This window comes from Condylura cristata, unplaced genomic scaffold (genome assembly GCF_000260355.1).
Source record: "Condylura cristata isolate star-nosed mole 26May11 unplaced genomic scaffold, ConCri1.0 scaffold00019, whole genome shotgun sequence".
NCBI classification, from domain to species: Eukaryota; Metazoa; Chordata; class Mammalia; order Eulipotyphla; family Talpidae; genus Condylura; species Condylura cristata.
The window spans coordinates 13,281,028-13,332,920 of NW_004567120.1; the positions used below are offsets into that span (position 1 = coordinate 13,281,028).

The following is a 51,893-nucleotide window of genomic DNA, read 5'->3' on the forward strand; positions in this document are numbered from 1 at the left end:
ATTTAGGTCATTTCCCTATATTGGCATTGTAAATAGTGCTGAAATAAACACAAGAGTGTAAGCTTTCTTTCAAATTGGTGTTTTTGTGTTTTGGGGGGGAGGTACCTAGAAGTGGGATTGCTAGGTCATATAACAAATTCATTTTCAATTTTTTGAGAAAAATTCATATTGCTTTCCATAAGGGCTGGACCAGTCTACATTCCCACCAACTTAATTAAAAGTTTCACTTTCTCACACTCTTGAAAGCACTTGTTTTTGATATAGGTCATTCTCACTGGTTTGAGGTTGTATCTCATTGTGTATTTGATTTGCGTTTCCCTGATGATAAGTGATGATGAACATTTTTCATTTGCCTGTTGGTCATCTGTATGTCTTCTTTGGAGAAATGTCTATTTAGCTCATCTGCCCATTTTTATTTTATTTTTTATTTTTGTGTGTGTGTTGTTGGCATTATTGAATTGTATGAACTCTTGATCGACCTTTGACTTTAGTCTCTTGTCAGATGTCTGATGTGCAAATGTTTTCTTTCATTCAGTAGTCTCTCCATTTTAGTTATGGTTTCTTTTTCTGCACAGAATCTATTCTATTTGATGTACCTGTTGTATCTATTCTCTTTTGTTTTCCTTTGCTGCTGGGGATGAATCTGTAAAGACATCACCAAAGCTTATGTCACAGAATGTTTTCACTTATGTATTTTATGGTTTCAGGTCTTACATCCAAATATTTGATCCATTTAGAGTTGATTTTTTGTGTGGTGTGAGATAATAGTTTAGTTTCATTATTTTGTATGCAGCTGTCCAATTATCCCAATAACTTTTATTGAACAGGATTTACTTGTCCTTAGCTTTTTAAATAAATTTATGGTCTGTAGATATGTGTGTTTACTTCTGAGCTCTCAATACTAGTCTATTGGTCTCTCTGTCTGTTTTTGATCCAGTAATGCTATTTTAATTATTATGGTTTTATAGTAGAGTTAAAAGACCAGATATGTGATGCCTCCATTTCCACCCATTTAAGTTAGAAGAGCTTTGTCTGTTTGGGTTCTTTTGTGGTTTCACCTGAATTTCAGTAGTGCTCCATTTATTTGAAGAATGCCATTGAAGTTTTTGGAAGGATTGCATTGAATCTGTATATTGCTTTGGGTAGGATGGCCATTTTGACAATGTTGATTCTTCCACTCCATAAGCAGGGAATTTCTTTCCATTATTTTGTGTCTTCTATTAATATTTCTTTTCACAATATCTTATAGTTTTCCTTGTATAGGTCATATAATAGTTATTTAATTTTTTAGTGCATGATTGATTATAAATGGGATAATTTTCTTAATTTCTTTCTCCTCTAACTAATGATTTTCATGTAGAAACAACTGATTTTTGTGTAACCTACCACTTTTTTGTTTTGTTTTCCATGGAATCTTAGGTTTGTTTCTGTTGTCAGCAAATAATGATTACTTTATTTCTTTCCTAATTTGGATTCCTTTTATAGCTTACTATTGACTAATTGCTCAAGTTAGAACTGCTAATACTATGTTGAATGGTAATGGTGTGAATGAATATCCTTGTCTTGTACCAGGTATTCATGGAAAAGCTTTCAGGGTTTCACCATTGAGAATGATACCAGCTGTAGATTTGTTTATATATGGATTTCATCATGTTAAGTTATGTTCCACTTATCCTGTTTTTTTTTTTTTAGTTTTTATCATAAATGGGTATTGAATCTTATCAAAGGCTTTCTCAGCATCTATTAATATGATCATAAGGTTTTTATCTCTCCTTTTGTTGATTTGGTGAATTATATTAATTGATTTTTGAATATTGAACCATCCTTGTGTCCCTGCTATAAATCCCCCTTGGTCATGATGTATAATCCTTTTAGTCTATTGTTGGATTTGGTTTGCTAAGATTTTATTGAGAAGGCCCTCCCTGGTAGCGCAACGGGTTGAAGCACAGCACTGAGAAGCTTAAGCCACTTCCGCATGAGTTTGATTCCCGCCTGCCCTGGAGGAGACCACATGGCGTGGCAGACCTCTCCTGACCCTGCCGCTGCTCCCCTCAGGAGTGTACTTTGTGGATCTGCTCCCGGCTCTGTCTCCGGTGAATCCTCTCACCCTCTGCATCTCTGGCCTGTACCCCAGTTCTATATGAATAAATAAACCTTTAAAAAATATTAAAAAAAGATTTTATTGAGACTATTTGAATCTGTATTCATTACCGAGATTGGCCTGTATTTTTCTTCTTTTTTTAATTTTTAAAGTTTATTACTTTTTTTCTTCTTACTGTAGTTTGCTTTTTCTCTCTTTGTGTGTGGTCTTTATTTGGTTTGGTATTAGAGTGATGTTGGTCTCAAAATTTTTATATGGAAGTATTCCTTCTCTCCCAGTTTTTTGAAAGGGCTTGGATAGAGAAATAGGTATTAATTAGTTCATTTTTGAAGTTTGATGGAACTTGTATGTAAGGCCATCTGGTTCTGGACTTTGTTTTTGGGGGGATTTAGATTAATGTTTCAATTTCCTTGCTTGGTAATTGTTTTGTTCAAGTTTTCTGTTTCTCCCCCACTCACTCTTGGATTATTTTAACAATTTTTTCACCTTATCAAGGTCATTGAACTTTTTAGCATGTATTCATATTATTCTCTCACTATCCTATGAATATCTGCAGCGTCTTAAAATTTTTCTCTTCTTTCATTTTTGCCTGTTTGAATTTTCGCCCCCTTTTCTGGGTGAACCATGTTACAGGTTTGTCTGTTAATTTTTCAAAGAATCAGCTTTTAATTTCACTGATCTTTTGGACTGTCATTTTTATTTCTATTTTATTTCTGTTCCAATTCTTATTTTCTTTCTTCTATTGGTGTTTGATTTTATCTTTTTCTAGTTCCTCAAGATGAGATACACAGTTACTTATTTGGGCTCTTTCTTGTTTCTCCATGTGAGCATTTATTGCTGAACATTTCTCTCTTTTTATTGTTTTTTGCTGTGTCTCATATGTTCTAGAAGGTTGCATTCTCATTGTCATTTGCCTCAAGGTATTTTTTTTTTATTCCTTTTTGATTTCCTAGTCAACACAGTGGTTTTTTAGTACTGTGTTATTCAGTCTTGATGAGTTAGAACTTCCCTGCTTTTCTTTTGTGGTTGATTTGTAGTTTGATACCTTTATGATCAGAGAAGTTACTTGGAATGATTTCAATATTCATGAATTTGTTGATACTTGCCTTAAGGTCCAATATTTGGCCATTCCTGGAGTGTATCCCATGTGAACTTGAGAAAATTGTGTATCTTGCTTTTTGAAGGGGTGCAGGATCCTAAAGATATCTATTTGGTCCATGTGGACTAATTCCTTTTTTAAAGCAGTATGTCCCTATCTATTTTTTTTATTGTTTTGTTCATTGGCGAGAGTAGGTGTTGAAGGTTCCTACCACACATGTGTTTTTTCCCAGTATTTGTTCTTTTGTGTGTATGTGTTGTTAGTAATATTTGCCTAATACATTTGGGTGCTCCTTGATTTTATTTTTGCCCTCAAATCAAGCCTAAAAAAATTACTCCACTGTAATGAATCCTAAATCCCCACAGCAAGGATAGAAAAAATGTATAAGTGACGATCTGGATCAAAAAATTGTTGCAGTTAGATCAGCTTCAGATAATCCAGGTGATCATTAGGATGCCCTCTCCAACTCCCATCCTGAAATTACAGTCTCAAATTTACAGTGTTTTAAAAATACAATTATAGAACTGAAAATATATATTCCATATCCTCCACTTCCTGGAAGGACCACTCTCAAACTATTTCCAAAAATTGAGAATCTATACGGGTACACCTCAGGGATATTGCAGGTTCATTTCTATACAATAAAGTGAGTCCAAGATATTTTTTGACTTAGTGCATAAAAGTATGTTTATACTATACTGCATAGTCTAAATGCACAATATTATTATGTCTCAAAATAATGTAGATACCTTACTTAAAATACTTCATTGCCAAAATTTGATAACCATCATGTGAGCCTTCACCAAGTGAGCTTTTTGCAGGGGATGATCTTGTAAAAAAATGATGCACCTATGAAGTGCAACAAAGTGAAGCCCAATAAGATAAGGCATGTCTGTGCTATGTCTTCAGACATGAGGAGACGATTTCCTTGGGTCAAGCAGACAAGTAGCAAAATAGAAGGCTAGTTTTGCTTTTAAAATATCAGGTTTAGGGCCCTTCGTTGGGGTACAATGGGTTAAAGCACAGCTCTATGAAGCTATCCACAGCCACTGAAGCACGAGTTTGATCCCTGACAGAGGGGTGACCCACATGGTGTGGCAGACTTCCCTTGACCCTCCTGCTGCTCCCCTCAGCAGTGTGTTTCACTCAACCTGACTTTTCTGCTCCCTTCTCTGTCTCTGATGAATCCTTTCACCCCCTGCACCTCTGGCCTATACCTCAGTTCTTATATGCATAAAATAATAAAAATTTTTTTTAAAAATAAGGTTTGGATGAGCAAATACTACATAAGAGGCTTATAAATCTATGCTTTTCTATAGCACAAAAGCTACATCATTATAGCCCAATCAAAAGGATTTCTGGCGCTCTATTTGAAGTATTCTCTGATAATTTGTTAAATGATTTTCATCATAGATGGAGACAGCCTATGTGGCCAAAACACCTGAGCTTTCCCCCCTTGTTATTTCAACTGCCCAGTAGGCAAAAGTAGAGGGGAGGGAGAAGAGGGTGAAAGTTGTGACCGTTGGTATCTATGTATGAAATTGTATTTTGTAGAGAGATGGTCTGTAATTAAGTCATCATTATGAACATTTAAGGTATTTGTTGCTAATCCAACTATGTTTCAAGTCCAATATGTGAAGAGCAAGAGAACAGAATATTTAGCAAAACTAGCCTTTATTTTACCAACATTTTCATGTTTTTCCTAAGACCTGGAGAGTATACCAGTCAAGGAACCAAAGGTAATGTGTCTATCCTGTTCATATTTTGCAATATCTTTAATTCTATTTGTATTAAGTTATAATGAAAAAATAAAGCGAAGAGTTAAGACCCAATTTCTGGCCCCAATATTCTGTATGCATTATAAAGTTGCATAAAATAAAAGGAAACTTCCCACTTACATCTTGAGTTTTTTTCCGTATTAGTAGAACAGAATCTGAGTAACAGGTTGCGGCCACTTAGAGTACCATGTGGAAAAAAAAAAAAACCCACACACACATATAAACGATCTAGAGGCCACATGCAGGGTGGCTTGAAAGAGTGACTTGATTGATAACTACAGCCTGTCACACCCACAGATTGCTCAAGAAGAGAAAGGGGAAAAAGCCACACACATTTGGTATACTGGTTATTCCAAATGCACTTTTATTCACTTTAACATAGATGATTTTTACTGTTCAAACAAAGTATCTGATACACAATTTTGAGTTTTTAGCAGCACCTGCAACAAGAGGATTGTGGAATACCTCAGGGTGAAGTAGAGATGGCTGAGACAGGCACAAATGAACCTGAAATTCATCAATCCACTGAAAATATGGAATCTGAGGCCCCCTGAAAATTAGCCTAATGCCTGAAAATAAATTAAATAAATATTCGGTGTGGTATTTAAATGGATCATCAGAAAACAGTGTAGTAACAATGAGAAATATCTTCTTCAAAATAGCAAGTGTTCATAAAAAAACACCTACTGAAAATATTGCACTGCACATTTCAGGGCACACAGTCAAGTTCTAAGCCTACATGCACAGTTCCTGGTACTCACAGATTTCAGCCTTTGGTGTTTTAAATATTATCCAAACCATATGTCAGCACCACACTGAGTGTTACTCATCAAAAAGTCGCTGTTTTTGTCACTTAATGTTAAGTGCTTCCATTAGGATATTGTGTTAAGTGCTTTCATTAGGATATTGTTGTGATTTGGCAGGAAAATGTCGTATGGCTAAGAGAAAAGGGGCTTCAGTTGGCCTGCTAATAAAATTAACACTTGTCTTGGATGGACAGGAGGCCTATGAATGAGATACCCACATAATTTTTTTTATTTAAATGACCACATGCCATTCTAATAGAGACAAGTGAGTAGATGGAGATCTTATGAAGGCCTGAGTTCTACAGGGAGAAACTATTATAAGCAGAGTGCAAATAGAAAGAGAAGGCCCCAGGTCTCATGCACTTAAAAACAATTAGCATTTAACAGTTCTTACATACATAGTTTCACCTTAACGTAATTGCAGCAAAATGATCGTAGGACTTGGAAACCAGTGTGGCTAGCTATAGGCATCGGCAGGATAGGGACCAATACTTAAGAGCTGTGGGGTCCCAGTCTGGCTTTGACTTCTGGCATCAAAGTTAATTGGACCATCAAGTCAGGACTATATTTAAATAAGAAATATTCGGCATGGCTGGGTTAAAATACTGTCCTCTACTCATCTATGTGGCCAAAAAGTCCCAGAGCTCTTAAAAGCATATAAGGTCCCATGTGTAAGGCTGATTCCATATGTGGCTACATTGCAGAGTTCTAGGCTGCATTCCCGTGAAAGCTCCCATCCCTCCCCTCCCTAGGGTCTCTTTTTGGGATCATTTCTAACAGTCCCTCACTAACTTGAGTCACTATTTTTATCATAGCTCTTTTAAAATTACAGATTAAAAGCTATGCAAGACAAACAGATCAACCAACAATAACTAGACTGCATACGCATGATATATAGCTGGCAGTCATGGCAATTAAAATTTGACAAACCATGTTTATATTTTAATACAGTATTTTTATATCAGGGCATATGATTACTGAGCGCTCAAGAATTTTCCTGAACATAATACAAAAGCAAAAATAAAGAGCTCCTATAGTTGCTTTTAAATGCTGATTCCACAATAGTTTGAGGATTTCTAAATTTCCTCTTCTCCATAGTCTTAGTTGTTGTCTTAAGAAACATACATCTAACTGTAACATGGCACTGAACCCAGTTTGTAGTTTATAGCGTTGTAGAATTTAGAGCCGGTAGAGATCTTAAACTGAATATCTACCGAGTATAGAAATTCTCTTTATGGTATTTTAACAGGTGGTCATCCAATATCTCTTTGAATATTTCCATGGGAAGGGAGGTCATTATTAAGGCAGTCCATTCCACTGCTGGACAAAATAATCAGGAGAAATTGATTCTCACGCTGGGTTAAAGTACATTCTCTTGCCACTTTTCATGTTGTAGTATGGCCAGCTGAACATACAGTGCAACATACAAGGAATGAGTTCCTTTTTCACAATAAATATTTGAGTAAGGAACACCTTGTGAGAAAAGCCCATTATCCCCCAATCTTTTCTGAAGGCTTCTCTGGACACAAAGCATGGTGGACCAAAGGACCATCAGTTACAAGCAGAGAGCACTGCATCTGAAGCCATATACTATAGCAGCATTGATCAATTGGTAAGAGGTCGTGAGAGAAGCAACAACACCTTATGCAGCAAAAGGAAACTTATGCAGCAAAAGTGGACCGACCATACATTTGCAAGGGTGGCTGGCATATTTAAGCACAATCCATTCACTAGTGCCTTGTTTCTTCATACGAATGGAGTAAAATGAATGCCCAATGCCATCAGTGTATCATATCTCATATTGAGATGATATGTTTTGAAAAGCTCAGGTGGGAACAAACATAGGGATTCAAACAAGGCAGTGTACAACATTACACTTTTGTATTCATAATCACTACCAACCACCTCTTTCTAATTCAAGCTTAGGGCATCCTTGTTGCGTTATTAATATCTATTATAATACAGCTCAAAGTCTTCATTTATTTTTTCCTTTGGCAGAAATGTCAGAAACTGCTTGGCAAGAGTCAATGATGACATTTGTTAGTAGATTAATGAAACACTTTGAGGGATAGCTGTAGCTCTTTAACTCCTTCATGCGACTGGGTTCTAAGTTTAAACTGTGATTTGAAAAAATAGTGAAGTCCCTCAGGACTAAAGCTTTCTAAACATCCTGATACACACAAGGAGGAAATAGTAGATATCACGCAAAATACACTTGATAAAGCTTTTTTTAAATCACTCTACAACTTCAATCAGAAAGGATTTGCTTCACAATCACAGCCTTATCTTGTACCCCTTTGTGTGTGTGTGTGTGTGTGTGTGTATGTGTGCGCGCGCGCACGCACTCTTAGGTGGGCACTTATGCTTACACTACTGACTGATCAATTTGGGGCACACTTTTCAAAGGCTTTCTACTTTTAACAGCATGAAGATCCCGCTTTGGAGCCACTGTTCAAGTCAATAGTGTGACCTAACATGCAGTGCTCCAGCTGTTCCTCCACAGCCAACACCTGCCTGACAGCTTCTTCAAAGGCCACTGTCACATTAGTATCATCTTTGGCACTTGTTTCTAAATAAGGGTAATCCCCATTCTCCATGCACCACGCTTGTGCCTCCTCAGTAGTCACCTGCCTATCCTCTTTGTCTACCTTGTTACCCAGAACTACAAAAGGAAAGTGCTCAGGGTCTTTCACATCTGCATAGTAGATGAATTCTTTCTGCCAGTTACCAAGGTTCTCGAAGCTCTGCCGGTCATCCACACTGAAGGTCAAGAGGCAGCAGTCTGCTCCCCTGTAGAAGGGTGTCCTGAGGCTCTTGAAACGTTCTTGCCCTGCAGTATCCCAAATCTGGAGAGTTACAAAGCGTCCATCTACCTCCAAATCTCGATTTAAGAACTCTACCCCTATGGTGTGAAAAGCCTGGGAGTCAAATTTATTGGTTACATAACGGTTCATAAGGGAGCTCTTCCCAACGCCACCATCACCTAAGAGAATGACCTTTAAGAGCAAAGATTTCCCACTCATTGTTGCAGCACCAGATGAGGAAGAGCTTATAAAAGAGAATCTGAAAAAACAAAGAAGGAAAAACAGAATCGGAGGGAAAACAGTTAAACCCGTCTATGAAATCAACCATGTAGTAAATGTCAATGAATTATGAGGACTTCTAATTTGACTTCTCTTGATTCATGTTCATTGATATAGTACAGCAGAACAAATAAAACTTGGCTTAAGGGGGAAAATAGATCTTGTTTTGCTGAAGAAAATGCCTGAATGCCATGGGTAAAAGGACTAGCAGATGGCACTGTTATTTGGTTCAGTTCTGACCCTATTCTAGGGGAGAAAGCCTAGATCAGAAATGCCTCTCAAATGTCTAACATTCATTTCTGATTTGGACACTTCAAATAAAAGGTAAATAGTATCACACTGATTCAAGGTTTGGGGTTTGTTCCCAATGGTCTTGAGAACTATTCAGAGGAAGTTATGAGTAAGGTGAAATCTTGATTCTGTTAGTACAAGTTTGGGCTTGAAACAGACTGGACCCCTAAGGTTGAAGGAGAGAAAAAGCTCAGCTTGCTCTATTATACTTGCATTGATATGTATGCCACGACAAATAAAGAATCATCCTAATCTTTTACACTGAACACTAGCACTTAAGTAGCTGATACACCATTATAATAGCTATCATTACAGAAGGAAATCTTGAATAGCTATTATTTTTTGGAATTAGGTACTAAATCCATAGAAGGACCAATGAAAACACACAGTGAACTCAAAAGTACTAAAAACTACACTGTGCCCTTGTATCTTAAGCATGGACTATCTAGACTGCATCTTAAAATCAAAGCATCAATATTTACTGAACAAGTACTTGGTACTAGATTTTTAAAAATGATGCTAATTGGGAATTATTTATGCCAGAGATTCAAAGAGATGAAAACTAAACACTGATCAAAATAGCACATGTAGAAAAAAATTGGAAGCACACAGATTTGAAATGCAGTTTGAAAAACCCTTCAATAGTCATGAAAATTATGTTGGTATGCTTGTGTACTTACTAATTATATACATTTCTAAATATTTATTTTAAGAGGTCAAATTTTAAAAAATAGTAAAATAAACCAAAAAAAAAAAAAAAAAAAAAACATGTCTTTTCCACCAACATGGATGGAACTGGAAAAGATCATGCTTAGTGAAATAAGCCAGAAAGAAAAGGAAAAATACTGGATGGTTTCTCTCATAGCAGGAATATAACAGAACAAGTGAGAAAATAATGATAATGATGAACAGCTATATATCAGAGACATTTTACGGGGGTGGAGTGGGGAATGGGATCAAAAACAGTGAGGGGAGGGAAATGCACTGGACTATGGTGATGGCACATGGGTGATTTGGTGATGGGAAGCCCAAGGGGATTACAACTGAGATGGAAAAATGCACAAAATGATGTAAAAATAAACTAGTATATATAAATAAAAAATAGTAAAATATATGACTTCCCAGTTGAGTATAAAGTATAAACCTACCCAGTTGGGTCTTTGTCACAATTTAATCTTTTTCTTTTTCTTCTTCTTGTTTTATTCTTCCTTTTAGGGTTCTGAAAAAGATCAGGAAACATGATTTTTAAAACTGTAATAAAATAAAACTGAGGTTATATATATGTGTGTATGTGTATATATATATATATGCATACATATATACATACACATATGTATGTATATATAAATAAATATACTCAAGACAGGTAAAAGCCCTACATGTCAACTACAAGTTACATGCAGAGGATGCTTTTCACATCATACGTAAGAGTTCAAAATGCTACAATGTTGAAAATGAATAAAATTATTTTATTGTCTGGATTTCAACTTATCTTAATTTGACTTCAAATGATTTTTAAAGTTTTATATTTTCTCTCCATTAAACACTTTTTCAGTGTATAAGTAAATCAAAGAAAGTAGAAAATATTTGCAACAGATAATATTCAGGAAAGGGAAAGCACAGAGGTGTCTAAGATATGCTGAAATTCTAATTTGGGGATGATACTCCTTCCCTTTATACCTTCCAATATTCTCTGCTCCACAAAGGTCATTAATTCACCCACTCACCAGTGTGCCTTGAGATTGTCTCTTCAATTAATCACACATGGTCAGAGAAGAAAAAATTATATTTTCAGATTCCCTGTTTATAACATATTCTCCTGGTTAATTATTTTACTTACTAATAGGAATGTCTGTCTTCAACACAGATTTCAGCATTTAGCTGAATTTATTAAATTCAAGTACAACTCCATTTAATATTACAGCTAATTATGGCAAGAGTTTTATTTAAGCAGCATTAAGAGTACTGGCCTTAAAAAGAAAACTTAGTCACTAGATTTGTTTAGTAATTTTAAAAAGATTTATTTTTATTTATTTATGTATACAAGAAGTGGGGTGTAGGCCAGAGGTGTAGGGGGAGGGATGGTGAGGTGATTCACCAGAGACAGAGTGGGGAGCAGAACAGGCAGATCCACTGAAATACTGCTGAGGGGAGCAGTGGGCAAGATGGGAGAGATCTGCTGTACCATGTGGGTTAGCTCCCTGGCCTGGATCGAACTCATGCTGTAATAGTGATAGCTTGACAGCGCTGAGACTTTGACTCCAGTGCCACCAGGGAGGCCCTTGTTGAGTATTCTTACTGAGCAAAACTTTTAAGAAGTCTCTGATGCTGAATAATGACATGGTTGTTTTTTTTTTTTCCAATATAGATAAACTCTACAATAATGGAGTCATTAGAAATCTAAATCAATAATTATGAATTCAGACAGTATCTTCTAAACTGATAGACTTTATTCTCCTTCTTGATCTAGACACTAAAAAAATTCTCAAGTTCCCTAAAACACTTGACTTTTGTTCTCCTTTTTCTTTCCTGCTCCTGAATTGCTGCCTTTGGAACTAACTCAAGTACCAACTCTTTCTTTCAATGGAGATGAAACAAGGGTTAGCACACTACTCTATTTTTTGTCCTGGTCTGTAGGATAACTTTACAAAGCCTGTCTTTTGAACTGTCGCTAAAAAGGTAACAGCAGGAAGTACAAACTGGGGCACAATCCTGATAGTATTAAAGGCCAAGCTAAAGGAGTTTTCTTAAGTTCCTAGCAAACAGGTGTTCACATCATTGAACCACTCAGTAACTCTACTTTCCTGCAGTGGATCAACTCAATTGCGGGTCAAGGGCTGAGTGAATATGGAAACCAAATACTCAGCTCCAGGAATAATGATAGAGTATTAATAACTATCTGAGATAATGCTCCAGTTGCCTGTGCCTTCCTTATTTGGTCATGGGCACACAGAACTTCTGGGTACATAGGCTCCATACAGGGAAAAGAGGGAAAGAAATGTAGTTCACTGCCAAGTGTACTGGGCTGGCAGCATTCAAGAGACAAGTCTTCATTGCTGCTATGCCATTCCTAGAATTTTATGAAATTGGGCCGGTCATTTAATTTTGCTGTGTTTCATTGTCTTCCTATAGAAAGATAGAGTGGATAATGCCTCCCTACTTAATTTATGGGACTTGGGGGCAAATGAGTAATTCAAGAAGTTGGCAAAGACTTATAAATATTTATTGAAATGTTGGCTTGAGAGTTTTGCTCCTGTTGCTCCACCACCAACCTTTCCATCACTGGTGGGGGGGAGGGGCTTGTGACTCAGTATTAACCCTTCTCCAAAGGGCCTGCTAGTGAGGGGATAACAATTCCTCTTTTTCTCTTCCACATCTGAGCATGCCTTGCTCCCCAACAATTTTGGGTATCTGTGGCTATCAGCAATGTCAGGACCATAAGGGCCTTCTGGTCCAATCTTGCTACTGATGTTTGAGGAAACATTTGGGGGCCTATTGTGTGCTGTGTCCTTAGCAAAGTGACCTGCCATTCTCCTTTGATGCCTCCCATTTCCATTTGTTTGTCAGAGGTGGAAACAACTGCAGTTTAGCCTTATCTCCTTGCCTTCAGTCAAAAAATCCTACAGATTTTTCGTTGGGATGTCCTTTTAGAGCCCTCTGCTATCACTCTCATTTTGGTCCAAATCTCCTTGCATCTAATCTACTACAAAAGCTGCTTTTTTCCACCTGACCCACTGCCAAACTTCATCACTTCAGTGCTCTCTGAGTGTATACTCTGTTGGAAATGCTTACATGTTTAAGAAAAAGTCTTGCCCTCAAGGAGTTTATAAATTTGACATATAAGCTTGAGAACCCAAGGCTTAGAGTTATATAATTATACAGCCTGCCTTGTTAACAAAACCTTTTTCCAACTATGTGTATACCACTAAACTTTATTTTTGAAAAAAAATTAATTAAAAAAATTTGTACCATTGTTTTACATCTTTCCAAATTTTTGGATAGTATAGGATTTCTCCCCTCAGGTGTGGTATCTATAGTTCTCCCACCACCAATACCCATAGTCCTCCACCATAGTGCATTGTGCATTCTTTCTGCGGTGGGGGGTTGGGGGGCAGGGGCCCTCCCTGCCATTTTATCCCTCCCACCTCTCTCACCCTTCTTCTGCCCTCCTGGATGCCTCAGATCTAGGATCCGCTTTCAAGCATTGGTTTTAGTTTGTCGTTGTCTGCCCCTTTGCTTCATTTCTCTATATTTCACATTTAATGAAACCATCTAATATTTCTCTCTCTCCTTCTGGCTTATACACTTTAGTATAATCCCTTCCAGCTCTGTCCATGTTGGCACAAATGGCATGAATTTATCTTTTTGATTCCTAAGTAGTATTCCATTATGTTTATATACCACATGTTCTTCATCACTCATCAGTTTGGGGCATTTGGGTTGTTTCCATATCTTAGCTATTATAAATAGTGCTGCAATAAACATAGGAGTGCATGTTTCCTTTCAAATTAGACACCACTAAATTTTAAGTTCCTGGACAGAAAGGTCCCTGTTTATATAAGGTTTTGAAGCCCCTTTAACATGCAGCATCAGAGTCTTCATATAGACGAAAAATATGTATTTATTAATGAAATGATTAGGTAGTTGCCCAGGATTAATGCTCCTGCATTGATGCCAAGGTACAACAGAACCATAGTACTATATATCCACAAATGCTACTACTTGTAAGGGGATTAAAGAGCAGAAGTCATGAACTTATTTGGATCACTTTCTATATTCTACCTGTTGAAAATCAATGGAAATACTCCAGTTCCATGCTCTCTACCATTACAATTTTTAGAGATTTATTTATTTATGCATACAGAACTGGGGTACAGGTCAGAGGTGCAGGGGTGTTGCGAGGATTCACCAGAGACAGAGTGGGGAGCAGAACAGGCAGACTGACCAAGTACATTGTGGAAGGGAGCAGCGGGCAGGTCAGGAAAGGTCTGACATGCCATGTGGGTCACTTCTGGGGCAGGGTTGAATTCAGCTTCTTAGTGCTGTGCTTTAACCTGCTGCGCCACCAGGGAGCGCCCACATTTTTAAAATATATAATTTTTTTCCACTCCCCCCAAAACAAGAGCAGAATAATTGTCTATACTTTATATTTTGAGTGGTTGCCAGCACCACCACTACCACCATCATCATTTTTGCTGTCATCATTTGAAAATGAATATCCATCACTACATAAATTAAAAGCTCATACAATATAAAAAACAATAAAAAACTTTTCTTTTACCATAATATTCCAAATTAAGTCAAACCTTAAGAGAAGGTAGCAGTGAGGAGGCAAATGAATTCTGGATAACCCAGAAGACATTTAGTAGGAAAGCCAAATGTTTTATGAGTCCAGTCCTATCAAGGTGGGATTTGGACTAAAATATTTATTCTGATTTTGATCTTATGCAGGGAAAGATTTGGCTTTAATTAACTCATTTATCCCAGAGATACAATTCCTTTTTCCTACCTCTCTAAGGATACTTTAGACATCCCCTTCACACCAGTTAGGATCTAAGCCTTGGACAGCAAGGTGAAGAACAAATGAACATACCCAATACTCCCTGGCTTTTTTGTTCAACATACTTGAAACCTTTTGAATCTGATGTGCCCAGACCCACTCAGGCTTATGAAAATTACTGTATTTAGTTGAAGATGATTAAGGTGGGGGTGGAAGGAAGGGAGGAGGCCATACAATGAAGAGAAAGAGGTTGAACCATTGAAAATAGTGCATTTTAGAGTGATGAGGGAGAGGGAAGCAAATTGGCAACGTCTGTTCCGTTGCCATGGGAGGAATGATGCTCAAATCCATGGTGCAGATTGGGAGCAAGTCTTAGAGGGATGTGTACTGCAGGACTGGGGGAGGAGCAGCAGGGAGGGCTAGGCTGTCGATAAGAGTGGCCCTGGTGGCAGTCTGCACAGAGGAGGAGCTTTGGTTGAGCTGTGGGGAAAGTCCATCTTGCGGTGACACAGTGGTGAGGGCGATTCAACTCACCATGAGTCTTGGCACAGTATTTGAAAATACTGTACTGGAGACCTGGGCGAGGTTTTCTCTAAATTATATAAAAATCACTAGAAATAAAGAACAATTAGATCTTTGCGAACCTCTAACTTGAATGGTGTAGCTATTTTTGCCCTATAACCTGATGCTGGGTCTAGGGGTGTCCGTAGTGGGGAGAAGCCCTGGGACACTCTGAATTTATTTTGTAGCGCTAACAAGTTATCAGCTACACCGGAGCTCAGAGTCCAAAAGCCACAGCTGTCAAGCCTTCGAGACGCTATTCCTTCATTCATGATCATTTTAAACTCCTATCTCGTCTCAAGGGTTTCGAGGTGGCTTTTCACGGCTCCTCTTTCTCTCCCAACGAGGGCTCCCATTAGGAGCCCGGGGTGGGGGGGGCACACTAGACCGCAGTTGGGCATTTCTTCCCAAATAGACCGTAGGCTGGTAAGCTTTGGGTGCCATCTAGCCGACAGGATACAGGGAAAGAAGCTTCCTTTGGAGACCAGGACGTCTGGCATCTCTGAGAAGGGACGCTGTTAGCCTTGAGGCCCAGGAAAGTGAGCTGTCACGCCTAGTAGCAACTACCTCGGACCGGGCGCTCACACCTCCGCCCCTGCTCCTCGGAAGTCGGCGGCTGGGGCGCATGCGCACTGAGCCACACCCGCTCCCCACCGAGCCCTGCGCCTCCCAGCCGGGTTGGGGCAGCCACTCCGGATTACTCAGCAACGCCCCCTCTCCCGCAACCTCCCCCGTCGACCCTGGAAGAGCCGAGGCCCCATTCCCAAGGCCGGGCCCCAGGCGGTCGCCCCCACCTCCCTTTCTCCCTCTTTTCTCAGATCCCACCTCCGGCCTCCTGGATCCGCCGGCCGGGCAGCCCCTCGCCCGGCCCACGCGCGGGCGCCTTACCCGCCTCAATGGGGAATAACGCAGAGGGCCCCGGGCCAGGCCGGTCAGCTCTGCGGCTCGGCAGTCTGGTCACTCCGCGCCACCGCCACCTTCCCTGCTGCCTCCTCGTCCTCAATGGGGCAGCAAGTGCAGCTTGGACCTGGGTGGCCTGACAGCAGCCGCTCGCTCCCGCCGCTGCCGCCGCGCAGCGTCTCGCGCCCGCGCCCGCCAGCAGAGGGGGCGGGGCCCGCGCCGCTCGCCTGAGCCCCTTTCCCAGCGCGGGGAACCTGGTGTCGCCGCCTCCCGCGCTCCGGTGGGGAGAGCGCTCGCCAGCTTACTCTTCTCTCGCGCTCAGTGTCCAGCCCTGCCTGGACTCGTCCTGTTCCTCTTCCCTCTCGGATTAGTGTGCCCTGCGACAGTGGACCACCAAGTGCTGCTCTCCCACCGCAGCCGAGGGCCACATCCCTGTTTCCTGCATTAGCCTTTGACATAGCTCCTGAACCCCTTCCTCAAAACCCTCTACTATTCCCTAAGGACAGCACCTGCTTCAAACAGTTCGGGGAAATGCATGATCACAACCCGTTACCAGGCCCTCGAGTTAACTACTGTTTAGGAAACTCTATGGCCATCCAAATGGAAAGATTCCGATCAGACACTAGAGACCCACTAGCCTGGCTGGGATAGTTCCTGGGGCAGAATGCAATGTTCCAGTTGTGCCTAGCCACTACGCAAGTCCCCTCTTGCTGTCTTCTGCGCCCCTCTGGTACTGCTTTGTGATTTTTTTTTTTTTCTGGAAGCAAAGGAAGATAGAGTTCCTGGGATCATTTAACCTGCACTCTATTCTGAAACGGAGTCGCTGTAGTTGCCCCATGTCTGTGAAACCGTGTTTTGTGTCCCTCCAGGGCCCTCACACCTGCCCTGACTCCATCAAGGCCACTTTCTCTACTTCCCAAGTAAACCACTCAAACAGCCCTCAGGCACTTCCTCAGGGTAACCTTTCGCAATAACCCCAGAATGGAGAAAAGTGTCCCCATTTATTCTCTTGTAGCCTCCTGCAGCCCGCTGGGACTTTTCCTTCATCATACTTCTCCATTTATGATGAGATATTTAAATGTAGGATTATTTGAAACTACCTTTCTCCAGTAAACTAGACTGTGCTATGACTGTTTAGGTTCACCCTTTATCCTGGGAGCCTAGGGCAATGCTTATTACCTAGGACGTGCTCTGGAAACATTTGTTGAATATGAATGAATGCTGTATCATCCACAAGTATTATTATTTTAAAATAAAAAGGAATGGATCTAATGGAATTGCTTTTGTCCTGTTTCAACCAGTCTTACCTCTGACCTCATACATACTCATTAAAACACTCTTCTTAGAGAAGGAATGCACATACTCCTCTAAATCAAAAAATTTAAGGCTCATTCTTATCTGTATAAATGAGCATGGGGCCCAAAATACGAATGTGTGTTTAGAGATTATGTACATGTACTATTGTGCACATAAGCTTTCATATTATATTATATATATACATTGTAATGCGTTGATGTTCCCACATTTTTCTTCCATGCCCCAGTGAACTGTTTTCTGACCTGCTCAAATAATAGCCCTTCATTTTATGGTCCTTCATCTTCAGATGAATCTAGATTCTGTTTTCCTTTTCTCATAGATATTATTACTGAGAATCAACCAAACCTACTTTCAAGTTTTAAGAGCCTTTCATTCCTAGGCTTGGATACCCAGTTCTGTAGTTAGAAGCTCACAACTGCTGAAGGCATCACATATTTTCAGAATGTTGGAACCCATAGGAGTAAGCAAAATTCTATGTTAGCCTAAAGATTTCTAACTGCAAATCCTATATTAAAAGAGTCTCTTGAGGCCACTTGAAAAGCAACTACCATCCATGTATAATAATAGAAGCAACATGACCACTGCTAGTTATGAGGGAACAGCACAAAGTGGATAGCTCCAAATTTCAAAGTAACAGCTGTAGGTGGTTTTGTGGTTCTCAGACTGGAATATCTCAAGTGATCCATCATTGAGATCTGTCAAACCATGGCTTCCATGGGTAATGATATAATGTAACCCTATCTTTGTAATACTGTTACACACACACACACACACACACACACACACACACACACCCCACACCACTTTTCTACCAAAATTAGAATCAGTGTGGTCAGTAGATAGGAGTAAGTTTTAACAAGATTTCCTTTAGACACTGGAGAAAAGGTTACTTTTGGAGAATGACACACAGGCCCCCAAATCAATATTCAGTATGTAAAGTATATTATATAAAGTTTATTGTCTTCACAAGTCTCTAATTCAGATTCAGTTTTAAATACATTGACCTGGGCTTCAAGAAGATATAATTGGAATGTGATTAATAGAAATGGCTCATCCCGTGTTCACAACATGCTTATGAACAAAAGGGTTCAATGATGTAGTCAAATAAATCCAAAGACCCTGCATACGAGTTCTCTTCCTGGAGGGTTACAATGCCTATTAGAACATTAAAGACTCTTGCAGGAAAAAAACCATCATTTAAATATTTCTTATTTTTTTTATTAAACTTTTAAATTTTCTTCCCTCTTTGCTCATTGTTATACAATATTTCTCTTCTCCATTCAGGGGTAGTCTCCATAAATTTCCCACCACCACATCACCACAATTCCAGGTGCTCTTCCCTCCCCTGTTGTGATCCCTCTCCCCGACCCCTGCTGTATGCCTCAGATCTATAGTTTGCCAGCAAGTTTGTCTTTTTTTTTTTTTGACACTTTGGAGAAACCATCATTTTTAAACTGAACATTTTCCAACCTTTTGTGACCACAAATTTCTTTTGTCTATGGAACACCTGTTAACAGGAATAGTACACTCCAGAACCCAATTTGGCAACTGCTCTCTTAATCAATTGTACAAAGTTGTAATGTGATAACAGAAGAACATTGGTTTGCCGTGAATATGGATAGCAATAGACATCGTTTGGCTTGGCAACATTGATTTGTAATGCTTCTTGGAAAATTGTGAAGGATTCTAAGGTACATACAGTTCAGTAGCAAAGAGTGATTAGTTAGTGATGACTATCAAGGATGATGCAATGTACTGGCCGTTCTTGCCTAGAGTATTTATATGGCAATGATACAGTTCACCTTTTCCAGGGAGTTCAGTTTTAGAGTATTTTATTCTGTTGTCCCCATATTTACAATAACACTTTTGAGACCATTTGATGTTTTATTTAGAATGTGTAGTGGCCATACATATGAGAAAGATAATTGGTCAGTAAAAATTGATCAATATTTAGTTAACATTGTCCAGAAACAAGTCACCAATTCTGATGACACAATAACATCACTTGGCATGTGGATAGTCTGGTGGAATAGAGATACATTGCAAGTTTCTTCATATCCTGACAGAAAGATCTCCGAAGATCATTCAATTATTGAATGCAATAGTTTGAACCCAGTTTTATTAAAAACTCATATTTTCAAGTTCTGTTCACTGAAAAGTACTTAGAAACAATCCCAATGCCAAAGAGCACCTCTAGCGCTCAGATTGAGACTTTACGTACCTTTTCTAGATAAAGGAATCATGTTTTTCCAGAGAAATGGCTGATTCTAGGTTTATGGAAAGAATCTTGTCACACCAGAAAGCAAAGAAACTAAGGAACTGCTGTCAGAGGAGCCCATGAAGCAAGCATGAGATTGAAAACGGACCAATTTGATTGGAGCTCCTATGGGCACCAGTCATGTTCAAACTTGTACCAGTGCCAAAGGAGCACCTGGTGTTCGGTTCTGAAACCCTATTTCAGAATAGGTTGGGCTGCACACACTTTTGCAGTTTGACTGGCACTAACAAAATGGCTGGGACTTTGAACACACCAATCTGATTGGAGTTTCCATGAGTGCCAATTAATTAAAAAGGGCCAATGAGCTTCAAAAAACCAGCTCCTGAAAAGTAAGTCAAGCTCCTGCCAGCTTTGAGGGAGGCAGACTCCTCCTGACTTTCCCTTGGGAAAATTTTCTTAGAGCTGTTGCACTGGTCACTGCCCTCTGGCACTGTTCCTTCCCAGACCTGATCGCTGGCCCTGCCTCTGACACTGCCTGCCGAATGAAACCACTGGCCCTGTGTTCAGTGTCTGTAAAAGACCTGTTTGCTGTTGGCTTTGTGTCCAGAATCTCTAAGAGCTATAATACTGGTCCCTGCCTCTGACTTGCTATCACCAACCTCTGGGGCCATTGCCTTTGGTGCTGAGTCGTCTGGTGTCCAGTGAAGCCTAGGAGGACACCAGAGTTTGATTGCTGCTTCTGACTGCTTGTGGGCCTGCTTTTGCACTTCTTTGAGAACTTGCACCTTTGAGAACTCTGACTTTTAAGATCTTCACATCTAACATCTGCTTCAAATTGCTTCCTGACCATTGCAATGCCTCTGGCCTTGCCGCTCTTTCCTTTCTCCCAACTTCTAGATCTCACTCTCCCCTTTGTAAATTACCCCTGTTGTTGCTGAGTTCCTGAGTCTGAGTCAAGTCCTATAATTGCAGCTGTAAGTGCACAGGTGAGAACCCACCAACAGTGACATTTTGCCTCCCCACTTTTGCACCATTTCACTGTGAAACAATAGGAAATTATATAAATATATATGTTTGTTTGCCACTGGTTCCTGGCCAGAACTCCTGAATCCTTTACAGTTTCCTAAGTGATAAGAGCACTAGGAGCATCCTTGTTCTAATACTTGTTTTTGACCTTAGTTTTTGACATAGAAATGACTGGAAGTGGAATTACTAGTTGATCAAGCCTATGCAATGAAGGTGCTATAAATACTCCCAAAATGTAGAATGCAGAGGGTTTCCAGGTTGGTGAACATACCCACATATATCCAACTACAAGGAATAGGAGCACTTGCATTTGGGAGCTTTCCAGTCTCTGCCCTTTTGTACCTCTTCATTTGACTGTTTTTACCTGAGGCCTTTAATAAATTGGTAAATGTGTGTGCCCCTGATTTGTGAGTCACCTTAACAAATAATAGAATCTAAAGGGAAGGAGGTGTTGGGAACCTCTCATAAATAGCTGACTGGTGGAAAGTACTTGCGATTTTTCTTCCTTTGACATGGGAACACTGCTATGATGCCCAAAAGATTTGGGAATCAAACAGAAAAAATGCTTACTGCCTCAAAATGAAGCAATTTGTGCATCAGTAAAGACAATAAAATAGAGTAGATCACTATGTATCAAATATGTTTAAATATATGAGGGCATAGTGATACTTAAAAATATAATTGGTCAACTTTAAGTAAGCTAAGAAAGTAGGTCATTATTTTGAAACCGTTAAATAAAAGAATTTCTTTAACATTTAACTTACCTTTCTTGCACACACTTCTTCTGTGTAACCAAGTGGTTAGTAAGGAAAATGTTATCACAGGAGAGTTTCAGATAATACATTAAGAGAAGATAGAAATTTGCAACCATTAATGAATAAATGGATCTAAACGATGATCATCAATATCTGCTAGCATTACAAAAAGAGTAATAAACAATCTGACTGCCAAAAAGTGAAAGAGGGTGAAGGATGGGATATAAAAGTAATGGGGAGGGTCTAATTATCTATGGTGGAGGATTGTGGGTGCTTTGGCAATGGGCATAGTAATATGGTAATATACATCAGAAGAGATATTAAGTCAGTACCCCAAAACCATATACCATGTTGTAGGACAACATTGCCTAAAAAAATTGATGCAATTAAAAAATTGTGGAAAAGGAAAATCACACATTTCAAAATAAAAGGTTTAATTTATAAAAGAGGAGTAATAACCAGATAGCAAATGATTCCTAGTGGAGAGACAAAGTAGGGCCTCTGAACTATTTTTGTCAAAAAAATTGATTTTGAATTTGTTCAGGCCTCTGGATCTGACTATGACTTTAAGGCAACACAAGGATAAGAATGTAAATAACACTGCACGGATATGAGCACGAACATACAGGCTTGGGTTTATGTTGCAGATGTCGAGGAAGGGAGTACTGGAGAAAATAATGTGGTTTCTTCAACAAATAAATTGTAAGGAAGACTCAATGTGGAAATGAAATAAGAAAACATTGTAATTACAATAGCCTCAAAAAGAATATTTAGCAATAAAAATTTAAAAAGAATTACAAAACCTATATTCTGAAAAATGACTGAATATTAAAAGAAGAAAATAAAAATAAATGGAAAAACATCCTGTGTTCATGAAGAAGAAATCTCAATGTTATTAAAATGGAAATATTCTCCAAATTGATCTACAATTTCAATGCAGTTCCTACCAGAGTCTCAGTTGGTTTCTTTGTAGAAATTTATAAACAGATTCTAAAGTACATACGGAAACTCAAAGACTCAGAATAATAAAAACAATCTTGAAAAATGGGAACAGAATTGGATTCGCACTTCCTGAGCTACAGTTAACAAAACAGTGTGGTGTCGATATAAGGATAGACATATAGATAAATGGAATAAAATTGAAAATCCAGAAACAAGTCCATGTGTGTATGGGTTTCATAAGGGTACCGAGGCCCTCTAAATGGGGGAAATACTAGTTTTTTCTACAAGTAATGTTTGAGACAGCTCTACAGTAACATACAGCACATGAATGATTATACTCCTACTCCAAAAGGATTACAGATTAAAATGTAAGGCTATCATTATAATCCTCATAGAATAAAAGGTATTAGTAAGTCTTTATGGCCTTAAGTTAGACAATGGAGTCTTAGATATGATTCCAAAGCAAGAAGAACTAAAGAAAAACTAGATAATTTTAACTTTGTCACAGTGAAAATCTTTTACTCAACTTAAATATTAGATCAGAAACTGTAAGAGTGCTAGAAGAAAATATAAGGGGAAAGCTTTGTAGTGTTGGTTTTAGCAATGATTTCATGCATGGCTATAGCACTAAAAACACAGGCAACACAAGCAAAATTGAGTTAGAAAAATGGGACTGCGTAACTAAAAAGCTTTTGTGCAGCAAAGAGAAGGAAAGTGTGAAAAGGTGGCTTAGGGAATAGAAGAAAATATTTTCAAACAATATATCTGATAAGGAGTTAATTTCCAAAACATATAAGAAACACTTATAACTCAATAAGAAAAAGAAAAACATCTGATTTGAAAATGGTAAGGATTTTAATAGATTTTTTTCCCCCAAAGAATATGCACAAATGACCAACAGGTAGATGAAACAGTGCTCAATGTCACTAATCATCAGGGAAATGCAAATCAAAATCACAGTAAGATAGCGCTGCACACCTGTTAGGATAGTTACTATTAATAAAAAAATTACAGAAGATAAGTGCTGGCAAGGATGTGGAGAAATTGAAACCCTCATACAAATGTTGATGGGAATGTAAAATGGTGCAGCTGCTGTGGAAAGCAGTATGGAGATTCCTGAAAAAGTTAAAAATAGAACTGCCATACGATCCTGTAATCTCACTTCTGGGTATAGATCCAAGAGAATCGAAATCAGAATCTCGAAAAAAATACCTGCACTCTGCTGTTCACTGCAGTATTATTCACAATAATTAAGAAAAATATTATGGAAACAATTCAAATGTCTATCAACGACTGTATGGATAAGAAAACGTAGTCTGTGTTTGTAGCTACTGACCCAGGCAAAAAAAAAAAAAAAAATCCTCCATGAGACTGGAACCTCAGAGAAAGAACAAGGAAAGACATGAAAGTCTTGATCAGAATAACCCATGAATATCACATGGAGGGTCAATAAAAACTCTGAGAACTTCATTGTGGCAGCTGGGAGTGATGTTGAATGCCTCAATGCCTCAAATTTTGATCCAATCTCTCAGTTTGGTGAAAAGTCCGATCAGAAGGGGGGAGATGCTAAAAAAAGAAAAAAAAAAACACAAACAATAGGCCTCAAATGGAGTTACTCATGCCAAACCTCACCAAGATTCAATAGCTAACCTGTTTGCTGGGTTGCCATCTCCTAACAATGAACATTTAAAGTAATCAATGGAATTTCTTATACAGCACTAGTGAGTGTCATCTGCATGATTAAGACACCCCCTCCGTGTGCCATGTGGGTCACCTCCCTGACTGGAACTCATGCTACAGTGGCTACAGAGAGCTTCTTGGTGCTGTGTTTTAAACTGTTGCACCACCAGGGAGGCCCCATCTTTCTTTTCTTTTACTAATGAGCTTGCCCTACCCAAATCTTGAGGCCTTGAATAAAGTCAAGTAGAGCTATAAATTTAAAAAAAGAAAATAATATGTGGTCTATACATATCATAGAATATCATTCAGTTAGTATAGGCACTATACTAACTGAAATAAGTGAAGGACAAATGCTGCATGATTCTACTTATATGAGGTATCTAATATAGTCAAGTGTATAGGAGCAGAAAATAGGGTGATGGTGGAAGGGATGGCAAGTTGATATTTAATGGGTATAATGTTACACTAAGTAAGTTCTAGATATCTGTTGTACAGCATGCTACCTATAGTTAATAATATTAAGTGCATTATACACTTAAAAATTTGTTAAGAGAAAAAAATTTGTTAAGAGGGTGGATTTCACATTAAGTATTATCACCCAAAAATCACAAAACAAAACTAATAAAAATCCCCAAAGAGATGCAAGGAAACTTGTAGGTGATGGATATGTTTATTACATTGATTGTGGTGATAGTATCATAGGTATATGCGTTTGCTCAAACTCATCCAATTGTGTACATTAAATATATGTTTTTTTAAAAGATTTATTTATTTATACATACAGAACCGGGGTAGAGGCCAGAGGTATACTGGTGAGAGGATTCACCAGAGACAGAGTGGAGAGCAGAACAGGCAGCTGTACTGAACTACACTGCTGAGGGGAGCAGCTGGCCGGTCAGGAGAAGTCTGCCGCGTCATATGAGTCACCTCCCAGGCTGGGGATCCAACGGGTGCTTCACTGGCTGGATAGCTTCATAGTGCTGTGCTTTATTTAACCTGTTGTGGCATCAGGGAGGGCCCAAAATATATGTTATTTTTATGTATCACTTATAGCTCAATACAGTTGTAGACAAGTGAAAAACTTTTGTCTCAAAGGATACTACCAAGAACATGAAAAGACAATCTACAAGTGAGAGAAAATATTTTTAAATCATCTATCTAATAAGGGACTTGTATTTAGAATGTATAAAAAAATCTTACAACTCCATAATAATAGACAATCCAATTAAAAGATGGGCAGATGTTCTGAACACAGTTCTCCAAATATGTCCAAATGTCCAAATATGTACAAGTGAAAAGATCCTCAACACCACCAATCACCAAGGAAATACAACTCAAAACCACTATAAGATACCACCTCATACCTACTAAGATGGCTATTACAAAAAAAATCAGGTGATGCCAAGTATTAGTGAAGAAGTGAATAAATCAGAACAACAACACACACATACACTCACAAAGAAACTTAAGATTATCTCCTAGAGTTCTCATCTCAGTATATTGATAGAATACCATTGCTTCCCCATTAAAGTCTAAACCATAAAAAAAAAAAAAAAAAAACCCTAGGACATACTAAGAGGTATATCCACCAAGTGCAAAGTTATTTCCTTTCCTGAAGAGTTCTGATCTTTATTTGGATCTACATTAAACGGCTACCAAACAAACAAACAAACAAACAAACAAACAAAAAAAGGAGACAATCTGGGAAATTTGAATAATGGACTATATGTTTTGCCATATTAATTAACTGCTAGTTTTTCCTCCTATGTGTTAATTGTATTGAGCTTTGAAAAAAAATTTTACCTTTTGAAGATGTGTTTGGAAATATTTTAGATTAAATGATATGATGTCTTAGATCTGCTCTGAAATAATCTAGTGAGTGGGGATAAGGTAGGTATATCTTGTTTAGATTAAACAAGATTGGCCTGGAGTTGAAATTGTGTGATAGGTACATACACGAATATAGTGTACTCTATTGTTTTGAGAGTTTGAAATTTCTGTAACAAGACAGAAAAATGGGGTTATTTGATTCTATTAGTTCCATTCTATGCTTTCAAGAGCTCCTCCGATTATTGTTTCTCTGGTGTCTTGAGCCAGGAATGAGTTATCCAGAGAGTAGAAATACAAATGCAAGTCTCTGCCAAAGAAGATTCTTCATTATAGGTGAAGATGATGGCATAAAACCATCAAATTTTTGATTAAAGTGTCAGTTTCCTTTGAAGTTTCTGGAGCCTGAAGCACTAAGGGCATTATCCTACACCGTAGCAGCCACCAGTCTTCCCACCCTTTGAAGTCCCCCTCTAATGAAAACCCACCTCTAATATCCTTGGGCTACAGATTCTTGATTTTGGTGAGGTTATTACAAATTATCTATTCCATTTATTTCTAAACCTAGCTGCATATCAAAATCACATAGAGGATTTACCCAAAGCATAGATTCCAAGTCCTTTACTTTGAAATGTGTGTAGTTAGCCCCAGGAATGTATGCATTTAACAATTTCCCCATAGTATTCTGAGAAGCTGGCCCTTGTACAAGTACGTACAAGCCATACATTTGTTGTGGCTTCTCGTCTACTGCAAGAATCCTTTCAATAACTTCCTGACACGCGGTCAACAGCCCATGCCATCAATTAGACTGTTAACTTTTGCTAGAAAGTTCTTTCTTTCAAAATGATTAAATCTGCAACCTCTAATTCCCACCTATTTTTGTACTAGCTCTGACCTTAGAGATGGCAGATATGTTTTGCCTCTCCTAACTTCAAGAAAAATAAAATCAGAAATCAAGTTTCTCCTTTGAGGCTGCTGAGTAGCTTCTAAATATAGATTGCTTGCCAGCTAAGAATGCCGGTTGAAAGAAAGAAATTCAAAGCAAAATACAATACTCAGTATCTCTGAGCAAGAAGTCATTGTTCCCTAAGATACCTGCCATTTCTATTTTAAAGCAATCTCTAAGGGTAAAAGATTAAATATCTTACTTTTTTTTTTTTTTTAGAATTATAGATCCACTGTCTGATAGTTCTGCTGCAAATGCTGCAAAATACTGTTTAGAGAAATTTGTAAGTCACACTACATGGTTGATATGAAAATTAATGTTTTGAAAAGTGTCTTGATTAATATAAAATATCCAAAGGAAGCTTTATTTTTCTTTTAAGGAAAGTATTATTTTCTAAGAGAGTACATTTTGGTTGTAACATTAAAACTAATATAAAGACTCATCTTCCTATTGACTCACAAATACAAATGTTTTTCTTAAATTTTATAGGTAACAAAAGTTTGTTTGCTTAATTAGTATCTTGGACAGTTTCATCTCATTTGTCAATTGAGATCAATCTATATTTACTGCTAGATCACAGTGGAAAAACATGTTGTGATGTCTGTCATGGGGACTAAGTAGAGCAGTGAATCTGCACAGCATGTAATAGCCACATGTAATGTAATTCTTTTCATCATGGTAGACCTCCAAATATCTAGGTTGCTCTCACACACCCTTTAAATTTTCTTTTCCCCAGGTTAATTATCGGCAAGTCCTTTAGCCAGTTTTCATGTTCATCTGCTTTTTAAGCCTTTTATTCTTCTCTTCCCATCAAACACCCACCACTTGATCACTGTTCCTTGAGAATTATGGCAGCCAGGGTCCTTCCTGGTGGCTCCACCGGTTAAAGCATAGCACTGCAGGAACTATCTGCAGCAGGGCTTTGGTGCAAATTCCATCCCCCAGCCAGCCCAGGAGGTGACTCACATAGCTCAGCAGAAGAGAAGTCTCCCTCGCTGCTCCCCACAGCAGTGTATTTCAATCCATCCATCTACCACTGTCTCTGGTGAATCCTCTCACTTCTCCTGCACCTCTGGCCTGTACCCCAGTTGTGTATGCATAAATAAACAAATCTTTTTAAAAAATTATGGCAGCTAGACATGGTTGACACAGATGTACTTCAATCATATTTATAGCATTAGCAATCATTTCTGAAAATGGTTACCTATTTTGTTCTATCGATGCTCATTTTATTTAATTTCTGACTATTTGTCCCATAATTTCAGGGTCATGTAAAATTCTATGTATTTTAGGATGTTATCCTCATTTCTTAATTTGGTTTCCTCTACAAATTTACTGCACATGTTCTTGATCCCATAAGTCAGGTACTTAACTCATTTTTCTACTCGGCAAATGGAAGTGCCTAGTCAGTGCTTGGTCCTGCTGTAGACACTAGATGTTGGTGATGAGCAAGAACAGACCTAGTTCCTGGTCTTATGAACTTTCAACTTAGTGAATAAAAATCTAAATGGTTAGAAGTCTGTTGAATGGTGGTAGATGGTAACTAGATCTTTGGTGGCAGGCATAGTGTGGTAATACCTGTTCTATGCCAAACTGTACTCCTGAAGTTTATACAATGTTATAAGCCAATGTTACTTCAATAAAAAAAAATCTAAAGGCTACAAACACTTTGAAGGACAATTTGGCAACTGCTCATAAAACTAAAATATTTTTACCATACAACCCACAAGCACATTCTTAGGTATTTACACAAAGATGTTAAAAACTCATGTCCACACAAAGTCCTGTATGCAGATACTTATATGTCTACAGATGCTTATAACAGCTTTATCCACAATTGACAAAACTTGGAAGCAAGCAAGATGGCATTTAATAAGTAAATGGATAAACTGAAACATCTAGACAGTGAAGTGTTACTCAATGTTAAAAAGAAATGAGTTATCATGAGAAGACATGGAAGAACCTTAAATGTACATTACTAAGGGAAAGAAGCCAATCTGAAAATGTTACATGCTATTTGATTTCAACTATATGGCATTCTGGAAAAGGCAAAACTATGGAGACAGTAATAAAAGCAGTGGTTGCCAAGGTTTTTTTGAACAGTAAAAATATAGTAATGAATATATATCATTACACATTTGTCTAAACCCACAGAATATGCAACACCAAAAGTGATCTCTAAGGGACACTACTGACTTTGAGTTATTAATGATGTGCTCTGTCCGTCCTGCAATTGTAACAAAAGAACCACTCTGGTGGGGATGTGGATAATGGGAGAGGCCATGCATGTGTTGGGGAGAATGTATATCTCTTTATCTGCTTCTAAAATTTTCTGTGAACCTAAAGCTACTATAAAATTAAATTTTAATAAAATAAAAAAAAAACAAATAGCACAATGTGTATGGAAAATAACAATAACCTTATAGCAAGGAAATTGGACATTCCCATCTCCTCCCAAAAAGTGTTTTAGCAGTGAAGAGGGTCTGTTTAAATGTAAAGTGTTTGGTACTTTGCCATTTGTTTGAAAAACAAAGTTTTCATTCCCCACCAAGTAAAATATCTTTCATCTACTGTCAATACAAGATTGCAAGTTTTCAGACATTTAATACCTACGATAGGAAAGAGGATATGTTGGTTGTTGATGGTATATGATCAGCAGAGTCTACAGCACATTAAGATACAATACACAGGGATGCTGAGGAATTCACAGTTACACATAAAGGCAGCTATGGGCAAAATATGTGTCTATCACTACCTGGAGGAGGCAGTTGACATCATGGAAAATGAGTGAGGCCAGCTGTCGGCATGCCTAGTTTTTCATGTTAGCTAACTCTTATAAGATGTATGTGACCTCTACTAAGTCATTTAACCTTTTGGCCACAATTTCCTCATCTATAAAAAGAGGGTAACATTACCTACTCTGCCATCATCATACTGTTTCTGGGAATAGCAAAATGAGCTAATGTCCATGAAGCACTTTGGAAAATGAAAAGCAATACACAAATAAATATACATTTTAACATTAATTAGTCATTATACTTTATCTCTGAACAGAAAAAGAAGAGGTTATTTCCTCACAAAATTCTGTAATTCTAACATAAGAGAATTTTAGGACACCGACCACATAGTTTATATATTGCTTCAAAGTTTCAGAAGATATTTTTGAAGAAAAAACAAAGAAACCACAACCTGTGAAAAATGCATGCCAGCATATGACCTAAGGAAAAGCCAAATAAAATGAGTTGTTTTTCGGATGAATTTTAGTCAAGGGTAAAAATCAAATGATGAAAGACCTCATATCTTGGAATAGCTCTAACTATATAACTAATCCAGTTTGTAGGGTAGGGCTATATAAAGAGAAAGACCATCTGAACACATTTTTGAAAAGCAAATGTAATATAATAATACTTTCTATGACAGACATCTGGGTAGCACTAAAGTACTAAGGATAAGGCCCTCCCTGGTGGCGCAGCGGGTTAAAGAACAGCACTAAAAAGCTAAAGCCACTTCTGCATGAGTTCGATTCCTGCCTGCCCCAGAGGTGACCACATGGCGTAACAGATCTCTCCTGGCCCACCTGCTGCTCCCCTCAACAGTGTACTTCGTCTATCTGCCTGTTCTGCTCCCCACTCTGTCTCTGGTGAAGCCTCTCACCGCCCCTGAGCCTCTGGCCTGTACCCCAGTTCTGTACGCACAAATAAATAAATCTTTAAAAAAAGTACTAAGGATGAATCAGTGTATGGAAAAAGTCAAACTCTTAAAAAAATAAAGCTTTAAGGTGTAGAGGGTCTAACCATTAAGCAGTCTTCACATGCATTCATCATTCATGGGTATCTATTTTTAGGATTGACTTATAGGGCCCTTCTTTTGCATTTATAAAGTATCAAGTAACAAATAGCACCAAACACCATCAAATAGCACATACTCATTTTCAGCTCGTGTTAGCTAGTGATGTGCAGAAGTCTTAACTCTACTTCAGATGCACCTATCACCTATTTCCCCTTTCTCACACTAGCCCTTTCTCTGCTGCCACAAAATAGGAGCCTGGAATTAGCATGCTATAACAAGCAATGCAGAGCTTGTAAAATGATAGTTATCATCTGAACTGGAGGTTCTCAAAGTATGAGTCTGTGACAGGGTGGTCCCCAGGTAAGGGGGAAGTTCCAGTTTCCTGTCCCACCCCAGGGAGAGTGGAGTTGAACAGGGCCGAGAAGAATCTGGAGAGGAGACTGAGGAAGAAGGAAGCAGGATGGAGAGCCAGAGGGAGACCTAAGGGAGGCACGTGGAGCAGAGACAGGTGAAGAAGCGGCTCTTGTTTCTTGGTCCTGAGCTGGCTGAAACAGATGTGGGTGAGAGACTCATGGGGAGGTTGACTAGGCAGCATTTATCTTGATTTTGCTTTTGCTTTTTTCTTCCCAGACTTGTCTGACCATTTCTGACCCTTTTCTATGCTTGAGACTTGTGGCAGGCTTTCAGGCCTTGCTTTGGGCCAATCCTTTTTGGACTTTTACCCATGAGTGGATGGGTGACTTTGGCGGTTTGATTTAGAAACTATATTCTTTGTCTTTTTGTATTGCACACTAATTATATTGAAGTTCCTTTCATTAAAGGTCTTCTATGTTTTGTCTTGTGGTGGATGGTGGGATCTATTTAGAGAGGGGAGGTTTCGGGGGCTCAGAGGTGCCCCCCTCACTGTCTTGTAACAGTTCCACAATGTGTCAGCATCAGTCTCACCTCAAAACTTGTTAGAAATTTAAATTCTCTGGCCCTACTCCAGACCCGCTGAAACCTGGCTGTCAGCGATCTTTATTAACAAGCCCTGTAGTTCATTCTGATGAACAGCTCGTCTGAATTAGCCTGGGGCCAAGGCTCTGTGATTTTTCTTTCTCTTTGGTCTACTTACAAACACAGGTATATTAACAAAATGTGATAGAGACCTATAGGTCTTCAGAAGAGAAATAATTTGTTCTTTCAGTTTTAGAACACTGCCCTCCAGCTCTTAAAATACTTGTAAATTATTCTGCCACCCAACCTCCAATGTGGTGAGAAAATAACTAAGTGGTGCAACCTTGAAAGGGAGAAATAAGTCTTTTCTACAAGAATCCACCATGACAGCACAACATCCGTGAAATATTCTGTACCTTGTTTGAAGTCATAGAACTGTAGACCAAAAAGGGAAGAAAAAAATCTTACCATGTGTAAATTTAAAAATAAATGAAAAGTGTAAACACCAAAAAAAAAAATTGTTTAAAGCAACCCCCCCCCCCTTAATATGTTTTGAAGTTTACAGCAGGGAACCCTAGACTGACCAAAGCCCCACTACCAAAATATTTTACTAAATTCTGTCTGGGTTCTTCACCCCTGTGCACAATTGCAAGACTGCTCAGGCTCTGGAAACAACAAAGGGATTTATTTAACAAATGGGAAAAACAAGAGTTAGTGAGGTCAATAATGACCATCTATCCAAAGTTGTGTGCAGTATTGTCCTCTACAAAAACCACTATGATGGTGTCTTCCCACCACTGAGGATGTGCAGCTCCTCTCTGAACAATAGGCCACATGTCTAAGATGGCGTCTTCTTGTCTCTGCTGACCTGGGACACAGCAGCCAGACTCCAGACCAGTTTCAACTCACGAAGACAACAGAAGACACAACAGGAGACCTCCCAGAGCTGCAGGGAGCTTCAGCACAGTACCACATGAGGGCACTCAGGACAACAGCCACAGCCACCAAAATGACCCGATATAAGGCCTCACGCAGCTATGCTAGGCTGTGTCCACAGCAAAACCAGGAACCTTTTCAGTAGCTCAGCTACTTGCAAAACCTCTTCCTCTGGCCTGCACCTTCAGAGGTCTGCAGCAGCTTTCTTCAAGATCAGCCTGGCCCCAGGGCTCAAATCCACTGGCTCCCAATGCGGAAGCAACTCTAAACCTGGAACTCTAGAGCCCAGAAAAACAACAACCTTCTTCCTTCTCCCTCGCCTTCTTCTTCTTCTTTTTTTTTTTTTTTAAAGATTTTATTTATTTATTTGTGCATACAGAGCTGGGGTACAGGCCAGAGGCTCAGGGGCGGCGAGAGGCTTCACCAGAGACAGAATGGGGAACAGAAGGCAGATGGATGAAGTACACTGCTGAGGGGAGCAGCGGGCGGGTCAGGAGAGGTCTGCCACGCCATGTGGTCACCTCCGGAGCAGGCAGGGATCGAACTCATGCGGAAGTGGCTTTAGATTCTCAGTGCTGTGCTTTAACCCACTGCGCCACCAGGGAGGGCCCTCCCTCCCTCACCTTCTTTCTGCCCTAGTCACCCCTATTTCCTCTTCATGGCAGCTGCTCCTCAAAATCAATACTTCTTAACATTATCCCTGAACCTGTTTTGTCCTCACAGCAACCCCTCAGGGAGGGGCACCACCTGCAACAATCCTTGGCCTCAGTCCCCGGTTACATTTCCCACTTTTAGATTATTATCACCACATTTATGGTGAATATTGGATAAACCCTTTCCATTGGCATAATTACAAACATTATACAATACAGTGGCATAGCTGCCAGTATTGTATGTAGAAGTAAAACATATGGCAATAAGCAAAAAAGATAGGTGTGAGGAAAATATATATAATGTAAAGTTCTTATACTACTTATTGAGGAGTATAATAATATTTAAAAGTATGGAGTGAAAGTAAATTGTGAGAAGGGACTTATTATAAGTGTTAGAGCAACCATTCAAAGGTATAAAAGAAATACAGTTAAAAGTCAATTATGAAAATAAAATTAACCATTAAGAAAAATTCAATTAATTTAAGAGAAGAGAAGGAAAAGAGGACAATAGACTACATATAATACAGACAACAAGATTTAAAATCAACCATACATTAAATATAAATTGCCTAAATTAGGGATCAGTGAAATTTTTATGTAAAGTATCTGAATAGACGTCACCTGTCAGTAGATGTACAAATAGGCAATAAGCCCATGAAAAGATATTGCATGGTATTAGTCATAAGGAAAATACAAATAAAAAACCATAATGAGATATTATTTTATACCCATAAAGATGACTATAATCAAAGAAACAGTAACAGATGTTGATAAGATGTATGGAAATTGGAACATTCACATCTTTTTGGTGGGATTGTTGAATAGCACAGCCACTGTAGAATCAGCATGGCAGTTGCTCAAAAAGTTAAGCAAAGTGTTACCATATGAATGAACCAACAATTTCACTTCAAGTTATAAACCCCAAAGAAAGGAAATGTCCACACATATTTAAGGCAAGATACAAAGACCAACTGGTGTAAGGAAAAACAGAGTCCATTTACTGTATCTCTAGTCACTATAGCTAAGTTATGAAGACAACCGAAATACCCAACAGATGATAGATAAAAAAAAAAAAATCTTATTCCACGTAACAATGGAATATTACTCAGCTATAAAAGTTGAAATCTTGCTATTTGCAACAACATGGGCTAAGTGAATTATATGAGGAGAAATAAAAATATTGGCTGACTTCATGCACATGTGGGACATAAAGAAACAAAGCAAAGGAACAGAAAACACAACAGCAACTCCCGGCTAGCCTAGGGGTTAACTCTTAGCATTATCGCCACCACAGCCTGAGTTTGATCCCTGTTCAGGGAGCCAACCCACATGGCAGAGCAGACCTCTCCTTTCTTACCCACTGCTCCCCTCACCAGTGTGTTTCAGTGGATCTGCCTGCTCTGCTCCCTACTCCGTCTCTGGTGAATTATCTCACCACCTCCCACACTCCACACACCTCTGGTCTAGACTCCAGCTTTTCTACACACACACACACACACACACACACACACAAGAAAACAACGCGAACCCTCTCAATCTAACTATAAAACTGAGGTTACCAAAAGGGAAGAGGGGGAGTGAAAGCAAAAGGGAGAGAAGATCCAAAGAATTATGGCAAAGAGTTATTGGTACTTTGGTGTGGTGTGGTACATACATTTGAAGAGATGTGAACCTGTACTCCTGAAAATACACAATGTTGTAAACCAACGTTACCTCGTTTTAAAAAACATACACACGTGAATAGATGGTCAGTTGATTTTTGACAAATGTGTCAAGATAAATCAATGGGAAAGGATAGTCTTTTCAATAAATGGTGCTGGAACAACAGTATTCCTACTGGTTATGGAAAAGTTTATAAACTAGGTAATGAATACCTTTTATTAACCAAATTGAAAAATTACTGTGGTTTTAATGTTAATGGCTAGTGTCAGTGATAAAAAGGTCTCCTATAAGTTGCTAATAGGCACATAATGTTGGGTATCAAATGGAAATACCAAAGACAGTTAACTGACTCTCACTCCAGTATGAGACTGAATAACTAATAAAGAAAAAGATTATTCTTTTTTTTAAAGATTTATTTATTTATGCATACAGAACTGGGGTACAGGCCAGAGGTGCAGGGGCAGGGAGAGGCTTCACCAGAGACAGAGTGGGGAGCAGAACAGGCAGATCGACAAGTACATTGCTGAGGGGAGCAGGGTCAGGAGAGGTCTGCGGCCCAGTTGGTCACCTCTGGGGTGGGCGGGGATCGAACTCATGCTGAGGTGGCTTTAGCTTCTTAGTGCTGTGCCTTAACCCGCTGCACCACCACAGAGGACCGGGAAGGATTATTCTTAAGTGCGGTTTTTTAAAAGCATTTTAAACTTCAAAACAAAACAATAAACTATAGTTTTTCCAATACCATTTATTAAAGAGACTCTCCTTTCCCCATTTTATGGTCATGCTGCTTTATCATAGATTAGGTACTGACACAAGCTATGCAACCTCTGTCAACTGACATATTCCGGATAGAGACGGAAGTGCTCTGAAAAATCAGACTTTCCACGCTAACTTATGTTATGACCTCCCTTTTTTTTTGTATAATCGTAATATCAAAATATTCTGAGCAACCTTCAGTTTACAATTGGATTGCCTCAGCCTCATAAGGCGCTACCTGGCCCTGACAAGCAAGCACTGCACCAGGGTGAGAAATTCCTCTTGAAGTCAAGTCATTAAACAACTGGCTGATTAATAAAAGCAAATAGTTACTGGAAAGTCTCTCTCACTGCCTATATGGAGGAAAACCCAAATCTTATCACTCTACTATCTCACATAGCCTTCTATTCACTTTCTAAAAATCACTCAAACTTTCTAGTATCTAGCCTTTAGATATGGAAATTCAACCAAGTCTCCTATTCAGAGCTAATTAAGTTTTCTTCCGTCTAGACTTCAAGGAAATTCACCTAAACTTTCTAACAAGTTTTTCAAAGAACTTTACTGTAATTTGATTTACAAGAAATTTCCTCTTCCTGCCCTCATTTTACATTACCCCCTAAGATGTTTCAATGAGAATGAAAGCCATTAAGTAGTAGATAAGATTTAAGGGACTTTATTTTGGTTAATCTTCACTGTGGTAAATACAGTAATACTAGTCTTAAGCTTTGTGAATCTATGTACCTGTTTTAACCTTGATAGATTGATTTTTTTTAAAGATTTATTTATTTGTGCATACAGAACTGGGGTACAGGCCAGAGGTGCAGGGGCAGCGAGAGGATACACCAGAGACAGAGTGGGGAACAGAACAGGCAGATCGATGAAGGACACTGCTGAGGGGAGCAGCGGGCGGGTCAGGAGAGGTCTGCCACGCCATGTGGTCACCTCCAGGGTAGGCGGGAATCGAACTCATGCGGAAGCGGCTTTAGATTCTCAGTGCTGTGCTTTAACCCGCTGCGCCACCAGGGAGGGCTGATAGATTGATTTTAAAAATGTTATAATCTCAACTAAATGTCAAAATGACCCCAGACTATTCTTAGGAAAAAGGTGATTGTGATCTCAGTCCATTTCATATGCTAATGTCATCCCTCTGCCTGCTTGAAATGTATAAAATAAACCTCTGCTGAAGGCAGAGCAGGAAGACTTGCACCCAACTCCAACTTCCGTGTCATCCTTGCGTCTGCTCCCCTTTGCCCCCCAGTTTTTGGAATATCTGCTCGCTGACATCGTTCCCACCTTAGGATCCTGCCTGTGTCTGCCTTTCAACAACCTGAAATCAGGGCAGGTCCCCGACTAGGTACTGATATGAATGTGTTTAATTTCTGGACTTTCAATGCTGTTCCACTGATCTGTCTCTATGTTTTCTGCTAACAGCATATTTTTAATACTGTTGTTGCTTTATAGTAAAGTTTTAAGCAGGTAACATAGTGCCTCCATTTCTTTCCTTTTTTCTCAAGATTGCTTTTGCTATTCGAGACCTTATGTAATTCTATATAAATTTCAATTTTTTATCAATGTCTTTGAAAAATAATATTGGAAAAATAGAGCTTCCACCATATGACCCAGCAATCCCAATCCTAGGTATATAACCAAAGGACACAAAAACTTTGACTCAAAAGGACACCTGCACCCCCATGTTTATTGCTGCTCTATTTACAATAGGGAAGATGTGGAATCAACCCAAGTGCCCAAAAATAGATGACTCGGTTAAAAAGATGTGGTGCATATACACAATGGAATATTACTCAGAAATAAAAAAAAATAAACTCATGCCTTTTTCAGCAACATGGATGGAGCTGGAAGGGATCATGCTTAGTGACATAAGCCAGAAAGAAAAAGAAAAATACCAGATGGTTTCACTCATAGCCGGAGTATAAAGGATCAGGAAGAGAAAGAGAGGGAGAGAGAGAAAAACAAATGTAATGAAGTAAAAATGAAAACAATGAACAACTATAAACCAGAGAACAACTATAAACATTTTATGGGGATGGAAAGGGGGATGGGATCAGAACTGGGCTGGGAAGAGTGCACAGGACTATGGTGATGGCACACGGGTGAATTGGCAGTGAGAAGCACATGGGGATTACACTGAGATGAAAAAAAATGCACAAAATGAAGAATGATGTAAAAAAAAGAAAAAAAAATAATATTGGTATCTTGATGGGGATTACATTAAATAAATTACATTATATAACACTTTAGACAGAATAGTCATTTTGATTATATTGATCTCCACCATCCATAAACATGGGATGGTAGTCCATCTCCTTTTGTTCCCAAGTTCTTTTTTTTTTAAGTGTTTATCACTGAAAATCTTTTCTTTTTTGTGTTACTTAACTTAGCTTTTTATATTTTTTTAAATTGAGGTAATGGTCGTTTGCATCATTGTTTGTGTTCAAGAGTACTGACCCACCATTTTAGGTATTACAGCGGTCGCACACCCACCGCCAAAGCATCCATGACCCACCACCTTAGCACATTGTGTCCCTGCACACCTTGCTGTCTCCACTCTTCCCCTCCACCCCTGTGCCTCAGTTCTATAATCCGTTTTCTAGGTCAACTTTTAAGTTTGGCTTTAAATCTGAGCTCTTTTATAGTGTCTTGCAGTTTTCTCATTGTGCAGGTCCTTCACCTCCTTAGGATAATTCTGAGTTATTTTGCTCCTTTTTGAGGCAATTGTAAGTGGACTTAGTTTCTTGATTTTGTTGTTGATATATAAAAAATATGTTTTTATACGTTGATTTTATCATCTGCTACTTCACTGTACTCACAGATTATTTCTAATACATTTTGAGCTATTAGAGTCTTTAGGGTTTTCAATGTTGAATAGCATATCATCTATCAATATTGTTAGTTTCACTTCTTTTCTAACTTGGATTTCCTTTATTTCCAGTGTTTGTCTCATACCTCTGGTCAAAACCTCAAATATTTAGTTAAACAGAAGCGGTGATGGAATCTTAAAGGGAAAGCTTTTGGTTTTTCACAAATATTATATAAGCTGTTTGTTTTGTAATATTTGGCCTTTATTATATTAAGGTAGGTGCAGCCTACTCCCAAATTGTTTAGAGTTTTTATCATAAGTAGGTGCTGAATGCTTTCTCTGCATCTATTGACATTATTATATGATTTTAATCTTTACTTTTGTTAATAAGCTGTATTATTATGCTGATTGATTTTACCTATTAAATTACTGGGATAAACCCCACTAAATCAGATGTATTATCTTTGTGATATAGCGTTCCATTAGATTTTCTAGTGTTTTGTTTAGGATCTTCCTATCAATGTTCAACATGAAAATGGCCTAAAGTTTTCTTGTCCTCTCTTTATCTGGTTTCCATATTAAAGTAATAGTCACATCTTAAATTGTATTAAGGAACATATTTTGTATTTTTAAAAACAATTTCAGCAAGATAGGTGTTAGTTCTTCACTGAATGTTTAATATAATTTATTTCTAAAGCTGTCTGGTCCTATGTTTTTGGTTTGGGCAATCATTTTAATTGCTGTTTGTATTTCCATTCATGTGATTGATTTGTTCAAATCTTCTATTCCTGGCTTACTCTTAGTACACTATATTTATTTATAAATTTGTCCACTTCTTAAAGGTTGTCAAGAGTATTGATGTATAGATCGTCATATAATTCTCTTGTGATCCTTTGCACTGATATTTCTGTGCTATCTCTGGTAATTTCTCCTCTTTCATTTCTAATTCTGTTTATTAATGTTTTCATTCTTTGCTTTGTTAGCCTAGCTAGAGATTTGACTATTTTATCTTCTCAAAGATCCAGCTCTTTTGCATAGTCATTTTTGTCTCCATTGCATTTATTTCTTCTTGTTTTATTTATTATTTATTAGTTTATTTATTATCTCATGGGTTGTTCTGATCCAGGATCACTGTAAACAGAGTCCGTTTTAAGTTCTTCTTATCCCTTTCTGATAGATCATTCTGACAAATGCTGTAGTTGTCTGTTTATTTTTCAGGGATTATTGACTTTGTTTTGCTGCAATTTATGATAGTTGTGAGTATATGGAAGAGGCAGGTCTGGCGTCTTTACTCTGGTTTCCATCTGGCTGAATTCTCCCTATCACGTTCTTTCTACTATGGCATTTATTACCTTGAAATCTGAGCACCATTGTGCTGTAGTTCACCCAGTTTATATTCAGTACCTTCTTTCTGAAGAATGTAAACAATCCTTCATTCAGGTTGTCTTTCACTATTATGAAATCATCTTCCCTATAAAGATCACTTTCATAAAAATTGAGTCTCACATCTCATATTTTACAGATGAGGAAATGGACAATCAGAGAAGCTATCTTAGTCACCCAACCACATAGATATTCAGTGACAGAACCCAAACACGAGCCTTTCATTCTCCCTGTGTTGACTGAGCACTTACTCCTTCTGGGCAGTGTAATCACTGCTGGGTCCCAAAGATGCAGAAGACTTGGTCGCTATCCTCAAGGGAGCTCAGGTTTTTAGATTATAAAATATGTCAGGGCCCTCCCTGGTGGCAAAGCGGGTTAAAGCACAGCACTAAGAAGCCAAAGCCACTTCAGCATGAATTCCATCCCCAGCCCCAGAGGTGACCCACATGGCGTGGCAGACCTCTCCTGACCCACCACTGCTCGCCGACCCACCACTGCAGCGTACTTCATCAGTCGGCCTGTTCTGCTCCCTACTCAGTCTCTGGTGAAGCCTCTCACCGCCCCCGCACTTCTGGCCTGTACCCCAGTTCCGTATGCATACATAAATAAATCTTAAAAAATATATATGCCAGGCAGCCTGAAGATGTTGGGGCGCCACTAACATTTGAACTTTGTTAGAGAAAATTGCTTTTAATTTTGACTTCAATACTTATAAAAATGGTCCTTTGGGACTGTCACAGGAGAAAAAGAGGTTGTAGGTTATCTAAGAGACCTACTTAATGTCAGTTAAAAATTGGAAGAGCCCACAGTTAAATATCTAAATTTCTATATTCTCTTGAAAATATAATCCAAAATGCTGACTTTATTGGGTGAATGTTTCATTGTGACAATAATTCTCTAAACTAAGGAACTACTGCCTATCTTTTATGGTGGCTCTAGCAATTCAACATAGTTTTTCTGGTTTGGTTTTGTTTTTTAAAGATTTACTTATTTATGCTTACATGAAGTGGGGTACAGACCAGAGGTGTGGTGAGTGAGAGGTTTCATCAGAGACAGAGTGAGGAGCAGAACAATCAGATTGACTGAAATACCTGCTGAGGGAAGCAGCTGGTGGGTCAGGAGAAGTCTGCCACACCATGTGGGTCACCTCCACTGGCTGGGGCTCGAACTTGTGCTACAGTGGCTGTGGAGAGCTTCATAGTGCTGCACTTTAACCCAATGCACCACCAGGGAGGTCCTAGGTCAACATAGTTGTTAGCTAATGTTTTGCACACCTACTCTCTGTCCAATTACCAAAGTATTCGTTTGCTAACCCTGACTACTAGCTTCTGGGTCTGCCAGCTGTTATCTGAACTGTGCCTGACAGCAGGTGGCAGCAATTAGCAATGTAATTTCCATTTTGCCTACAAGTAGGAAAGATGTACTACAACAGAATTGGACTTCAGAAGCTTTTTCCCCTATTGGGATTAAAAAACAAAAAACAAAAAACAAAAAACAACTAAAGTCATCAGATCTTTGTTGAGTCATGTATTGATAAACTAAGTGGTGAGAAAGGGATTTAGTGCTTGCAGTGAGAAGTAGTTTATCATGTGTTGTAAGGATATATATATGGCAAGAATATCAGCAAAACATTCTGAGATTGAAAGGTAGGGCAAACAGCCTCGAAGCTTCCGTATGGAAAAACCTCTTCCACTATATACCAAAATTAGCTCAAAAATGCATCATAGACCTAATCATGAGAGTTAAAACTTAAAGCCATTAGAAGAAAACACAAGAGTAAATAATTGTTCACTTTGAATTAAGCAATGGTTTCTTAGACATGAGATCAAAAATGCAACCTGAAAGAAAAAAAACAGATCAACAGGGCTGCATGAAATTGAACATTTCTGTGCTTCAAAGTATAACATCAAGAAATGAAAAGGACCAGCTGGATACTTCTAAATGGCAGCAGCAGCAGCAACAAAGGAAGCATGAAGGCACCATGGCTGATCTCCTGAATAGGACAGATTGCTTAACTCAAGGACACTCACATTTGACAAAGATGGCAATCACACCGTCACAACAGTGGAGCTTAGAATTATCATGAAGTTGATGGGTCAGAACCCAACAGAAACCAAATCACAGGACACAGTCAACAATGTGGACACAGACAACAAAAACAATCCTGAGACCAGGCATTCTCTTATACAAGCCCAGAGTTGCTGTCCATGAAATTAAAATATAGGTCCATTCCAAGCCGTAAACACTAGGGTCTTCTTCCAATAAGCTGTCCATTAATTGAACAAAAAAGAAAGAATGAAAAGACTGCTTGCAAATTGGAAGAAATTTTTTGCCATCTATATATTCCCATAAAGGAACTCCTATACCTGAAAAATTAAATGACAAAGGACCCAATTTAAAAAAACAATACAATGATTTGAATAGACATTTCTCTAAGGAAACTATACAAATGGTTGATAAGCATATAAAAAGATATTAATATAATACACATATAAAAAGATATTCCTCATTTGCCATAAGGAAAATGAAAATCAAAAGCACAATATAATGCCACTCACTAGCCACAACATGGTTAAAATGGAAAAGATAGACAATAACAGTGTTGGTAAAGATATGTAGAAATCAGAACATTCCAACACTGTTGATGGGATTGTAAATGGAGAACAGTTGGTTATTCATCAAAAAATAACCTAGGAATGCCAAGAGAAGTTAAAACAAATGTCCACACAAAAACTTATAAACAGACATACATAGCAGAATTATTATCAATAGCCAAAAGGTGATATTTTTATGTGTATGTGTGTGTGTATACATTGAAAAACCTTGATTATGCTAAATGAAATAAGACAAATGTAAATGTTTCCACTGATGTGAAATGTTCAAAATAAGTAAATATATAAGGCCAAAAATAGATTAATGGCTGTTAGGGACTGAAAGGAAGAGCGATCAAGAGTGAGTGTTAATGGGTATGGTGTTTCCTTTTGGGGTGATAAAAGTGTTTTGAAATTAGATCTCAAATGTGATTGCACAACTCAGAAAACACACTAAGAACAGCTGAATTATCCACTTTTAAAATTGGAATTTTATGACATGTGAATTATATATCAATCAATAATTTTTATATTTTTAAAAGATTTATTTATTTATGCTTACAGAACTGGGGTACAGGCCAGAGGTGTGGTGAATGAGAGGCTTCATCAGAGATGGAGTGAGGAGCAGAACAGGCAGACTGACAAAGTACACTGCTGAGGGGAGCAGTGGGCCAGTAAAAAGAGGTCTGCCGCGTCATGTGGGTCAGCTCCCTAGCTGGCGATTGAATTCGTGCTGCAGTGGCTTGGGAGAGCTTCATAATGCGGTGCTTTAACTGGTTGAGCCACCAGGGAGAGCCCGTTAATAAATAAATTTTAAAGAAACACTAGATATTAGATTCATGCAGCACTTCAAGATCAACTCTAAGAATGTCAATTTTCAAATACAAGGATAATATGATTTAATGTGAGTGATTTATGGATGAGAGTTTGTGGGTTAAAACAGCTGTGATTGTGGCCCAGATTCCTAACACTGACTTCTTCAGGACAATAAGGTGCAAGAAGAGAAGTAACAACAAAGAACAGTGGGAAAGTTAAAGAAAAGGAGACCAAAGTGAGTGAGAGGACTTGCTTGGATAAAAATTACCTTACTCTCAAGGAATGGAAAAAGTGAGGTCATAGAGTTTCCATGTCTTTGTAAGACACCATAAATCAGCCTGATAAAAATCTTCGCATAAGAACAGAGTATGAGAAAGTACAAGTTTTAGCAAGACAAAGCATAGGATAGGCAGGTCTTACTGTTAAGTCTTGCCTGGGCAAGTGTTTCCTGGTTTTATTCTAAATGTACTATGTTCCATTGAGGGGGCAGAGAGAGGTGGGGGAAAGAAGAAAAAGGAGAGAGAGAGAAGGAGGGAGGGAGGGAAGGAGAGAGGGAAGGAAAGGGAAAGAGAGAGAAAGAAAGCACACTGTGTCTCATGGTAACCAAATTAATTGCTGGAGAAATTGAAGGCACGGCTCTCAGCAAGCTGAAGCAAAGCTAAACCTGCAGCATCCAGATTCTCAGTCGCCCCGGCTGCAAACCTTGTTGTTGGATGGTTATCTTTCCTCTGCAAAGCTCTCATCCATATCTACTTAGTCATCATGGTCTATTGATTTAATTTTTTTCATCTAATGTACCTCACATCTGTCTCTTTATTTTGAATCCTCTTACCAGTCTATTAGACCAGGTGCTCATCAACTCATGCCTGAAAAATATCCAAACTAACTAATGGAGAGAAAATTGAAATGTCAGTTTGAGAGCTAACTAATTGCAAATTTCTTCTTAGATGGAGAGATTTGTTTGTTCTAGTAAACACCATGATGGGTCATTTTGATGGCTCAAAGATTACTCCTGGGGCAAGGTTGGAGTAAACCTAGAACTAAATTGTTCTGCTTGAGAAATTAAAAGTTTCTGCATGGCTGGGTGTTTTTGATCTGAGTGAGAGTTGAGAGAAGAGGGAAGGAGACAAGAGGATAATCAAGCCCTAGCTGAATAACTAGTATACTAAGGTGAGAGATACCAAATAATTAATTTTAAGTTGCTGAATATTTAATTTTAAGTTGCACTACAAATAACCTATCCTTCAGTTCTACAAGTAAGCACGCAACAATTGGTCGGATATGATAAATGGAAGGAATCAAGATGGAAGCAGAGAGACAACACAGTATAGAAAGGGAACCACATACTGGGGGACGTGAGAACATAGTGGAAGCAAAGACTCATAGATACTGGAGATCACATTGGAGAAACAGAAGCATTAACCATCTCAGAAGCTCCTATATATTAAAGGGCAGAAAGGCACCAAGGAAGATTTGGAATCTTGCAGGGTCTGAATCTAAATTTTACAGTTGTTGAATATTGGGCACTTACTGCACTTCCACTCTTCATCTCCCCTTATAGTCTACCCATGCTTTGTGATCAGGGAGGGAGTTGGCCCATATTGCTATCATTAATGTATTTTCTTAGGGTCTTGCTTCCTGGTACACTCCACCATTAGGAAATCCTAGCAGGAGATCTGAAAAGGGAAAGAGAGTGGGGTCAGCTTACTTTTTCATTCAGTTCCTTCTCTGGGGTAGGGGAGGTCACTGTGGGATGGCTAAGTTCACAGAATCTGCAGATGACCCTATCCGCATCTTTCTCATCAACTAACTTCCCTCTTTCCCTCTCTCTTCTCTCCTATAGGACAAGAGTCATAATACCCTCACCAATATTTGCTGCCTGGTACTCTACTATTCCTTGTGAATTCCCTGTACCACACTCACATCTTTGTTTAAAGAGAGAGAGAGAGAGAGAGAGAGAGAGAGAGAGAGAGAGAGAGAGAGAGAGAGAGATTTTGGGAGGGAGGGAGGGAGGGCAAAGGGGAGGAAGGAAGGAAGGAAGGAATTTATTTGACTGTAGAGCAGATACTCCTAGAAGGGCATGGTATGAGGTGGTGAGAAAAGTGTGAAGGGAGTCAAATGGACTATGGTGGATTTGCTGAATAGATGTCTATATTTCTGAATCATACATGGTGTTCTATACTGTTACTGCAATAAAAATATAATTACAAAATAAAAAAACTAACAAACTTTTTAGAGTGTAAGAAAAATATAGTGATTACCGGAAGAGAAAGGTGAGAGGTATAAATCTAATAAAAGGGGTAAATGGTGTGAGGATGGAGGGAAATTACTATGTAGTCATTATGCTTATGCGAATCATCTTTTTTGTTTTGTGTTTTAGGAATTTTATTCAATGAATTCAACAGAGTTTCTTTGAACATTTTATAAACCAAGAATGGTATCTGAGTTAAAGTTTCTTCCAAAGTTGAAACTACATTCTGAAATTAGTTCTATTTTGCCTAGATGAGACTAAATAGAACCTTATATACTGCTCAGAACTGAAACTTAGCCCTCTATACTCATCGGTATAATTATGTGTGTAATTAATTTTTAAAAATAATTCTACTTTCCCTGCCCTGAGTAACCTTTGCCACTTGACATAAGGTTGAGGTAAACGCCTCATATTAACCTGAATATTGCCCCCCCGCCCCCTGGTAAAACTCCCTTTTGCACAGGGGGAACAAAATATGAGTTAGCGAGCAGTATTAGAGCAGTAAACTATGATTTTTCAAGTGTATATTTTCTCTCATCACCATCCTCTGTTTCCCCTCATCCCTTTTCCTCCCTCTTCATCTCAGAGCCCTCAGGATACTTATTCACAACCACTGGTATTTGAAAATATTTTAGGTTGCTTGTCTGCTATGTGAAGTGTCCAATTTCTGTTTTCATCATTCTGAATTATCTTCCTGCACATAATTCTCTTAAATTCCCTCCATTTTATTGAAATGGCAGCGTTTCTGCCTTTCTGGTGGCAATATTGTACTCCATCTTTTTGATGCATTTGTTTCTTCTACAGAAGATATCTGTTTCTTCTTTAGAGATATTTTTGACTTTATTCTTTCTTTGAGAATAGTCTTTTATTAACTGCTAAACACATACACACATATATCCTGCTTGGATATCTTGATAAATGATTGATGATATGTTATCATCAATCGTTCCTTTTATATTTCTATTCTTCGGAAAGCAGGGGTTTGCTTAACCTCCTTACACTTCTTCCAACTTTCCAATCTCTTAAATTGACTTAGGTTCTGGCCACAGTTTGATTAGAAGTGATATCATCTTTCATTTCATTTTGCATGACTTCTTTTACATAAATCTTATCCATTTTATGGGCACTTTTCATTTCTTGATTATGTATGAACTAGATTGATGGCATGAGTTTATCTCAGTTTTTCTGATCCTGTATTACACTAATGTCTATTTGACTTTATAAATGATTTTGATTGCTTTTTTTCTCCAGACAATTGAAAAATCCCTCTGTAACCCTTTACCATTTTACTATATGGGAGGAAGACATTACTTTCCCTGTCACAGATATTTTCAGGGGTATATGCACTCATAAATTGGATCCTATCCTGTTCAATACATACCATGACCAGTTGTCTTCTTGCTATATCTTATGTATTTTTACCATTTTTATAGCAATTTTTGGTAATCTAAAAACTAACTCGAGTCTCTGTTTCCTACTTTGAAAAGGAGAAGACTGAAATCAAGGATCTCTAAAGAACCCTCTAGATATTCTGTGTCCACCAATGAATGCATAGTTAGACATCAAAGTTCAGCATTGGGGAGCAAACAAGGACGTTCCAGTCAACCAAAACACTCTCAAATGTTATAGAAAAAGTTGCCTGGTACTTGCTTCATACCAAGAATATCCTGTATAACTGAAACTTCGTACCATTTGATCATCTCCTCATTTTCTTCTCTCTCCCAGTCCTAAGCACATCATTCATTCTTCTAGGAGCTTGGTTATTTAGATTCCACATGTAAGTGAACCCACATAGTATATGTCTTTCTATATATTAAATTTTTCTAAGATATATTAACCCTTCTAATATCATTGTCACTATCATCACCAACACCATAATAATAATGGGGATAGGAGGAGACTTTGTGAGGTGATGGATATATCTATGACCTTGATGGTATTGATGGTTTCAGATATATATGTATCCCCAAATCATGGAATTGTATACATTAAATCTATATAGTTTTTACACATCAAATTATACCTCAATAAGGTGGGTTGGGAAAAGAATATCCAATGAGAAATGTTTTTAAAATGGTGATTCCCAGCACTCCTCTGTTTCCAGAGATCCTGATTCAGTAGATCTGGGATCAGGACTGGAAATTTGTGTTTTATCTTATTTATTTCTTCTTAAAGATGTTACTTATTTGTGCATAGAAGAACTAATGTAGGCCATAGGTGCAGGGGTTGGGAGGATTCACCAGAGACAGAGTGGGGAGCAGAACAGGCAGATTGACAAAGTACACTGCTGAGGGAGCAGCACGCAAGAGAGGAGAGTTCTGCCGCGTTGTATGGGTCAGTGCCCTGGCCAGGGATCAAACTCAAGCCACCAAGGAGGGTCATCTTGGTATAGTCCTGAGATTTAACCTATAGGCCACTGGAAGGCCCTGGAAATTTGTCCTTTACAGAAGGGGCCCAACTGATTCTCAGTATTGGGAAAGTTAGGGGACTCTACTAAAAAGAATGGTAAGATACTGGTATTGGGGTAAGCTTTGTTGTTGTTGTTTTTTAATCAAAGTAGAATACACAAACAGAAAAATGCTCATATTGTTCACTGCATTTTCACAAAGTGAATATACCTGTTCATCAAAATCAAGAAACAAAGCAAAACCCTAAGAGCTCCCCGGTGGGCCCCTTCCCCACCAGGTAACTATTTGGTCTAAGGATAACCACAGTCCTTAATTGAGTTTATTAGGTTTGTCTGTTGTTGAACTTTATGTAATTGGGGTGAAATACCCTGTGCTCTTGTGTGCCTGGTTTCTTTTACTCAACATTATTTTTGTGAGATTCATCAATGTTGTCATTTGAATGACAATTGGTTATTTTTATTGTCATTTTATTTTGTGATTCTGTCATAGTTTTTTTTTTTAAATTCATTCTACACTGGAGTTGTTTTTAGTTTGGGGTTATCATGAGTCGTATGGTGATACACTTGCTTATACATGTCTTTTTTTGTGTATACGCATTCATTTCTGTTTGGTGTATGTGCAGAAGTAGAAGTTCTGGGTCACTGCTTATATGAGTTATTAGCTGTAGTAAATATTGTCAAACTGTTTCCAATGTGATCTCTCTAAGTTACACTCCCACCTGCACTGTATGAGAAACTTTCCCACGTCCTTGCCAACTCAGGATTTTCAAACCGCCTGTAGTCTTTCTGATTTTAGACATTTTGTTGAATGTATAGTAACATCTAATTGCAGGTTTAATTTGTATTTCTTGATGACTAAAGAATTGTTGCTGCAGGGTTTTGAGGCCTGAAGAAACTGGATAGGACGATGACTTGATAAGATGTCATCATCAAACTTTCCTGACAGTTCCTGGCAAAGTATATGTCATATATGAGATGTTAAATAAATATTTATTGATGAATGAGCCAATGAAAGAAAGTAAAAGAAAAAATGCTTAACGACTGTAAGCCTTCAATTGCTTTCACCAAGCTTTTAGAGCTTTGTTGAAGGGAGCAGTTGTGAAAAAAGTCACTTTTCAGTGATGTGAGGGACCACAGCTCTTCAGTAATTCAGAATTATTGACATTGAGGAACCCAGGGGTCTTTCAGATGCAGTATCAAAAGAGGAGGGAGGAAATCAAATGCACTAAGGTGGAGGATTATGGGTGCTTAGGTTTGCATCTCTTCAGATCTGAAGAGATCTGATGGGAACCTGTTCCCCTAAGTCATATACAGTCTGGTAAACTAATGTCACCTCAGTTGAAAACATCATTACAGAAAAAAATAGTTAAAAGGCCAGCTTAAGTGCTAAAGGGTCAATTGTGGCTTGTAGTTGAGAATAAGAAGATACTACAAATTTTAAATTTTTGGTTTACATTTCTTTACATTCTTCTATATAAGATGTGTATGTAATCAGTTTCATTAGAGGACAGTAGATACCAGTGCTTTAGGCTTTTATTCAAAGATATGTTTTTGAACATTTACTAGATGCGAAGCATTACGCTAAATGTTAACTCATCATGTATGGAAAGAGTACAGGTTTGGTACATCAATACACCTGGCTTTGGGTCCTGAGTCTTCTCCCATTGTTTAGCCTGGGTCTCAATTTCCTCATTCAGAAATGATAATTGTAATGATTGCTTTGCAGATTGTGAGGGCTAAATGAAGAAATGCATATAACGTGCTTGGTACATACATAAAGAATATACTACCTTAATTCCCCATGGTACTTATCACAGTATGATTTAGATTACAATTGCATGCACTCTACCTCCTTCTCCAAATTGTGAGTTCCTTAAGAGCAGGGAGAATCCCATTCATGCTTGTAGGTTTGGGACCCTAAGAGTGCCTGGCATATACTCAGCATTTAATCAGTGTTTACTGAATTAAAGATCCACTCTGTCCCTCCAGGAATTAATAAGGCAAAGGAGAGCTAAGAGGTGGTATAACACTCCCTGGTGGTAAAACATGTTAAAGCACAGCACTGTGAAGCCGTCCTAAGCTACTGCCGCACGAGTTTGATCCCCGGCCAGGGAGGTGACCCATATAGCATGACAGACATCTGCTGAACCACCCGTTGCTCCCCTCAGCAGCGTATTTAAGTCAACCTGCCTGTTCGGCTCCCCACTCTGTCTTTGGTGAATCCTCTCACCACTCCACACCTCTGGCCTGCACCCCAGTTCTTGTATGCATAAATAAATACATCTTTTTTAAAAAAGAGCTAAAGGATTCATACAGATAACTGTAGTAGAAGGCCGAATATAATAAGCAGCATAAAACAGGGCCAACCAAAGTGCTTCAGGAATTCAAAAGAGGGAAACTATCACTTCTGGTTGTATAAATCAAAGAAGCACCATAAAAGTGGACACACAGGGATTGGTCCTTGAGAGAGAAAAAGGAATTTTTAAAAAGATTTATTTATTTATGCTTACAGAACTGGGGTATGTGCCAGAGGTGTGGTGGGTGAGAGGATTCACCAGAGATAGAGTAGGGAGCAGAACAGGCAGATCTACTGAAGTACACTGATGAGGGAAGCAACGGGCGGGGTCAGAAGAGATCTGCCACACCATATGGGTCATGTCTCAGGCGGGGGATCGAACACGTGCTGCAGTAGCTTCAAGAGCTTCATAATGCAGTGCTTTAACCCATTGTGCCACCAGGGAGAGCCCAAAAAAGGATTCTTAATAGGCAAGACATTTCAAGCAGTGGAATGGACTATTGTTAGCAAAGATTGTAGTGTGTTAGAATGAAATATAGGTTAACTTTGTAGAGAAATATGTTTTTATTTTAAAAGTTTTAGATTTACAGAACAATTGTAAAGAAACCACAGAGAGTTTCCATGTACTCTCGACCCAGTTTATCATATTATTACATCTTGTGTCTTTGGTATATTTGTTACTATTAATGGATAGCATGTTAGTATTAAATAAAATCCATACTTTACTCAGATTTCTGTGTATTTTGCCTAATGTCCATTTTCTCTTCCTGGCTATCATCAGGTAGACCATAATATGTTTTTGGGATTTTGATCTTTCAAAATTGTGATATTTGGGATTTTAGATTTTAGGCATTTTGAAAATTAAAGATTTCAACATTCAGGATTGTGGTGCTTGGGATTGTGTCTTTCAGATTTATAATCCAAACTCTTATATTTTGATTTATAATTCATACTACTTCACTTATTTTCTCACTCATTGGTCAACTGGCTCCTGTATACCTTTGACATCCACCCATTAATTTCGTGGGGTTATTATTTTATACTTACTTTCTGGCTCTACAAGATTCTCGAGGATCATCCTGAGTATTTCCTGTTCTAATTCTAGAATCAGTCCTTTATCCAAAAAGTCCTGCTTGTTTTCATTGGAACATGGTCTTAGAAACCAAGATCTGGGCACAAGATCTGGAATCAGAAGTTTCTATGTTCTCTTCCTGTCAGGTAAGTTTCTTTATGTCATATCTTTTTTTTTTCTACTCCATGATTATTTTTAATTCCATGATTTTTGATGCCACCTTTCTCTCTCTTAGGTAATAAACCTTATAGCCTAGGTTTAGTGACCTCATCAGGAAAAGGAGTGGAAATGACAAGTCTTATATGACTCTCAGTATGTCTTTGTGTTGCATATGTATCATCCTTGTTTTTCATTTTTCTAGTCAGACAAGAGGAATTTTCCCAGATCTTCACATCTAAGTCACTCACTTTATCTTCCCTCCCACAAATAGGTGTCAAAATGTTGTTTTACTTTATCCTTCACAAGTTTATAACCTATCCCAGAATACGAATAACTTAGAAACCAATTTTCAAAGATGATACCCATCAGAAATATAGTAATTTTCTGATTGTTCTTTATTTTTTTTGGTTTTGTTTGCTTAGAAGACTTGGGGTGTAGGCCAGGGGTGTGAGGAGTGAGAGAATTCACCAGACAGCACAGGGAGAAGAACATGTGTATTTACTGAAACACACTGCTGAAAGGAGCAGCGGGTGAAACAAGA

The 51,893-nt window shown here is 38.4% G+C and overlaps 1 protein-coding gene across 1 annotated transcript; it reads right to left on the reverse strand.

Moving 5' to 3' along the window:
- Window positions 1-6,650: 6,650 nt before the first annotated feature.
- RAB9B (RAB9B, member RAS oncogene family) lies at window positions 6,651-16,293 on the reverse strand. The gene is made up of 3 exons (XM_004685668.2): window positions 16,108-16,293; window positions 10,307-10,377; window positions 6,651-8,847 (listed from the first exon to the last, which is right to left on the reverse strand). Exon 3 carries the CDS (start codon window positions 8,805-8,807, stop codon window positions 8,202-8,204), a length of 606 nt encoding a protein of 201 aa, XP_004685725.1. The 5' UTR covers window positions 8,808-8,847; window positions 10,307-10,377; window positions 16,108-16,293; the 3' UTR covers window positions 6,651-8,201.
- Window positions 16,294-51,893: the final 35,600 nt, after the last annotated feature.

Bases quoted from the DNA above. Each gene is read 5' to 3' on its own strand.
- RAB9B (XM_004685668.2), bottom strand. From the start codon at position 8,807: ATGAGTGGGAAATCTTTGCTCTTAAAGGTCATTCTCTTAGGTGATGGT.